Raw genomic sequence first — 67,833 nt, forward strand, 5'->3', positions numbered from 1 at the left:
CCTGTTCCGACGGCCTTCGTCGACGACTGTGACCGGCCCTCGCTTCGAGGAGGCTGGGTCAAGGGGGGTCTGCGAGTCAGCAACCCCCTGCGGGTCAAAGTACCGCTTAAGACGTCCGACATAGAACGTCGGGTGCGTCGTCATTGACTTTGGAAGGTCGATGGTGTACGACGCACCATGTCTGGCCAGGACTGCAAAAGGTCCGATGAAGCGGTGCTTCAGCTTGTTGCTGCCGACAGAGCTAACAGTGTCTAGAGGTAGGTTCCTCGTGTCTAGTAACACTAAGTCACCAATCTCAAATATACTTAAGTTTCCTCTTCCTTGTTTGTCCGAGTACTCCTTTTGTTTATCTTGGGCCGCTGCCATGGCATCGCGGACCCTGCTGACAATGTTCAGCTTGGTATCCATAAAGGATTCCACCTGTTTCCGCAGCGAAACTGGCCTCACATCCGAGACCTGGGAGGAAAGGGCTTTCCGAGCCTCTCCCCCACTTAGAATAGAGGAGTCAGTGTTTCCTCGAAGAGTGAGAGGCACTCTGGGGTGGCGGAAGCCGTTCAAGTAGAACGGCGTGAACCCCGTGGACGCGTGCACCGCGTTGTTGAGCGCAAACTCAACAACTGGAAGCTGCGTCGACCACGTACGTGGCGCTGCCGCGCACACACTGCGCAGAGTGTCCTCGAGCACTCGATTGACGCGCTCTGTTTGGCCGTCTGTCTGCGGATGATCCGCAGTGGACATCTGCAGACGAGTTCCCAGTAAAGGGAACAGCGTTTTCCAAAACGCAGCAGTGAACCGCGGGTCTCGGTCCGAGACAATCGTCTCCGGGAGACCGTGATAGCGGAACACGCCATCGACGAACAACCTTGCGGTTTGTTCGCCCGTCACAGTGACGGGAACTGGAGCAAGATGTACCATCTTGCTCAGCCGACACACGAACACCAAAATTCCGGTGTTGCCGTGTCCGTCGGCGGGAAGCCCAAAGATGAAGTCAAGACTCATCGACTTCCAACAATCAGCCGGTACGGGCAGGCTCTGTAGTGGAGCCGAAGAGTGCCCTGCGGGTTTAACCCGCTGACATGTTTCACATGTCTTGACGTACCGGGCGACCCACTTGTACATGTGGGTCCACCAGAAGGACTGAGAGACCGACAGAAAGGTCTTCTCGCGGCCCAAGTGGCCGCTGGAGGGCGCGTCATGCGCCTCCGCGAGGATGTCGAACTTCAGATCCTCGTCGTTGGGTACAACCACCCGTGGAGGATCAGTGGGCTCTACCCGATAATAGAGGAGGCCCTCCTTCAACTCATATCGGTGGAGCCGTGAGCGCTGTCGCGACGAGAGCCAGTCGGACTTCGCGCTCGTTCCGGCCTTAAGGAACTTGACGATAGGCGCGACAGCCTCATCGTCCCGATACGCCATGCGTATCCGATCATATAGATCCGTTGTCACCCGCGTGATGTGGGCCAACTCATAGTCGGGACGCCTAGAGAGGGCGTCCGCAAGCACGTTGAGCTTGCCCGGCTTGTACTCGACGCGGAAGTTATATTCCGCGAAGAAGGACAGCCACCTCGCCATCCGTTGGGAGAGGTGAGGCGAGTTAGTCGCCGTCCTCAAGGACGCGTGGTCTGTGTAGATCACAAAGGGCGTAGAGCCCAGAAGGTGAACACGGAACTTCACAAGGGCATATTTCATTGCCAGGAGCTCCTTGTCATGGACAGGGTAGTTCCGCTCGGCGGCTTTGAGCTGCCTGGACTGGAATGAGATGACTCGTTCCTGTCCAGCCGTGTCGTCCTGCAGCAATGCACACCCGATGGCGTAATCGGAGGCATCGCAGACGACGCTAAACGGCTTCGTCTCGTCCGGCAGAGCCAGGACAGGGGCCTCTTGGAGACTGGCCTTGATGCTGTCAAAAGCATCCTGGTGCTCTTGCTCCCAGCGCCAGTCGACGTCCTTCTGAAGGAGGCTCGACAAAGGCTTAGCGAAGCCCGCGTACCCAGCGCTGTACTTGTGAAGGTAGTTGGCCAAACCCAACCACTTTCGAAGATCCTTCTGGGATCGGGGCGTCGGCCATGCTGCTATGGCCTTGACCTTGTCTGGGTCAGCCCGAACGCCCACGTTGCTTACGAAGCAACCGAGAACTTGAATCTCTGGTGACGCGAACACGCACTTGTCAATGTTGGTGTAGAGCTTGTTTGCTCGCATCACGTCCAACACTCGACGGAGGTGTCCTAGATGCACCTCCATGGCCGTCTTGCCTCCCTCGGCACGGCTATGGACGAAAATGTCGTCGAAGTACGTCTGTACGAAGGTACGCAAAGGGCGGAACAATTGCGTCACCAGGCGATTGAACGTCGCCGGGGCGTTAGACAAGCCCTGCGGCATGACGAGCCACTCCCAAAGCATGCCGCTTGGAGTGCTTACCGCGGTGAGCGGGATGTCACTCTCTCGCATCAGGATTTGGTAGTATCCGTCTACCAAATCCAGCGCACTGTACAGTACGCTCCCGGCCATGTTGTTCAACAACACATCCTTTCGTGGGATCGGTGTTTGGGCCGGCACCGTTGCGTTGTTCAGCTTGTTATAAGCGTGAACCAGACGCCACTTTCCGTTCGGCTTACGAACGCAGAAAGTCGGCGTCGAGTGCGGGGATTTCGACTCCCGCACCATGCCTGCCTTCGCTTTCGCGGCGAAGAAGGCATCAATGACCTCGCACTGTTCGCGCGGGAGAGGCCATTGCCTCGTGACACAATACTTTGTGCCGGGCACGAGATCAATCTCGTGCCGTACGCCTCGATCCGGTGGGAGCTGGGTCGGTGGGTGTTTATTCACCACGTCCGCATACTCCGTCACCAAAGGATACACCGGATCCTTGGGGTTCTTGAGAATCTCAGAACCCAAGCGCGCCTGACGCTGCTTGTTCATGTCTTCCAGGACGTTCTCGTCCAAGACAGAGGAGGAGTTCAGCTCCTCCTGAGTGGTCTCAGGTCTTATGAGTACCATCTCAGCGATCTCTCCAGCCTTGAGGTTGGCCAGGAAAGACTCAGCCGTCATTTCCTCGAGGTTCAGTATCTCTGCAACCTCTGGCAACTGTTCCAAGTGGACACCAGATGCCTTGACGGGTAAACCCGTCTCGCTATCGAAGATGTGATAGCACTCTTCCACCGGCCTTGTCGGAGGAGCCCGGGCCCTGGACTCCGAGTCGCTTGAAGCGACGTCGATCGGAACGAAGTTCGGATCCGACTTGAGGCGGCGGCGGCGTCTTTGCCGACGGCTTCTGTGACGGGGAGCTTTGCTGCCCACGTCTAGGGATGTCGTCGCTACGACATCCGAGGCACTCGTGGCCTCGTGTGGTACTGTTGTACCCACACAGGAAGCGTGTTCAACGCCTTCCTCTTCAGTTAAGGTCTGGGCGACCGCGTGTGGCACTGTGTTACCCACACAGGAAGCGTATCCGACGTCTTCCTCTTCAGTTATGGTCTGGGCGACCGTGAGTGGAACTCTGTTACCCACTCTGAACACGCTGTTCTCAGTGTTCATGACAGCTGCAGCTGTCTGCGGGAACTAAGTTACCCGCCTGTGGACCTAAGTTACCCACTTGGCCGGCGCCTCTTCTGGGCGCGGGCACCATCAAAACATCCTCGGAGTCGTCATATACGTCGACGACTCCCAAGCATCTGCCGGATGCTTTGGTACCCTGGCAGCCCTCGCGGGCGCCCCGGGTCCTGACAGAGGTGGGAACATGACTCACCAATGCTCTGTCGGACTGCGCAGGGCGGCTGGCACCGATTGCCTTGCCTCGCCAGTCGATCCAGGGCTCGTGCTTCTCAAGCCAGGGCATGCCCAGGATCATATCATATGGATCCATATCGAGAACAGTGAACTGTTCGAGGCTGTCAAAGTCTTCAAACTTGACAGCCAGATCCACTTGGACGTTGGGGACAGTGACGACCTTCCCGTCGGCCAGTCGCACTGACACCGTCCCGTTGCCCTTGCTTTCTCGCAAAGCTTCGGACAACTTGTTGCTGTTACGAGCAACCGTCTGGCGGCGTGCGAAATTCTTCGACGCCCCAGAGTCAATCAAGATTCTAAAGGGGTGATCGTACCCCCGTACACATCCGTGTACTACGAGCGACCCGCCGCTGCTCTTCGCCGATTCGAGAGTGCGAAGACTCTCAGGGGCTAAGTCCCCGTGGTACGCGCCACCCGCGCACCCATCACGAAGACTTAGTTCTTCCCCAGTAGGGCGCCCCGCCCCTACTGGTTCCCTGCGTTCCCCTGTCCCCGGGATCCTGGCTTCTGCCAGCGACCCTTGAGGACGGGCTTGGGGAAGGACCGTCTGCGGAGTCTTTCCGCGGGACAGTCGCGCTTGAAGTGGCCCATCTTCCCACAGCCGAAGCAGCGGATGCCACGCTGTTCGGCGGACCCGAGTTCCATGGGAACTGGTCCGTTGGGGCTTGTTCGACCGGGAGCCGACAAGGAACTCCCAGGCCACGCTGAGGCCGGCGTACGCGCCTGGCGATGGCTGTATTCTTCTTGAAGAGCCACTTGAATCGCCTCTTCAAGGGTGCTTGCCTGCACCCGGAACAGCTGAGTGCGTGCGGGGCCCACTCGAAGGCCGTCCATGAACACAGTCATCTTGATGTGTTCATTGAGTGGGTTTCCCACTAGGGACGCCGTGAGCTCCCGTATCTCTTGCACATACTCGTGCAGTTCGCGTCTTCCTTGTTTACACGCGAGGAAGCGCGAACGCTGGCGGTACTCGTAGTTCGCCGGGAGGAACGCGGCTCGGAGCTGTTCGCACAGCTGAGCCCAGGATGTGAAACATCCAGGGGATGTCGCTTCCCGAGTGTACACCCAACTCTTAGCACGACCGCTAAGGTTGGAGAGTGCAAAAGCAACACGCAGTTGCTCGGTCGAGATCAGAGCCGCGTCCATCGCGAGCTCTACTTCTCGGACCCAGAAGTGAAGGTTCTCGCCTTCCTTCCCTTCATACGGCTTTACCTTCAGCCGTATTGGCTTCGGGTGAGGCGGGTTTGCTTCCGCCGCCGGAGCCTGCAGGTTCTCCCGCACATGCGCGATGAGGCCCTGCTCGTACGCGTCGAATGCATTGACGCGCTCGAGCTGCTCAGCCGGTGTTGATACCACCAGGCTCTGCAGGGCCTCCATCCCGAAGATGCCTGCCATCTTCCGAACCGACTCGAACTGAGAGTCGTTCATATGGGAGAAGTCGTTCCTATCCATGGCAACGAACTTCGGAGGTTCAGGTAGTCTACCCGCGATGGCGTGGATTGACTACAAGTGCTACCAAGTGTGACGGGGTCACACAGCACCTTGCGCTAGAGGAAGTTATCTTCCGAGAGTATACAAACTCTCAGTGAACGGCAGTTCACAGGTCCCCTCTTTAATTAAAGAGAGCGAAGTGACCTAAATAAGGTAGATTGTAAACTGAGTATATTTATAGGTAGGTTAAGTTTGTGGTTAATACAAACTATCAGTTACCTATAGAAATGCAATGTCATTTAACCAATGGTTGGTTTTGAATGACCTTGGTACCTTGTACCAAATATCCCGGAGTATGACATGTCATACTCCTGAAGTGTGAAGTGTCACACTTCATGTAACCAGGGTACACTTAGTGCTACGTACCCCGTTACAATTACTCTGGCTGAAGATTTAGGTTGTGATGTTGCCTCTCCTTCAGCATCTATCGCCGCACCCAATCCCGAAATCAAACGTAGGTACCAACTGCGTGCCGTTGCATACTACTGTACAATATATACCGAGTTGTTGCGATAAGAAGTTATGCAATGGGGTTTAGAAAAAATATTAGTTTTCTATAAATGGAGCCATATCGCACTTCACTTGGTATTTAAAAAAATATTGCAAAACACGAGTAGACCTTTTAATGCCTTAAAAGTATTAAAAGTAAGAAAAACACCAGATGGCCAGCCAAGTCATGCATGGTGTGAGTGCCATCCTTCATGTCGGGACGCTAAAGCTGGGTCAAAACGGTAATCAACTCCGATGGGATCGCCAGTCCGTTGCTTGTCGGCTATTGTAGAATCACTCATTCCGTTTCCTGCGGTATCCCTCAACAACAGCTCTTCAATGTCGTCATCACTCGCTCATACGTCTGGTGGTACTATTCCCACCAGCTCTATCTATAGTTTGAACGATTCAAAGCCATGCGGAAAGGCGGTACAGCGGATGTTACGTTTCCGAGGACGTCGTGCAATACTGAAGAAGAGCATGGAAGAGGAGTGTCGTCGTCTTGAACAAGAGCTGGAGCAGCGACTGGCCCACTTACGTCGAAACGGTGTTTGTACCGGTCACAGTAGAGCGACTCAAGTCCAGCAACGAATGCAACAGCTGGTATTAGAGCGTGAATGGCTCCGAGAAGAGAGTGTGCAGCTATATCAAAAGCTCAAAGAGCACCGGAAGGTTACTCAATTCGTTCAGTCTGCAGCGAAAACAATCGCTCCGACACTAAGCACTGACACGACCCAAGTCCATAGCGACGTCACAGTGCGTTGTATTGAGTCAAAGTGGCAGCCAGTCCAGCAACAAGCCGGCTGCAGAGTGCATTTCCCGATGAGCCAAGCGTTTTTCTTCCTCCCCTTCTCACAACAAGAGTTCGACGAAGCCCTTCATCACCATGACGAGAAATCGGGAAGGACGGCGTCCGAGTTAGTGTGTGTTGGGGTTTATCTCGGATGGAACGTTTACCACGGTGCTGTTGCACCTGGAAAGCAGTGGCTAAGCGACCAGGTCCGATGTATTAAGCGAATAGACCGCTCGATCGACAGCCTCGTGGGCTGCTTGACCAGTGAGGAAGGTGAAGGTAAGTGGCCCCTCACGGCTACAGCGAGAGATATCTACGTGACGGCAGAGATCGACACCCAGACGGTGCAAGTGTTGAATGAGAATAAGCTCGTGCTTGTGCGTAACATTCACGGCGGCGTCAATGCCCGGTATTTATGTCTGATAGAGCGGGCCAGGCTTGAAGTGGTGGAAGGCAAGAGGAGGCTCAAGTTCTACTACGTCATCGGAGACTCCAAGGCTAATGCTCGTGGCCGCAAAGTAGAATCGACAGGCCAAGACGATGTTCAGTGGATCACTGACGATGGAGGCTACTCGCTGACGTTGAATGAGGTAAACGATTCGAGTGTCGAAGTCGTATTCGACAGTCTGGCAAGTTTCGAGAGCAAAGAGCAGGCTCGAGGCCATTTTATTATGTTCGGCCATATCGTCACGCGATGGGATCAGTTGGTCATGTCCTCGAACCTACTTACCTGTTGACGTGTGCGTTTATCCGATACTGCTCTAGGGTCTTTACTCTTTTCATTTTAAGCATCTCAAATCGGCTAATATATAAATAAATAGATTTCGTTTAAAAAGTACCTAAGTTGATCGGAATTAGTTACTGATACATTCATTAACTGCAGCTAGGGATTATATGCAAAATATGGTAGCAGGTACGTTTGCGCACACGCAGTTTAACTCCCGACACGTTCTTCAGTACTTTGCAGTGGAAGCTTGCGATCTTCACATTCGTTTAATGTGAATACCTTCTGGGCGCCACATTGCCTGCACGCACCAAGACCTTGTCCAATTTTAAGCTTAATAATATTAATAACTATTTTATTAAGAAAAATAAAGTGCTAAAGCGCCATGGGGGATATCAATACTTCTTTCTAGGTGTTTAAAACGCTTCGTGCAAATTACAAGAGAAAATCAGCTATGTATGCTATATTTTTGCATTTGTGACTTCTTCGTTCGTGTTGCACGAAGAATGCCATACACAATGCCTGTTTTGCACGACGTTTTCCGTAGAAAAGCTCAAAATGTCATATGTCTGAGAATAGCTCAAATGCGATAGACCTTTACAGCAAATATGAGAGGTGTTGAGATAATACAGTTCTTGATAGATATGCACTTCGCGCGCAAATTACGATCGGCGAATTAGTACTAGCACACGTCGAAATGCAGGTGACACAAAATAACCGGATCCATTCCATTGACTATAAAAGCATCTATTAGCCAATGGCTAAGAGCTATTATTTCCGACCGCAATCCAGTCTTCTCACAAATTAATTCGCGACGAGGAAGCAAGAAACACAACCAACTCGACTATATCCACTATTGCGCGTTGTGCCACGGCCGCGATCAGGTCGGATCAACCGCACTCCCCTATAATACAGCGGACACACATAACCAACTCGACTGTACCAACTACTGCGCGGTGCGCAACGGACAATAACCGTCGATGGGACACTGTGTAAATCTGATGTTACAGTGTTTATGCGGATCGAGTTGAAGGGCTAGTCGAGTAGACATTTTACTGTCTAAACAAGTATTAAAAGTAAGAAAAACACAATATGGTCAGCCAATCATGGATGGTGCGAGTGCTATCCTTGATGTCGGGACGCTAACACTGAGACAAAGCAGTAATCAACTCCCGAATTGCATTTGCGGTGGGAACACGTACAGCTCACGCACTCGATGGAATAAGTCGGGAGATGAATTCATTTCGAGTTTTATGCGGTAGCTTACAAGTGACCAAGCTTCAGCAATGTGGATCATCTATCAACGGGCGTTTCTGCGTGGAAAACCAAGTCGCCAAGGGGTTTTATTGGCGCTTCTTGGTCTCGCAGTCCTAGCGTTTTGGCTGCCGTGGTTCGTTGTTCCAATCGGTCCCCACGTTGAGCTGGAAGCGAAGCCCGCGTCATCTGTAGCGAATATTTTGCACTCGGATACGTCTACACTCTCTACATTAATCCACAACACACCCGTGCCCAGTTACTTACGTTCCACCACAGCTCCAGTATTCTCGCTTGTACCTGGCTGGTCGTTTCTTGAGCGGATACTGAACGCTTTTGCACCAGCCTTCTCGATTTGTCTGAATTGTGCCTACGTAGTCGAATCCCATGGTACGGAGCTGCTGTGCCAGGGAATTCGAAGTGTAGAAGCGATCTACAATTACCACACGGCGTCCCGAATATGGAAGTCCCCAGAATACATACGCCACATTTCGTACAACCGCAGCTGGACCGCTCTTTGTATCCATTGACTGTGCACCCTCGATGTCGTTTTTGCAGCCAATATCAACTTTCACTCTAACACGTTGCCGTACCCATGACACGTCAGCATCACCTCGAGAGTAAAAGTTGACAGCGTCAACTTACCTTTTGCAGTATTCTGATTCTGCACAGCACGTCATCACACACTTGGTACCCGATTTGTGGGAATTATCCTTCAAATATTGACGAGTCGGATTCTGGCGGCTCCTTAGTTGCAGCATACCTTCGTCAATAGCCACGCGAAAGCCGAGAATGTAGCCTTCTTTGAATGTCTTCTCCACCTTTGACAACACATGTCTGATTTTCCATGCACGACCACGAGCTGCTGCAGCGTCCTGATTGTCCGAGAAATGGAGAAATCTCGCAATGTCTTGAAACAGATCTCGTTACATCACTTTGCCGAACGTTCTATCAGGAATCAGGCCGTCTTCCGTTGTAGACCAGTGCATTTCAAAACGCTTACGAGGGTTCAAACTGTGCAACAATATCAAATCAATCCATTGAACAATTTCATGCGGCGCAATCCTCTCAAATCGCCCCAGCGCTCTACGCAATTTGTCTATACTCTTTTGTGGTCGATGGGTCACTTGCGCCTCTTTCGTGACAGCCTTTTCCAGGCGAATGTCAAACGTCTGCTCCCAATAACGATGTGTCTCGCGCGCAACGTGCCTCCAGAATGCCCTCGGCATGAAGTACAAGAACAGGGACAGTGGTGATTTCGCCGATGCTAAGACATATTTCGACGGTCCGCAGTAACCTTCGTACATGTCCGGGTCGTCGACAATATCCGCAATCTCATTTTTAGGTTACACGGTCTAGCCTCGAGCCGCCATATCAGCTAATCGGTTGTCGTCAAAGACTTCGGATGACCCTGTCAGCATAAATCCAGATTAATAAGTTGACTTTGTCATCAGGACACACAACGTATTTCAACATACCTTCCACTGCCATATGTAGCCTTTCCAGCTCGACCTCGTTCAACAAGCCGGCGACCCGGCTTGATTCGGCGACAACCGATTCAGTAACAAGAGCTTCGGCTTCATCGTCTGTGCCCAGCATATCTGCGACCCCGACAGAGTCTTCACCCTCTCCATTCGACTCGATGCTCTTCTCGACATCGCCGAAGACGAGATTGGGATCACTAGGCTCTGCATCGTCAAATAAAAGGGGCTCAAAATGGGTTTCTACAACAGCTGAATGCCAAAGCGAAGCGTCTTCGGCGTCCTCTTCACCCTCATCATGCTCTCGATAATCACATTCGGCTACTAAATTCTGCGCAACCTCTTCGTGTTCCCCTTCAGATTCAACAGCGTTTGGAGGGTCTTCGTATTCACTTTCCGAGCCATCGCCAGAGTGACCGTCAACGTCGTTTGGGGTGTCAACACTGTCTGTCCATTAGGAACACACCCGCGTCAACATAACTTTTCAAGTCAGCGTAAATAAATCAGTATATACCTTCCGTGTCAACATTAACGCGGTGCTCTTGCTCGGATGGATAGAGGTTCGGAGCCTCAACCTGTCTGTCGTCCCTGTCTAAACATTCACCAAGTTATAGCCAACTGTAGACACCACACAACAACATACCAACATACCTTGAGCATTGGCATCACCCCAGATGTTTGTGACCGACGACAACTGGCGGTGTCGCTCTGTGGCTTCCTTAGCTTCTTGCTTCTTCGTTTTCTTCTTCTTATTGGGCGTTTGCATATCTTCGCTCATCTTGTCTGCAGACTTGCGAGACTCCACCGTCTTTGAACGCTTTTTCAGTGGCTGTTTTCTGTCTGTAGGATCTTGTCTCTTGCTCGGGGTACCTGGGGCACTCGAGACCGAAGCTGGTAAAGGCGCCGCACCGAAAACGTTCAAAATGTCATCATAAAGCTCGAAACAAGCTTGAAGTGCACATACACTTACCGAGTGGAACTGCATTGGGACGCACCATGATGTTGGAGAGATTGAGGCGGGCGCACAGACCCTTGTCCGCCTTTACGTGCGCAAGGAGCGCATCTTCACCGTTGAAGAAGTCCATTCCCTGCTTGCCGCCCCGAATCTTGCAGCCAGGCTTCAAATAGTTAGAGCTACAGCAATATATAATCAAAGTTAGTTCGAATAAATGGAGCAAAATTCATAAGACTTACTGGATCTGTAGCCCTGTTACTGACTTCCATGCCCACCCATCCTTGCGCAGTAGCGGCCAAACAACTTTGAAATCCACGACGCACTCCATCTTCCTGGTTGGGGCCCGGAATGAAGAATGAGCGGTGACCACGAAAGGGGAACCAAAATTTGATTTTTTTTAAATATAGTCCGGCTCTTACCCGCAGTACTTCGGTACTTCAATCCGTCAGTAAATGCAATCCAATAAAACTAGTTAATTTCAAAACGTGGACCAATCAAATCCTTTTAAATACGGGAAGTGTCGAAGATGATGGTTTGCGGATTTCGAGCCATAGTGAAATCAAGTGTTTCTTATGCTGCTCTGAACAGCATAAGACAGTGTTGCAAGGCTCCGCGTCCAAGAGGTTAAGTTTAATTATTTCATTGTTTTAAGAAAAAATACGTGCTCAAGCGCCGTGAGGTGGGGGCGACAATGCTTGTTTCTAGGTGTTTGAAAGGCTTTGTGCAAATTGCACGAATATTTCAGCTTTGTATGCCTAGTACTTTTGCATTTTGGGATTTCTTCTATCGTTTTGCACGAAGAATGCCATACAAAACACCTGATGTGCACGACGCTTTTCATAGAAGTCAACATGAAAATAGCTCAAAGACGATAAGCCTGTACAGCGAATATGCCAGGTGATGAGATAGTACCGTTCTAGATAGATATGCACTTTGCGCGCAAATTACCCATTCGGTTTGCAATGGAAGCCTTCAGAAAATATAGCATCCCAGATGTCGCTCGCACAAATACTGTAGCGAATTATGGGGGTAGGTCGCACTAAATCGCTCTCATTTTGCAGAAACTGTCTTGGAGTCTCTGCAAATTGCGACATCACATAATCAAATGACGACGTCCAGCAAATATAAATGGACAGCACATCGCGCGCCGCGCCGAAATAGTCGTAATTACATCACAACAACAAACATTGCAATGGTCCGAGGAAGGGGGTGGGCCACGCCTGAGACGCTGTACATGCTTGGATTTGTAGAAAGCGTAGTTTAGGAGGGCGGCCGCGCTGACCGGGACGCCACTTAACCGTGTAATACTTGGAAACTCGATTAGAAGAACCGCAAACGAAGCAGGATTCACTGTCATCGGCGAGGTTCGAGCAGGTAGCAAATTTGAGTGATTTTCTTTTAGAGATTTGAATTGCAAATATCGTCACAAATGCACTTGTTGGCTATCACATTTCTGCACGCAAACGCCTATTGATTTGTGCTTTGCGTCATTTTCAAAAGGCCCCAATGCAGCATTAACCTACCATCATTACCATCGACGAAATAGTACTAACACACGGGCGACACAAGCAAAGTATATGTGCCACACAGATAGGGAATGGAGAGATGGGCGGACGGTATCAGCGATGGTGGGGGTGAGATCATACTCTAATCGGACGCATCTCGGAGCCTGCCATTGGCTATAATAGCCTTTATTAGCCAATGGCTAAGAGCTATTATTCTCTACCGCAATCCCGTCTTTTCACAAATCAATTCGTGACAAGGAAGCAGGAAGCACTACCAACGCGACTATATTATTATTGCGCAGCGTGCCACGGTCGCGACAGGGCTGGCTTCGCGCCGCTCCCCTGCAACCGACAAACACTGCCAACTCGACTGTACCAACTACGGCACGGCACGCTAGAACAAAAACCGTCGATGGAACACCGTGTAAATCTGATGCTACTGTGCTTGTGCGGAGCGAGCTGACGGACTAGTCCTTGTCCTGTTATAGCTGATGGCAAAGCAGCATTAGAAATGCACTCCTGTCACCCAAGGCCATGACCAAGGGAAACAAGAAAAGTGGCGTTAACTTAATGCATTTACGTTGAAGCAGCAAATGTATTACGTGTGTGATTTTTTCTTAGTCTTCTTTAGCTTCCGCTCCAATGTAAGCGCGCTCCACCTTACGGCGTTTTCGTTTGCGGTACTCCTTTATCTCGTTCGATGGCAAGTTAGCAGCAGGCTCACATGTTGCCTCCTAGGAGGCCAGCAGAACCACTCGCTGTCGATCAGCTAGTCATCCAGAATCGTGCGCATCGGGTACGTTGGAGGCCCTCGCAGGTCTGCGCCTCTTGGCGGTACCCACTCTTGCTCGCCGGCGTCATGACCTGTGGGGCAGCTTCAATGAGACGGGCTTGTGGTACCGCATCAAGCAGCTGCTTGAAAACGTCACCGGTATTTGAGGTGTCGCCCCGTTATATGAGACCCCATTATCTGAGGTAGCCGTCAGCCGCCTCGTCTAAGCGTCCCCACCCACGTTGGCGGAGGTGCTCCTAAAACCACTCGAAAGCGCTACGAAAGTGTTGGGAGGGCCTAGGTCCATTCTAGTTGTACTTTACATATAGGAGAGCAGTTCCGATATATCAATAAATTTACAAAGCAGATCACGGTTGGTTTCGTTTAAAAATATTGTTTAGACTTAGGCGATTTGAAGTAGGCAGGAATATATAGCAAAAAAGAATCTGTGAAACGGAGAATTAATAAACTATACAAATGTTAAGGACAGCTTCCTTTGGGCTACCCATACTCTCATTTTGTGCTGAGTGCGTGGTCATTAGTCAACGGTCAACCTGTAGGGACGCGCGTACGATTCGTACACACAAGAGGGTGTTTCCTTGATACCGAGCGACTGACCAGTGTTTTCTTGTCGTCTAATCCGGCTGCGTGCCTCATCTGTTGAACAAATAGGACGTGAATCTAGATAGCAAATTTGAAGTGGTGCTTACACCCACATGACATGACTCCCACGTCAACACTTCACCCACCCTCAGGATGACCTTCTGTCTACATCCTGGCGTAGTTAGACCCCATCTGGGCTGCCACAGGTGCCACTTAGCCACTCCGAAAGATATGCGTACGTGACGACACACATACAATGTCTAAGTTGAGCGAAACAAGCTAGAAGTCAATGCTGGTACGTTTCTTGTGTCCAGGAGGATGCCCCGCTGACGAAAATCCTTAAACCGAGCTTTAGACCGCTGCGTCTCATCGGGTTGTTTCTTGAACGTTCTTGGCGTGACTGAATGGTGTCCACAACAATCCGCTAGTAGTTGTAGAGGCGTTCCGGTTTTATGCTTGGTCCGAAGTGTGTAAACACGCTTGATCAAACAGCTGAATTGCTTAAAGGGGTTGTTCGTGGTGGCGTATCCACTAGGGGTGTGAAAACATTGCCACTGGGAGGCTCGCCCGTCATCCAGACGCTGCTTAAGTAGCTTTGAAACCCGGTCAACTACTCTTCACGTGACCACTTCACCAGAACAATCTTCTTTGTTCGCCATACACTTCTTTTGAAGATGCTAAATGAAGGTAGTAAACGTCAGCGACCACCCGCTCGCACAAACGATCCGGTATTCCCATAAGCTTGTCATGAACCTTGGCCTTCACGTGGTAGAAAACAGGAAAGACGCGTAGTCGGAATCCACACCAAAACATTGGTTCACCGCGTGTTGTGGACCAGCTTCAACATTTGCTATTACGTACTTGACCAGCAGCTGCTGTCCCGTCACGACGGTGGAAACCCTCCGGAGAGACGAGAGCAATTTCTAGTACACTCCATCCAGTCGCTGAGAAGTGATGAAGAGCGCGAGCAAGTTAAAGGTCCAACATCTTTCCAAAACCCCACAAATGATGACAGGATACGACACTTAGTTTAACTTGACGGTGGTGTCCATGTGAAACACAAATGACCAGCAACAGGCGCTTCGTGGTCACGCCGACCCAAAACGACTTTTCATCAGAGCAGTTACCGACATCAGGCTTACCATGCGCGTCGCGCTCCCAACCAAAGGAAATGGACGAGTGTCGGCCATCTCGGGACCATAAGCCAGCTGGTCGACCTGGCTCAAGATTTCGTCATGATCAATTTTTTGGTTAAGCGTCTTCTTGGTGTAATAGCTGATGAACCATTGCACATGGCACAGGGTGAGCATTTCAGCCTCCGTTATCCCGTTCCCGTCTGGACATGCTCATGTGAATTCGCGCCGGCTTCAGGCGCCGCCATTTCACGGCCGCAGTTTCTCAGTCAAGGAGTCGGCTGGGGCTTGTGTGATTTGCGGACGAGAGCATCGTGAGCACCAGAAGCGAGCACCAGACGCGGTCATCACTCGGTGGAGCTCTTGCTACGTAAATACCTTTCCTATCCAGTGGCAAGCATCGTAGGGTGCCGTCGCTTTGCATGTTTCAGAGGAACATCAAAGCAACTGGTATCGTGCCTTGTGCGTTTAGTCACCGCGCATAGAGAGTATGGAACCGGCTGACTCTTGACAATGATAAACACTTTCATGTCTTAAGGAGCAGCTGTAATTACTCACGAGCCGTGTCGCTGTAGACCGTTTTCCACACGTATCCTGAGGTCATCGTAGGTCGAGATGAGAGAAGGGGGCTGGCTAAACGAGGTTCTCAAGTGTTGCGTAGTTTCGAGAATGAATTGAGAGTCACGGGGTCTAGTTAAACGATTAGGTTAAAGAAATCAATTTCATTGGTAGAAATTCGAATTTGTTCCCTAACACGATTCGCTAGAATCGAATGGTATAAATTTACCCACATTTGACGTGTTCTTACGGGGGACTGTGTACCACGTGTACAATAAGTTTTGCAATACATTAGTTTGGTATGTCTAACGCCTTTTTACGTGAACGCTCATATTCTACGTGTCAAACCTTTTTGTGTGTGTCTTCCGGTTCTGTCATTACGATCAACAGAGGCGCCACGGTTTTTACTTGCCGCCTATGGTAAACAATTGGTGGAGTTAACGGCACGATGCTCCCCTCCAACAGGTAAAATATGAGATGATTGGTGGCAGCATACATGTAAGCAGTTGCGTCAGCACCCTTTTTTTTCGAACTTGGGACGGTTTAAAAAATAAAAGAAGTTGCAATTGAAGCACTCTAAACGAAAGTGGGGCGTCTCCTCTATCTCTTGCGCTGAGAAGAAATTATTCTGGATCGCGGAATCGCTTTTGATTAAATCGTAATTTGGAACCAGGCGACTGCGAGGTTTTCTCTTCTTCTTTCTTTTAATGGTAGCCCTGCTCATTTGAGACCTGCCCCTAGAGTAGGCGACGTTAACGAAGTAACAAGTTGCTGAGTTTGCTGTTTGGTTGATTTGATTGGAGCTGACCAGGTGTCTCAAGTGTCATCTCGACATCTTGTGCTTTTCAAAGCTACGGAATGTTTAGAATAGAAGAAGCTGTGGACGCCCAAAAATCTCCAATTTCGGGCCCTTATAATGACGATACATTTAGGCGTATTGTGAGCTCAATATTTTATCATTTTTTTCAGATTCAAGTGCTACTTAAAATTAAAGCATTGAAAAATGATAGTTTTACAGGTTTTCTTGATGGAAGTTTACATAAAATGTCACAGTTGCCGTTAAGAGCGAAAGTCAATTGGCCACCGATTATGTCAATTACTCTAAATCGTTCGTAAACATCATTTTGTTTGAAACCGTCTCACTTACACTCGGACTCTCTCGCGAATTGAGAACGTCAGATTGTCTCTCGGACGGACGTCCCAAAAGATGCATTGTTTCGTGACCAAGATGATCAAATGATATGTACTATTGTGGAACTCGTTTGTACATGGTGTTTCAAAGCTCGTTCGGAGATAAGATACATGATCTTCATATTAGCCCTGCACATTAGGCAAATCTGAGCGCTTGTATGTGATGTCCGGCCGACACATTCGCACATGGTGTCGAATTTTATCCAGTCTCTTTCAAGCAACATTGTGGTCACCACAGGCAAGATTAATGTATTATGATTGGCCGGTTACATTGCATTTATATTATTTATTAATACATGTACAGTGTAGGAGGAGGCTCAACGACCGATGATACTTACTGTAGCATAATTGTACTAAAAAACAATGCCACCAAGATGACGTTGTTCGTAATCAGCTGAACACGTAAGTAAACTTGAGATAATTTGGAATCGTACCGGCTGGATTTGAACTCAATTCAATTTTCACTCTGGATCCCAGCAATTCTTGACTCAGTAACACGGAGCGAGTGGTCAGAGAGGGCCGCCGACATAGTTACCGGACAGTGCGAGATGCATTGCGTAGCTAAGTGACGACCATGTTTTATACCGGTAAAAAAAAAGTATGAGTAACATAGGGTATTGACGTTTCAGATATTTACACATTTTCGGAAATAAAATAACTTTCGGACGGCTATTATTAATATGAGCATAACGCTCGTTATAGCCAGCTAATTAAAGCCTTTCTGTAGGCACTCGTGTTAATTAACTATTCGGCAGGCCAGATATTCCGAAGCTTCCAAAACAAAGCCGTGTTTCACGGAGAAGCTCTGGATTACGCTACTGTGTGTAGGGCGGTTGCTTCACCATTGGTTTTACTGTAAACTTTACATGTAATGTACGGTGACTAAGGAGCTTAGCATACATCAAGTGCCAGAAATGGGTACTTTTCAATTTGATCTGCACAAACTTTACAGGAATATTAGTATCCATGCGGTCCCTATTGCCGGGCTTTACAGTATACTCAAAGTGCATGTATCTTTCAATTTTTTCCATATAATGTTTACAAGGAGATTAGTTCCCATGCGTTCCTCACTGACGCATTACTGTATAATACTACCTGTATACATAAGAAAGAACGCGATTGCAAGAGAGATATTTGCGGTAAGGTCATCTGCTGCACAGAATGATCTGTTCGAACAACATTCACGAGGATTAAATTACTTCGGTTGGTCGTAAGTTACAGTGATGCAGCATTCACCTGGGTGACATCACTGGTACAGAGGATACATGTATTCAGCTATATTTTACCATTCTCTTGATTTAAGTACTAAATGCTGCTTCTGATAAAAGCTGAAATGACAGGTTAACAATCCAATGCAGGTGTTGAAGTAAATTTATTTAGGTTTTGTGTTGAAAACGTTATTTTGGGATCTGAGTATAAGAAGTTAAAGAAGTTTTGGGTCAGAATGACTCTAAATCTCACACATTGCTAATATCCCAAAAGTGAAATCAGAATTAGCTGTATCATAATCTTTCTAGAAAAGTCTTGCGTTTGCAAACCTGAATAGATCTACAACTTTTACATTATTGTGGTTTTCATTCATTTTTGACGTCTATATATCGGATTCGATTTGCCGAAATCGAAAAGGGGGGAAACGTAGAGTAGCGATATCAGGCTGGCTATGTAAAAAGATTTGTCGTCTTTATGTTTACAAACGCCAGACTACCGAATTATCGTAGTCCTAGGGGACGTTTACTCCTAAGGGTCACCAACGAACCAACCAATCGGATCCTTCGATTGTAATACAGATGGCTCCATTACTTACGATAAGGTTCATTCTAATTTTACTTCGGCGGAAGCTAAAAGAACGGAGCCCAACACCACAAAGAAAACGGAAGGCCGTCGAAAAGTATGGTTCGCCCTCGCATCAATGGACCAGGAAAGAAGCGGAAGACCTATCAACGTAGGGCAGTAGAGTATGCGCATAAGAGAGACGTCCTCGACTTCATTGACAGCGGTCACAGCCTTGACGAGACAATTTCACAGTTCTACGGCGACTTAAGTGGCTCCGACATTCGTGCTAAGAAAAAACAAATTCACAAGTGGAGCAAGCAGGCTCCAACTATACGTGCTGCATGTGATTCTGGGCGGGGGTGCCACCGAAATCTGCGCGGACTTGGTGAAGCGACTGTGCTCACCAAGGAGGCTGAACGCGCTATCGTAGTGTGGGTGAATTCGCTGCGGAAAGATGGTGCCCCTGTCTCCCGTCTCATGCTTCAACTGCAGGCAAAAGAAGCAGCTGCAGACATTGGCCTTGAAGGCAAATTTGCAGCCACATCAACATGGGTTAAGCTATTTCTTCGTCGCCATAAATTAGCGCTCCGTGTACGTACCAGGCAGGGACAGACGACGCCACAGGATGCTCAAGATGCAGCTACGACATTTCGAGCGCTGGTGCTGCAGACAATCGTCGAAAAGAAGTGTGTACAAGTATACAATGCTGATCAGACGGGTAATATTTTTTTTATTTTAGTTTTAAAATATTTTTAATGACTTTTCTTCTTGTAGGTGTGAATTTTGAGTATTTACCAAAACAAACCATATCTCAACGTGGAGTGAAAACTGTTTGGGTAAAATGTGCAAATAAAGAGAAGGCTCGAGCTACAGCTATGCTTTTGGCGGACTGGGAAGGCACAAAATTGGCTCCATTCATAGTGTTCAAGTGTCAACCGTCAAAAATTAAGGAAAAAAGGGAAGAGAACCACACTCTGCGCCATGGGTTTAGCCCGACTATGTGGACCCGTGAAATTAATCCACTTCAAGAGCGCTACAATTGTCAAATTTACGGGAACCAGTGCGCATGGTGGAATTCTGATTTGTCTCTGAGTTTTTTCAAATATCACTTTGCTGAGCGCACGAACCGAGATGACCACATTTTACTCATATGGGACGATTTCAGCGGGCATTGGACCCCTGAAGTTGAAGAATATGCAGCGTCTATTAACGTTATCCTACTTAAAGTACCGCCGCGTTACACGTACGTATGCCAACCGGCAGATATTTTGTGGAATAACCCCCTAAAAACTAGGTTGCGAGGTCTGTGGATCAACCGGCTAAAAGACCAACTTGTTGCGTATCGAGCCAAGGAGAAGCAGCGCCAGGAGAAAAGGGACAAACTCCAGAGAGATATTATTCGTGTGCGCAAGGATCTAGTGCAAGAGGAAGCAGAGTCTGAAGTTGAGCGACTTCGGAAACAGCATACAGAAGAGCCCTTTAAATTGGAGCCCCCAAAAAGAGAAGACATTACGGAGTGGATATCAAAATGCTGGAACGAGCTTTCAGAAAAGACAATTGTTAGTGGATTTGCAAAAGTAGGCATATTGGCTGATACTCGCCGTGCTGAGCAAGATTTTGACTCATATCCGGGACATATTGATAGCGAGCTTGTCCAAGAGCTGGAAAAATGCAATTTAACTGATGGTCATGTCGACTCTGACGATGATATAGAGTCTGAAGCTGGTACCGGTAGTGATAGCGGTAGCGAATGCTAAATACAGTAATTTGCAGTGAATGCTTCGGTAAAACTATGATTTGCATTTATATGTCGGTGCTCACGATTTGCATCCTTTGCTATTGAAGTGACGCCTAGGACTACGATAATTCGGTAATACGATTACGAGACGTCTTGTAAACGAGAAGAAAATTCACTGACAACGATAGTGGGCAGTTACGAGGAGCAGAGTCTAGCACACACAGATAGAGGTGTCTCCGAACTCATTAGTCATTTATCCTTCCAGCAGCACACGACAACGATGAAGTTTATCTTCCAAGCTCTAGCAGCGATGGCGTTCATGGCAGGCGGTGCCGCTGAATTGCAGAACGGGGTTCAATTGGGTGAAACTTTCGGTGGACCCCATGGCGATAAGTACTCCGACGTGAGCCTCGTTTCACCTGGACAAACTGTGACGTCCATTACGATTCGCTCTTCTGATCGCGTGGACGCGTGGACGCCATCAGCCTCAATGTGGTTGATCTGTCAGGACAGGAAACCACTTTGTACCACGGAGGTGACGGCGGTGACAAGAACACGCTGACGTTAGGACAAAACGAGCACATCACGGGCATCGAGGCTCACTGGGGCAAGTACTACCGCCACACGCGTATTATGTACATCAAGTTTACGACCGATGCGGGACACACCATCTACGGTGGAACCCCGTCGGACCAAATCGGCAAGGACGACGCCCCTGATGGGTACCAATTGGGAGGCTTAGCTGGCTTCTGTGGCAACGAGATCGACTCTGTGGGAGCTGTGTGGACCAGCATAAAGCCGACTCCATAAATGCAAACACGTGTTGTAGCTGTCTTTTGAGGCATATGTCTAGGTATTTTTGCTGGACTAAATCCTACACCAGGCATGTACATCGAAGTAGTAGTACAGCGCTATTGTCCCGGCCAAAAAGGCTCGGACGGAAAATAAAAAAGTCAGGTGGCCCAAATGAATTTGATAATATCTCGTCTTCCTGATGAGAGCTTAAGACGTGCTTACCCTCCTTTGTTAGATGCCTGTCTTAAGAAACTGCTCAGGCATGCAGCGCGTTTTACATGAGAGCGGTATAGTCTAAATTGAGCACGTAATTTATTATCTCTATAGCGAAAAGATGTAAGGTATAAGTCCTTACATACTTGACCTATCATAACTTAAGCTCAGCGCAAATTTAAGTCCTCATCTTTCTCCAGTATGCTAAGTGGAATGCTAGCGCCAGGTTTGAGCCAATACGGGCGTCTGTGAGGAAAGCTATAGGCCGAGTCCATCGTCTATCGGTGACCACCGCTGTTGCTGTTACATATCAAAAATATAATTGCAGTAGTCGTACTGCAAATGTATAAGATATTGCAGGTATGAATCAATTTGATTATCTCAGATCGAGCTGAACGACTGACTGATCTATGCTATATTAAAGGAATTGTAACACCAGCTGTATCATGTTAACCATGATGGTAAAAAACACGATGGGCGTCATTTATTGAAATTTATCCAGAATCTCCGGCTGCTATCCTGCTTAAGCCAATCATAGAGACAGAAACGCTGTACGTGGCAGGCAATTAATTGCAAAGAATTCTGCAACAAATAGTGGGTCTTTTCGACAGGAGGGAACGGGCTTCGAATTTGCAAAATTCGACGTCAGATTCGGACTCAGCAGTGCTGAGTCTGAATCTGACGAAAAATAGGTGCTGAGTCAGCACCTATTTTTACCCTATATATCTAAATGTCGATATAGGTTTTAGAGCGGCAAAACACCTTAATTATAGCGCAAAGTCCGTCCAAGGTTTGGTGGCCGGGACAATAGGCGAAAAACAGCAGTGCTAAACAATGGAAAAAAAAGTTGTTGGAAGCTTGCTTGTTTGATAGCTTGCAATAAAGTACCAGCACTACTTACTATGGAGCTACTAGCAGTATTTTAAAATGTATCGTATCATCGCACTTATTCTCATTATTATAGTGCTACTACAAGGTTGAATTCGCAGCTTGAAGTACTGGGCCCCAGAAAGTTTGAATCCTGCAGCTTATGCCGTTGGCTACAGCCCTTTAATACAATTGAAATACAGCAATGTACTGGTACCGGCATGGTTGTATTCCTGGACTATAGGAGCACGCCTCCCTAGCAGAAGAAGGCAAAAGATTCGTATTGCTGAAGAAATGCCTCACATACTAGACGCGAAAGAGATTATGATAAGGCGACTTGCACCGTATTGCTGTCGCGCTCTTCGCATTGTGGTAATATTTCTGGACAGAGGAAGTATTAATATGCAGAGCAATTTGTTGAAACCAATCAAAAGAAATTAATATTTTTAGTTTGTACAATTAAAAATTGCCCCAGTAATAAAAAATAATACAAATACAATTTTTAATTGTATTAGCTAAAACCTTTTAAGTGTCAACTTTCTGCATAATCAAGCATTTAGCGGCAGTATCCAAAACGCTATGCAGAACCCTTCGCTGGAGCGCACGTTCCGAGGTCACAAGTCGGCGGTCACGGGCGTGAGCTTCCACCCGAGCGTGCAGCAGGTGGCTTCATCCTCGCTGGACGGTCTGGTGATGGTGTGGAACTTCAAGCCGCAGCTGCGCGCCTTCCGCTTCAAAGGCCACGCAGGGCCCGTGCACACCGTGTGCTTCTCGCCTACAGGAGACGTCCTGGCCTCGGCCTCTCAAGATCGCACTGTGCGTCTCTGGACGCCCACTGTACGAGGCGACTCGGTCACTATCAAAGCCCACGCGGGTGCTGTACGCAGCGTGAGCTTCTCGGCCTCCGGACGCGAGTTATTGACTGCATCCGACGACATGTCGCTCAAGGTCTGGGCGCTGCCGACGCGTCGCTTCAAGTGCAGTCTAACAGGCCACAGCAACTGGGTACGCAGTGCCCAATTTAGTCCCGACGCTCGACGTATTGCGTCGGGTAGTGACGACAAGACTGTCAAACTTTGGGATACTGAGACTAAAAGATGTACCCATACGTTCTTCGAGCACTCTGGCATTATAAACAGTGTAGCCTTCCATCCCAGTGACAATGGCAACACGTTGGCCTCGTGTAGCTATGATAAAAGTGTCAACTTGTGGGACACGAGAGCGGGGCGTCTAATGCACCACTATAAGGCGCACGAGGCCAGTGCGACGTGTGTAGCGTTCCATCCCACAGGGAATTATCTACTCTCAACGTCACATGACAATTCCATAAAATTGTGGGATGTCAGAGAGGGCCAAGTGCTGTATACACTACAGGGACATGATGGAGCGGTGAACTGCGCCGAGTTCTCTCCTGACTGCAAGTTGCTGGCGTCAGGGGCAGTGGACTCGTGTGTGTTGGTGTGGGAGGCAGATCTGGACAAATGTTTGCAAATAGAACGACCAAATCCAAAGGTTGAGGCCACGTCGGTAGTGGAGGAACGACGTAAAAGTGGGGGCAAGAAGACTGGCCATAGAGATGATGACGCGAGGCCAGCTACTTCACTTCCTCCGACGCCTACGTCGACAGTGCCCACGCCACAAGAGAAACCTCAACATCCATTTGCTCCGTCTAAGTACGAAGTGCGACCGATGAGTCCGCAGATTAGATCTCCAGTGTCTAGTGACGCTGCGACGTCGGTACATCCACCTCCGGTAGTACCGGTAGAGACACCTAAGTCGCCTGGACGGGAGACGAGATCTCCTAGAGCGACAACCAATCGACGATATTCGATGGACAACACGCTGCAGCATATAGTAGGTCAGCTGGAGATCATCACACGAACACTGTCAGTGCTGGAGAAACGGATCTCTATCAATGAAGACCGCATCTGTGAGGTGGCTAGAGTACAGAAGGAGATACTGGAGCGGCAGAAAGAGACAGCGAAGCGAGAGTCAGAAAGACAACAATAGGATAGACAATCTCACTTTGCAGAGCTTTGTCGTGCGATGGTGTTAGCAACGTTTATTTCTATGATGGATGAGCGCAGGGAAAAGATGCTGACGCGCTATGTAGCTTACGTTTGGGCTACTATTATATCTTTCGGTTTATCACGTGCCAAGTGCAACGAGGTTGCACCTCCTGAAGTAAGCTTCAGTATCGTGGACAGCAGAGAAAAATGAAAGCTATTCTAATTTGTTTTGCATTTCTGGGGGTATTATCTCCCTACAAGAACGTAGTACTTGGCTATATACTACATGGACACTCACACAATATCGCTGACCGCGTTATTGCGTGATGTCGACCCGTGAATTGAACTTATTTACAACAAGAGACTTGATTAAAGAGGTGAACAAGATGAAAAGTGTGCAGGGCGTGTTCTTAAATCACACTGATGGCAATCGGCCCTTTTTTTAGACTGGAGCGAGCTGTTGAGCAAGTACTTTATTACACCTACGGGTTCTCAAGCTTTGGCAAACTGGCTGATGATGTAAATGATGGCCTTCCAATTGGATTATATACTAATTGTTTTAAACAATGCATACCGAATCGACTACGTCTTGAGCTTTCAGGTAAGGTGGAACGTGTGGTTCCGTTTTTCAAATGTGGTGTCGTATGAGAGCAGTCGCAAGGAGACAAAAAGTCGCAAGGGCAAGAAGAATCAGGATCCGGAGAAGCTGCTGGAAGTCGCCACCTCGATATTAATGACGTTCGGTACTTGGTGCTGCACGTCAACCACTTGGCATATCGCACCTCTTACTCCCTCCGTCCCACAGAACATTTAACATTTCTATTTCTGTGCCATTGTACGTCGTTTACGTTCGCTTTCAGTACGCTAAAGCATTTATTTGAGAGCTCGTTACGAGCGCTACAGATACGTCTTTGCTGCGCTATGTTAACGAGCCACCGGAGAATTATAACATTGTCACAATTTGGGTGATTCTGGGGTCACTCATTTAAACGAGTCGTCCAATCATCACAAAGGCAATCTGAAAAATCTTTTTAAGATCGAATTTAGTGAAGCTTTAACGCATCGTTAGCTCGTTTTTAACCAATCCTTAAGCGAATAATGAAAACCCACCAATTAGCTGTAGCTATAAAAAAAATAACGGCCCAATTGAATGGTTCTAACACTTTTATGTGTACCACATTGGCACCAAATGTAAAATGTCTTGTGGGATCTTTGTATGCAATCCCGAATGATTACTACAAAAACGAACCTTTAAATAATACTCCCATACAAATGCTGTTGTTGTTGCCGGCCGCTGCAAACCAGACCGTAGAAATATTTAGACACTCTACACGGCACCGCTCAACAGAGAATCTCACGCGCTACATCTCTACAGGTTTCTATGACATTTCGTGTAAAATTGACATCCTGGCGAAAGATTTTCAAATTTCACATCTTCACCACGAACTTTGCATAACGATAACTTTGCGACCAGGTGGCCGATTTGCTTCAAACGTCGACCAAAACAATTGCCGTAAATTACGGCCCGTAATCTAAACAGCAATTAAGACCAATCAGCTGCTCGTTTAAAGGGTTTCTGTTCCTAAAATTAATTATGCCCGCCATCCTGCTTATTTTTTCGGACGGAGGAAGTATGTATTTTGCTTTGCAGATATTTTTTACGTCTATTTTAAAGTGCTATAGCACACTTTTATAAGAAGTGAAATTGACCATTAATTTTTATAGACCTAAACACTTTTAAGTCTTACTCATTAAGCAACATGATGCATTATCTTATAAAGGTTTACGAAACATTATGTCAAGTTATGATCGAGCTACGTCGCTTAAGCGACAGCAGCGACAGAGTGACACTATTACCTTACGTGCTTCACATGTACTTCCTCCGTCCAAAAATATGAGCGGGCTACCTGTCTAAACCTTGTCCAAAAATATTAGCAAATTCCATACAAATATAAGTCATTCAATATTATCGCTGTATTTCGGCTAAGTACGCTCATACAATTGCTGTTTTTGCTGTCAACCACTACTAACCCGAGTCAAAACCGAGTTACGCGCTATCAGTTCCACCATTCAGTAGGCGATGTCCAGTTTTACGTTTCTACAATTCTTCACGCCACCCAATTTAAAAATACAGACACAGCAAAGACTTTTAAATTTCAAATTCGGCGCCACAAACTTTGCGTCATGATATCTGCGACCGAATGGCTGATTTGATTCAAGCTTCCTCCAGAAAACCCACTGTAATCCGAATAGTAGTTAAGCCTAACCGGCTGCCAGTTTATCGAATTCCTATTGTTAAAATTAGTTATGACCACTCTTGCCGCTTATAATTTCGGACAGAGGAAGTACGATATGGCGTTCCTTGGGTGTGAAGAGAACGTAGAGCTCGTACGGTTTCTGATTCTGCAGTCTCAACATGCAGGGTAAATTTCCACTAAAGGACATACGAAACGAATGGCAGGACCCCAGTATCCGCATCAGAAACCGGTATCGTATTATAGTTGATTCGATAATGAGTCATGTTTATTAGTACCAACTCTTTCTGTTTTGTTTGTGACTTAAGGAACTATTGAGGGGTACCGGTTTCAGACGGTAAGTACCCATAAACCGGTAACCAAACCGGTCCAACACGATCCCGCGATAATTACGGTACGTTGATTAGACGAGTAGGATGATTGGACGAGTGCAGAATGTTGGTGATTGGATGCACCAATTGATTGGATGACCTAGGTAGCGAGGGGTATGTAAGCTCCGATAAATCAATCACTTCGGAATCTTCCTTCTTCCCCTCAAGTGTCTTCGCTCCGGTCTACTCCCCGAGTGGTGACTCTTCCCTTCGCTTCGTACAAGCTCAACGCTACCTAAAACCCGTAAAATCTATCAGGAACTGCAAAAAAGAAGACTCATTACTGCGTGGCTTCGATGATTTCCTTGTCTTTTTTTGTCGTCTTCTCGTTGATATTCACTGGATGTGACCTTGGTATTTTGAGCTCACTCTGATACGTTTGGGTGAAAGTGCAATTGCTGAGGTGGAATGGAAAAGGATTTAGCTGGCAGTAATTTCAGCTTGTTCGTCAATAGCTACTTGACAGGGTGGCGAGGGAGTCAAATGGATGAAAGTGATGCTTCAAAACTTGTCGTGACCGTAGGGCCGAATAGATCCGCCAGAACAGCTTTTCGGATTGCTTCAATATTTCCAGATGCGACCATCACAAAAGAAAAAAATAACTCACTATCCGGCGTTTCTGCGGTACTCTGAGTAGTGCAAACTCCACGATCGATTTCTAAAAGGTAGTTATAGGAAGTAGATTCCGAAGAACGAGGGATGGACACTGACAATAAAGAAGCTAAATATGCTGTGAATACTGACTCTCATTTCGGTCATTAAAACCAAGCCTGTCCAATATCACGCCTGGTGCGACAAAGCGTGAGCGATTGGATAGTCAGAGCCCCAAGGGTATCGCTCACAGCTAATACAACTGAGAGGCAGTAGCCTGTTATCTTCATGTGGCAATGCGCTTCTTCCTGCTGAAATACTGGGGCTATCCCATGTTGTTATAGCAATTAAAATGCTTTTTTTGGCGCCGGTCGACGCAATTGTGGAGGCAGCAAAGTCGAGTCAAGTCGTGTGGCTGAACCAACTTCTGACACGATATGAGTGCTATCTGGTGAGCCTCTTCCCAGAATGGAGTAAATACCAGTATTTCTCTGTAGTAAGGACTGTACTTCCAGACACTTTAATGTAGCATTTACGACTTCAAGCACCTTTACAATAGTCAAGAGCTGCATGAAACCTGTCGGATCTACAAGAAAGCAATTGAGACGTACAACAGGTTTGGGCTCATCAGGAGGTAAGATGCATCGGCGCTTTGCCTTGCTCTGATATAGTGCGGGCGGTAATTATACTGTCACCCAGACTTTCAATATATTTTGACCAAAAAGCTAGCTAACAAAACTCTGTTTGGACCAATGGAAAGCTCCGTTCACAACCAAAGCGGGCTGGTGGTCGATTCACTCGATTCCGATGTGAACTCGCTGCATGATGGAGAAAATGTCCACTCAAAGTTGAGCAAGTACGACGATAGCTGTTCAAGTGCAACCCTTCTAAGCAACTGCGCTGTTGCTGCCTCTACCTAGTACTTTGTCGTCGCTCCTTGGAGATCTAGAACGGCCACGCACCTCGTTGTCATCGAATTCAGCAGCTTCCTGTACGCACGTACCGGTAATTTCGGCCCAGCACCTCTTGATAGTTGCAATGAGAGGTTCTCGAGTCTCAAACTGACGTCCATTCTCATACACAGCCCGTGCCAGCACACCCCACTTGTTCTCGATCGGGTTAAGGTCTGAGGACTTCGCAATCCACTCCATGACCTTCACATTTTCTTCTTCTTAGAAGTTTTTCGTGGCTCGGGATAAGTGGATAGATGCATTATCTTGAAATAAAATGCAGTCTCACCTGTAGATTATATATTTAAACGGCAGTAAATGCTCTGATAGGGTGAAGATAAAATGCTTACTGTCCTTCGACCCATCTAAAATCACTAGCTGGCTCTTCCTACCAGCACAGAAAACTCCCCACATCATCACACTTTCTCCTCCACTTTGGCGACGAGAATAAATTTGCGTTTCGAACCTCAAATCGTGCCAGTAGTACGGAAGCCCATCCACCTTCTCCCTCGCCCACTTTAGACGGTTAGCCTTATGTCTCTTCGTGAGCACAGGTGGAGTCATACGCTTTTCGTAACCAAATTCAGGGTGCTTTTGAAGAAGCTCTCGTATTCTACGAGCACTCAGGTCTAGCTGAAGCTGTGTTTTAAGCTTTGGGGCGCTCAACCTGCCTTTCGAAGCCTCTCGGAGTAGTCGCCGCTCAGCCGTAGGCGTCAGGGCTTTGGCCTCCCTGGGCGTTTGATGGTGTTCTAGGTGTCTGTACTAGGGATTTACGCGTGTACAAGAGGCATAGATCGACCTAATGTTTTTGCAATGGCTCGTTCGCTCAAACCGCACTTGTGAAGTGCCGAAATCTCGCTTTTTTTCTTCTCTGTCAGCCTTACGCATCTATGCATGCAGTCAGAAGTTAATTCCGCATAATATCTAGTAAACAGAACATAAAAAGATTTGCTAGAATCACTCAAGCAACATATTCACATATGCGATCAAAAGCGAGTCAGTAACCTGCTCAATACAGCGATGGCAGCACACTTATCGCCGCCTAGATGAGGGGGTCCACCACGTATTTAGTTGTGTCTACGGCTGTAGAGTGCTAAATGATGTCAATCGACAACCAATCTCTTTGTTTTGAACGGATCTTTCCATTGGTCCAATTATGGTTTGCTTAGCTAGATTATTGGTTAAAATATGATGAAAATTGTGGGTGGCGGTAGAATTACAGCTTGCACTGTAGAACAACTTTTCTTCGACATGGACGGCATCTTCCATGTCATGGAATAGGTTCGTTGGGGCTGCATTAATATGCTTTATAAAAAAGTCACTCTGCGCTTTCGGACAACATAGGCTTAGCAGCTGACGTCTCAACGCGGACGCTTCCGATACAAAGCTCTCAAAAAGGTTGTTGGAGGAAGGCTACATGCCTGCGGAGCAGCGAGAACTATGCTGCGCTCTAGTGGATCAACGGCACGCAATCGTGCTAAGGCACGGGACCGGTCTGCTCGTCGGTGACCGGTGCTACGTAGATATGTACACCTCGGTATGGTCGTAGTTAGAGAGTGTGGCCGACAAACACGTAAAACGGCTCGAAATGTCACCTTAAATGCTTCGTCGACTCTGCCAAGGGCACCTCAACATAGGACACCACCGATAAATTCGTTAAAGAGTGCAGATACGATGCGAGAGCGCTGCGATTTATGTGGCTTGTGATGGACTTGAGTGAGGCATCGTGCGCGTGTGGCGACTTGGTGGGTTGAAGCGAGGAGGGGCGAAATCGATACTATCTGAATTGGCTGGACGTAATAGTGTGCACCGAGCAGCACTCAACTTAATCTAGAACCACCAATTTCAGGACTTGCGCCGAGGTAAACACCTGATTCAAACTGCGCTGCTCTAGCGGTCCAAACCGCTCTCTTTTCGTGTATGTTCGGGCCTATCCAACTAATTGCGACCTGAATCTGGTATTTCAGACAATAGGTATAGAATAAGACTGATACAAGAAAACCGAAACTGTGGAGCTGCTGCGTGATAACCCCCGTGGGACTTTTTATGCGATATGGCATGCGTTCGCGGGAACCAACAGCTCAATGATTATGAATTTGTCTAGGTGGCGTGGGCTCAAATCCCACACCTGTAGGGTACATGTCGTGTGCAAGCCCTCCGTCAAATCTGAGACATAACCGAGGGTTTGGGTCGTCCGGCACGCCCTCGGAGTGAGTCTCCTATGGATCAGGCTGGCTGAATGAGCACGGATGATAACCCATCGTGGAGTTTCGGTCGTTAATTCGTTTGGTGGACGGTCAATGGGATCATTCCCTGAACACAAACGTTCTCGATTAGCAAAAGCGACCTACTTTTACTAAGTTCTGTGGCATACACCTAGTGTAGTGAAATCAAGTCGTTTTAAAAAAGTAACATATATTTATAATGATTTACGCAAAATTTGGCCAAATTAAAAAAATGAGTATTGTGTTAGTTTCTAATATATTCTATGCAAATGAATATGGAAATATTAGTACTCCGAAGACATTGACGCATCTGATTTACTGAGTCATCTGAGTCGTCTAGATCTAAATCTGTTTCGGAAACAATGTCCGATTCCGATTCAAATCTTGGTGCTTGTCGAGCCTCAGCGTGAGCTGGTGCTGTTGCCCGTTGAGTAGAAATGTCGTTAATCAGATGGACGTTTTCGCGGTATTGCTCCTCAATCACACTGATGAACTGTATGATGTCGGGGGGGGGGGAAGGGGGGGGGGAGAAGCGTCGTTGAGAGTAGGGTTGTATCGCTCGAGAGGACGGTTCGTCGACTTTACGATGTCTTCACAAAGACCGGTGGCATTCCACCACTCAGAACAAATTTCTGGATCCAAACTTTTTGACAAAATTCTGCAGCTCTATTCAGTTTTCCTTAGAATAGGCGCTCGCTTGGTCTCCACAGTTGCGCTTGATCATACGACGCACATCTCGGATACCCCGGATAAGAATATCGCGGCGACGAATCACAGCAAGCCGGTCGATGCATCGCTTGCGCATGGCCAGGTCCGCTTCAGCCTCACTGATCTTCATTTTGAGCATTCTCCGCCGTAAAGCTTGCTTGAAGTGAAATTGACAGCCCACAATTATAGAATCTGGATACTGGTTCTTGACAACCTAGAACATCGCGAGCTCAAAGTCACAGACGATGTGAAGAGGGTCGAGTTGCGTTTTAGACGCCACAAAGATGTAGTGCAGGAGGTGCTCGTTTATTTTAGTCGTCTTACCAGAGATAAGGGCAAACCTAACTATAAGGTACAACTCCGAAATTGGGTCGAACATCATCACAAAGACCAATTGGTATGATCGAATGGAGACATTCTGGTAGGTAGCGTCATTAAAAACTGAGCACTAACACTGTTTCATCCGGTCCATCAGGTGTGGGTGAGCCCAGCCAATAACTCGATGTAGAACCGTAGTACGTGAAGTGAAACTGAAAAAAAACTTAATATCCGGGGTGTTCTTGACGTCGCACAATCTAGATGCCTTAAAACGCCTGACCGAAATCGTTCCTTCTGGTACGGTACAGGCGACCCAAAATCTGCGTTTTGGTGGCGGCTGGATAATACGCTGTCGTCGCCATAGAATCGATTGTAAATGGTTTGCCAAACTGCACGTGGAGTAAGAGTTATATCGCGAATGCCCAGTTCATCTGTCGCTCAAAGCATTTGTTGCTCCCAGCTGACGAAAGTCGGTGGAGGCCCATCCAAAACTTGGCGCATTTCTGGAACACAGTCAGATCTGTGTCTCCTTTGAACGACGACACCTATACTTGACACGTACAAATTGACTAAGCAGTGGGTACGCCTGTGCGCGCTGCAACAATAGCTCATGGTGATACCACCATGGTAGAATGAGTATAATTATCTCTGGTAGGTCACTGGCCCAGAGCCTAGATCTGCTTCAACCCCATCAGGAAGTGCAAACCAAGCACTATCGTCGACAGCTTCAATTTGATGACCATCATCCCCTTTCACATCCAAGCTTGAGGACTGTCTGGGAATAATCTCCGTATGACCAGATGACACGTCACTCACGCATTCACCATCGTAACTACTTGTCCCGGGCATGTCCAAGTCGAAGTAATTCGAGCTGGGGCGGTAGGGGTCCGACTGATCCGACTCGGAATGGTCCGACGCGGAATGGCAGACGTCAGAAATGTCGGAGTCGGAGCGGTCCGAGTCAGGATGGTAGGCATCAGAGTGGTACGAGTTGGAAAGTGTTTCTTCGGAGAACGAGGTTTGTGACATGATGTCGGAGACGAAAGTTGGAGGTGAAGGAGGGGGGCATCTTAGGCCGAAGACATAATTAAAAGTGATAGCCACGTAGTGGCCCGAAAACACACCTTTCTTACGATGAAGTAAGGGTCTTGGCATACCGACTTCCCATTACTAAGTTATGAGTTGTGCTGTTTTGGTGGGTGTAAACGCCTTTATCATCCCAAAACCAAAATTTATTTGGTACAAATACTTAAAGTAAAATCTATTGTAAATTTGGCTTAAAAAACAAATCTACTTGCTTAACCCCCCCCCCAAAGCGACGGCCTGTATTATACACGTTTTGTAGGGAGGGCTTATCCTGTATAATACACGATAAATGGTGCATGAATGATCTGCTAGTTTTTCACCTTATTTTTGTATACGGTCATACAAACGCTAAGCCAAAGAGGGGTAGGTATGTGAAGCCTGATCCCCATCCTTCCTGGTGCGGTGTGCGCAGGCGGTGCATTGCACAATTTTTTATAAAATAAAAGTTTAAAGGAAACTCAGCGATATGTGGTTCACGCAAATAAATATAAGAAACTGCAGGATATTTCAACGCCACTCATTTTGGTGCTCATTTCAGAAAACGCCCGCTCCCAGTCAGATGTCGGGGTTTCGGGCCCGGTGGAAGGAACTACGGCAGGAAGGCTGGTCTTCTAAGCCTCCTACATGCCTCTCAAATGACCACACCTATCTGAAGCCAGTTAAAGCAAGACAGACGTGCGCGGGATAGACTTCTTTGTAGGGGAGAAGAAGCTGATGTCGTATTTGGATCGACTAGACCTTGGTCAGTTGTTTATTCTAATGATGTATTGAAAACCTGAGCCTAACCGTCGACGCGTGTATAGATGAGCTTGCGAGGTAAAAAGAAGATGAACGACAGACCGACGACGCCACCGACGCATCCTCAAGGCAAGACGATGAAGCCACTCCATCTGATGACGCTACTACACCTCCAACAGGTATATTTTACAACGCTTGACATTACACAGTACCTGTCTAACACTATCGTGTATTATGCAATTAGTACAGTGCGTGAAGAGCCACTCTCAGCCACCCCAGTACGACAGCAGACGCACCCCAGCTCTCCAATGCAATCTCACTCCAGTGCACCGCTAATTGCTACTTCGCCGCATGAAGCTGACGACGATATCGATGCTTTATTTTCGTCAAGTCCAGACACACCCGGTACGTTTACTGTGCCATCCATACAATTCGAAGGTGTTGTAGCTAACTCTTTTCAACGTTGTATTTTTTACAGCTGTGCCAACCACTTCAAGGCGCAATCTGTACGAACTGTTTGAGTCTTCTGATGAGTCAAATGACTCTAATAACTCTCCGCAAAGCCCCACAAATGTGCAACAGTCCGCAGACGGCGATCGCGTGGACGCGGCATCGAACGCTGAATTTTCCTGCTCGTCTTTATCTGGTAGGTTCAAACGTGTATGTACACGATATACAATTCCTATGTATACATGCAAAAATGAAAGTAGTAACGACTACTTTATGGAGAACCTGGACGCACGAGTGGAGGGTCTACACGCCAAGCAGCTAGATCGGAAGCTGAAAAGGCCTGATTTTCAAGTCTCACCTCCGTATATCATAAAGGCTTAGCTGCTGAACACGAAGGGCATTTCAGGACGAGAAATTGCAATTTTTCTTGAATTACTTATTACTCTACAGTTTGGGCACAATAATGACGAACAGGAAGGGGCTGTGCAAAGCAATTCTCCCAAAGAAGACTAAGGACGGCAGGAAGGAATCAAAGAAGCGACCAGCACACATCGTCAAAGGAACGTATGCCGTAGCCACTCTCCAGAAGGTGCCATCGATCAAGGCCGTCCGTTGGTAAGATAATCAAGCGGTGTATCTGCTTGCTGCTGGAGGAGGTGCAGTACCAGACCGTATCGTGCGTAGGAATCCAGTTGCTGGAGAACAGACAGAGTTGATGTGTCCACGGATTGCGAAAGACTATCAGACTTTCATGGGCGGAGTCGACGTTCACGACCAGTTGCGTCTACAACGGCAAGTATTCATATTCTGTATATACACATTTAAGTCATCGCTTTAACATGTATTGTACGTATTATTAGGTATTCACTGCAATTGGCTCGGCGCTACAAGAAGTACTACAAGTCTCTCTTTCTGGGACTGATAGACATGGCTATCATCAATGCTTTCATCGTGCACAATTACCATCGCGCGGCAACCCGGAAGCCAAGGGTTTCCCACGTGACTTTTCTGAAGCCGCTTCATCTACAGCTCTGTCAGTTGCTACCGGAAGATTGGGTGCAGCTTCTTCGCCACCGCGGGCATCACGCGACGCCAACCCGGGCACGACAAGCTCGAGCGGCGCACATGCCTGTACAGTCCGACGAGTGGCGCAAAGGAAACTCCGATAAGACGAGAAAGCGTAGGCAGCGTGCGTGCAAGGTTTGTTCGGTACTAAAAGGCGCTGCCACGTCTCGAGGAGGGGAAACGACATTCTTCTGCGCTGAATGTAAGCTGAAAACTACATCAAGACACGAGTTAGCCGCACGTGTATTCCTCTGCAACAAGATGAAGCATTGCAGCAAAGGCGAACCTACTTCGTGCTGGGATATATGGCATAAACACTGGAAAAATGGGACTATGATCCCTCAATCAGGACGCAAGCGCAAAATTCGAGCCTGGAAGCTCGCACGCGCTGCAAGTGACGGTGGCTCTGATGCCAGCGACTCGGAGTCGCAGTCTAGAGCTGAAATCGGAAGTGTTTCCTCTCAGGGTCGTTCGGGATGGCGGCCACACACCAACGATGACGGCAGCTAGTGAGATCGTCGTCAGAGCACATGTTCCGGCTTCAAAAATAACTTGATTTGAATATATGTTTTTTGTGCAGATCACCATGTGGAATCCTTCTCTAAATATCGACAAAAATATGACCCGTCACTCCCCGCTAGATGTGTTTTTGTACAAATGTGGGGTTGTCTTTGTTCACTCAGGACACGATATCAGCGCTATCGCGTACAGTGCAGACATGTTAGTATACCTGATACACGATATCGAGAAATGAAGCCCCTAGGGGTGGGGCGCTGTACCGACTCTGTTAAATACACGATAAAATATAGCTGGATCTTACTATTGTATCCCACTATCCATAACGTGTATGGGGTTTCGGTAAATAGGCGCAACGAAATCCGCTCGCTTTGGGGGGGTTAAGATTAAATTAAATCAGAACATAGTAGCGAATTTTACCGGATGTGGCCATGGTCATTGATAGGATAAAAATTAGAAATCAATGCCTAATTGTTTTATCCGTCCAATTTGATCATTTCTGACCGTCAGAGGAGTTGACATAAAAACGAGTTGCAGGAGCTGACCTGCGCAGAGTTTGACCCGGGATATCGCAGAAGTGGTAGTGGATCTTATCGCTTAAAACAAAAATGTATCAGCAACACAAATTTTAATGCAAAAAGCAGGTAGTGGAAAATATCGACTTTGGATACTGCATTCGCAGCAGGCAAAAGGAAATTTTGCAGTTTGCAACAAACGATGCTGCCAAGAAATTTGAACAGAAGGTCTTTCATACTTGCGAACTCTGCGGATTTTCTTGACCAATTTCATCAATTTTTTGACCAATTTCATCAATTTTTTGACAAAGTTCTTTGCATTTAAGGAGAGGACCAACACTACGATTTGTACTTTTTTTAGCCGTTTCTTCATTTATTTTGAGAGGTAGGATGATTGCTGCCATTTTATCTGTGTCAAGACGAAATTTCGAGTACTAAGTAGCTGTAGAAATTGCTACTTTCCTTGATAAAGTAGGGACCATAACTATGGATCAAAAATGTGTTGCTGGTCCAATTCGTCACATTTCGACTTTCGTTCGTCGTGAGCGCTTCTATCGCGTCGTCATTTCTCTAACCAGTGAACTATGAAGCCTCAACTGTTTATTTCTTTTTCGGAGGTCCAAACAGCCCTCCGTCGCCGTCCCAATCCGAATCCGAGTCTGAATCCGACGACTCAGCAGCGCGCATTCGTGCAGCAGCACTAGGGATCGGTGGATGTACAACAGCTGCTGTCCCCGTTGGCTGTCCAAAAAGTGAGTCGGACGACGCCGCAGTTTGTGTGGGTGCAGGACTGCTCTGTACGACTGGAGTTGGAGTTACCACTGGTTTTACAGGAGCCGGCTTGGCTGTTGCAGCACCAAAGAGACCGCCGTCATCGTCACTCCAGTCATCGCTGTCGTCCTCGGACGAAATCTGTCGATTAATCAACGGCCTGGTCGGTGGCACAGCCGTGGTCGTCGCTGCTATTGGCGCTGGCGTTGGAGCCGGTGACAGCATCGGTGCAGCTCGTACAGGTGGAGCGCCAAACAGCCCACCATCGTCCGAGTCGCTCGAGTCGCTTTGCGCGCGAGATTGCCTTGTCTGTGGCGGGACAGTAATTGGTACAGCAGCTACCGGTGTGGGCTTAGCCGGCTGCGCGACTCCGAAGAGGCCTCCGTCGTCACTGTCACTGTCACTGTCACTGACGTCGTGTGTGACGAGAGGTGGCGGTCTCACTGCAGATGGCGTAGCAACTGGAGCACTAGTAGCTGGTTTACGAGTACCAAACAGACCGCCGTCGTCACTGTCGCTGTCGTCACTATCTCCACCGAATAGTCCACTTTGTGAACGCTGTACTGGCTGAGACTGAGGCGCTGGGACTGGCGCAGTAAGAGCTTTAGACGTGGCACCAAACAACCCACCGTCTTCGTCGTCACTACTGCTATCAGAATCCATAGGACGTCGTGCTGGGATGACAGTGACAGCCGGTGTAGCTCGTGTAGCTGGTGTAGCTCCAAAGAGTCCGTCGTCGTCACTACTGTCATCCGAGTCGAGACGTCGAGGTTGTGAGGGCAATACCGACACAGCAGCAGGTTTCTTGGTCTCCTTAGCACTCGACGGTCGTCCAAACAATACGCTGGTCGTGGACTCCGCTTCACTGTCACTAGAGAGGAAGCTCTTCTTCGGTTCCCTACTACTCGACTCTCTTGCCGTGTCAGCCATGGGCAACCGGAATCCTTGTGGCGGTGGAGCAGTCTCCCTCCCACTAACAAATAACTCTTCCTCTTCATCTGACGAGCCGAACGAGTCCGAACGTCGAGAACTTAGTCGCTTACTGCTGTTTCGACGCTTCGGAGTGCTCGTAGTGGCTGCAAACAGCTCTTCACTAGTGGAAGATTGCTCGGTAAACAGCGACGGACGCTGCCTGGAAGTTTCCTGTGCATCAGTAGCAAAGACACGAGGTTTGGCAGTCGGCGTAGAGCCGAACAGCCCAGCGTCGCTCTCTTCGTCCGAGCTGTCTAAAAACTGGTCTTTTCTAGCTAAAGTGGGGGCGGCAAACGGCGGAGGAGCTTCGCGACGACTTACTGCGCTTGGTTTGCGCTGTGGCGTCTTGCTCTCCTCGTCACTATCCGTCCAGTCGCTGTCGCTCTCGTCGTCAAAGACCGGACGATGACGTGAAGCTGGTGGAGCGGACTCTGGCACTGAAGGACGACCGAATAGGCCACTCGTGGAGCTCTCGTCCGAGTCTACACGTCGTCGAGACGTCTCCACAGCGGGAGGACGACCGAATAGCCCGCTAGTATCGCTCTCATCCGAGTCTGCACGTCGTCTCGGCGGTGGGGCAGCCACGGAGGAACCGTCAGAGTCCTCTGAGTGTCGAGAAGACCGCCTTTTGGATGTTTCTAATTCTGATTCTTCGCAATCTGAGTCTGAGTCTGAGCTGCTATAGGACGACGCATAACTCGAGTCGCTGTCGCTGTCGGAAGAATCGTCGGGGGCGGCGCCCAAGCCGAGCGTCTCGTCCTCTAGGAACTCTCTTGTGCCAATGATAAAGGGCAGCGGACGCTCGTTGTAGATGTCCAGCACCGTGTCGAACTGCGACGACGTCTCGCTCGTGTCGTCCTCGTCGTCCATCATGACGAACAGCTTCATGGCTTCCATGCCCATGTCCAGAGCGGACCTGTACTTGTTGACAATGGACTCGGCCGCGGCCTTTGGGCCTGTCTCTTTGCTTTCTGCCGTGACAGAGCTCTCCGCTGGCTGCTCCTCCTTCTCCTTGTCTGGTTCCTGCTTGTCTACAGCGGTTTGACCGCCTTCAGCGCCGAAAAAATCCTCTTGCTCTTCGTCGTACACGCGGTTCTCGATAAACTGGTTGTTGGACAGCATGAGGAACTGGTTGAACGTGTTTTTCAGACGCACATGGGCCGAGTCCGCCTCGGCTGCGATGTCTCTCACGCTGTCCTCCAGGTCCTTTGTACGAGCGAACAGGTCGGCCGAGTATCGTTTCAGATACGCATGCAGGTCGTGGTCTGAGTGCAGCGTCCAGTTGGCCACTTCGTGTGCCAGATCGGCCAAAGTTTTCGTCTCTGGTGCCTTAGGAACGGCGGCGTCATCCTCGGGTTCTTCGGGAGGCGGCACCGGCTGAGAATCGGCTAGTTCGTCGTCTAGAGGAGGAGGAGGCGGTGGGATCACTGCCAGCGCGCTCTCGAACGTCGGCGCGGCCTCAAGAGCCAGCATCTCGGCCATTTTTGCTGCTCTGATTACTCCGCTGATAGTGAACACAAGTTGGGCAATTGAAGAGGGGGACTGTGTGGTACACACTAAAGAAAAGTTTTGTAAAAAAATTGTAAAAAAATTGTGAATGAAATTATGCAGCCCTTGACGTTCACATACAAACTACATGTACTTCGACTTGATCCTTAAAACAACGGGACCATGTGCTTGAGCATCGACGAGTTGGCCGCTTTGTGAGTTCCAGGAGGACACAACATCTCGTCTTGGGCGTCCATCCACTCGTAGCAGCCGTCAACCTCGACCTCAATTCGCAGTCGACCATCCACTTCACACGCTTCAAGAGCAGTGACGACCGCATTGCGCCACTCGGGGTATCTCTTATACGCCACTTGTCGCCCCACCATCACAGCGTCGCCCACCTGGAGCGCACGCCAGTTCCGCACCTTCGTGTGCAGCGGCGCGATCCTCGTCGACGTGCGCTCAATCCACTCATCCCACTTAGACGTCCAGCCGCGATAGTGCAGCTTCACAAGCGTCGAGCTCAAAGCCACCACCCGAGATTCATACCTAAGTCAACAACAGGTTTACTTGTCATAAAAAACTAATAAAAACAACTACCACGAGCGTACCAGACGTTGTCTGTATCACGAGCGTCAATTAATTGGTCGATCTGAACCTCATAGCGCCACGCATCTTCCTCGCTAATACTCAAGTCCACATCTCCACTTAATCTCTCCGTCGTTGTTGCGATAACCTTACCCACTGTAGGTGAAGTGATGTCTTGCTCAGCGGTATTACGCTCGTCACTCACGTTAGAAATAGGCTTCTCGCTCTCCATACCAGTGGCGTCCGTTGCGCTATTGCACTCCACTTTCCCAGCTGAGCAGCCATCGTCACTATCCACGACACTCCACTCGTCACTGTCTGCATCGGTCTCTGCTACCTGCATGGCTCGTGTAGCTGCACGGAGCGACTCGATATCATCCAAAGGTTTTTCTTTACAGCAAGGCGAGGGTGGCAGTTCCTCTGGTCGCTCAAAGTAGTTCATCATCAAGGAATGAGGCACCGAGAACCCTGTGGAGTCTCGTTGCGCTGTGCCATTCAATGCCTTGTGCGTTCCCCTTTGACAAAGAAGTTCATCCTGAGCGTCCATCCACTTCTTCTTCCCGTCCACATCCACCTCAATCTGAAGAGAACCGTCCTCAATAGCACACGCTGTTACACGTGCAGCTCGCCACTCTGGGTACCGTTTGCCAGGCACCTCAGTACCGACTAGGATTTCATCTCCCAGCTGGAATTCTCGCCAATTGGGAGCCTTGGAATGCAGCGGAGCTAGACGCTCGGACGTGCGACGTAGCCACTCGTCCCACTTGCAAGTCCAGCCGCGATAGTGGACTTTCACGTACACTGCGCCCGTATCCACAATGCGAGACTCGTACCAGCGTTTATCCGTGTCTAAAGCATCAACCAACTGACCGATCTGCAGCTCGAAACGCCAGGAATTCTCCTGGATCTCACTGTAGAATCTGCCACGACGCCAATCCACGGGCTCTCCCTTCTGGATAGTATTAAACGTGCTCTCTACTAGCAACTGGCGACATTGGTTCCCACTGGGAAAGTCAAACTGAGACGTTAGCTGCAGTTCCGAGTGCTCGAACGCGCTATTATTCTCTGCGCTGCATAGTGGAGACCACTGCGTATCGTCATCGGAGCGTTCGCACACTTGTAAGATCTCATTGATGTTTTCTTTTGTCACTTGAGGGAACACCCCACGTAGCTGCGGCTGGGTGAGGATCAGATCCTGCATCAGCTTCAGTAGCTCCCAAGTTGAGCAGCTCTTGTCTGCAGCTACCAGCAGCGGCTTCTGCTGCGCATCGACAAGCTCGATGGGTTTCTCCAGTCCGTCATGCCACACGAGCAGCTTCAGTAGCTCCTTCGTCGGATTTAAATCTGATTCTTTTACTTTGGTATCAGATACTGTTTTCTCAGAGTTTGTGGTGTCAGGAATCTGATTCTGAGTCTGTGACGCTTCAAGACTACGCTGTTTCCCTAGCGCTTTCGGGCTGTTGCTCTCTGGCTGGTCGTCGATGTCTGTGGCGGAGTCGCGACTGCTGTCGCTACGTACGACGAGCCAGTCGTCGACATTGCAGCTCGAAGGATCAACGGGTTTCTTGGTCATGCTCAAGTTGCGTGATTTTCGAGGCTGGACTTGGCAAAGAACGTCAACTTCGTGTTCGTGACATGAAATAGTGTTTTAAAACGTAAAAGTCAACTTCAACAAAGCTTCGTCGCGCTAAATTAAGCAGATAATATGGGTTCACTTTAGAAATACATGTACAAGCTTTCGAACTATTAATATTTTTCTCTGCTCGTTTTGATAACTGTATGACGAAGAAGTTGTTGTTGACGCTAAGCAATATCGCTGTCATTAACTGTGAATACCAATCATACAGCAATCGAAAGATTCAATCCCACACCAAGACCTTGGACATCTTTGCAACGGTGTTGACTGCTGGAGGTCGCACTTGACTGACTGTGAAGTACAGAAGGAACTTCGGTTACTTTCCAATGGTATTTACTCAATGAACAATGTTCATGCCAAAAAAACATCTCCCTCCATAAATCCTACAAATTTCTGCAACAACGCTTCGTTCCAAGACTGGGAGATCTGCCATGTAGGGCTGATCTGCTAGAGTCCAGTCTGGACTGCTGGTTATGTCCGCAAGTGGCTTCAATTGCATGCGACTGGCATAAAAAGACCTGGTCTCATTTCGTTTGACGTGTATCGCTTTGCGTGTTCCAATTGGTCGCCGCTCGATGTGCAAATTATTTATGTAAGCTTACACCAAATCTCTCGCGACGTGTTTTGCCGGCCAATTGTCGTTGTCCAGCGACCGAAGAAGCCACTGGAAATGATGCCGCAGCAAGTGACTGCGGTCGACTCGGATCCGAACCGTCTGGTGTCCAGCGAGGAAGAGATGCTGCGTCTGGCTCCGCAGCCGCACGAGCGCGTAGTCTACTGGGGCTCTGGCAGTCCGCAGGGTTAGTGAGCCCCATCCAATGCTTCATTATACGCTGTTAACCTGATATCATTGGCTTTATCTGCACAGCCTGGCGCATTCTGATTGCTTTGGAGGAGAAGAAACTGCCGTACCGTAGCGTATGTGTAAGCTTCTCTAGTGGCGTTCTCAAGACGCCCTTCTTCCGAGCGCTCAACCCTCGCATGCGGATCCCGGTACTCGTAGAGCCCATGGAACTCCCGCCACGTGAAGACACACAACCCGATACGACATTGGACCCCAAAAGTAAAGTTGCCGAAGCTGCCATGGGGATATCTCGTCTCATGACGCACAGCACGTCACAATACCGCACCGTCGTGTACGAATCCAGTGCGATCCTCGAGTATCTAGAAAAGAAATACCCTGAGGTGCCGTGTATGCCTGCATCGCCAGCTCTGTATGCAGTGGCGCAGTCCAGACTACACGAAGCGAACGAGATCTTGTCCGTCGTGGGCGATTTGGTCGTGTATCTGCGTCGATTCCCGCACGAGAAGCGCAATCCAGCCATCGTCAATGCCAAATGGGCCTCGGTAGAGACGGAACTGAGTCTATGGGAGTCGTATCTCGGTGGCCACCAGTTCCTCGTGGACTCGGAAGTACCGTATCTGTGCGACTTTACACTCTTCACCAATGTCGCCTACGCTGTGCGGTGTGGCTTGCAGCTTGACGGACTGTACCCACGCTTGGCAATGTTCTACGTGCGTCTGTGTGCACGTGCGTCGATCGAGACGACGTGGCCGCCTCATTGGCGAACAACCTTTAACTTGAAAGTGCTCACCAAGACATGTTGTTACTGTGGCGGCAGAGCCGACCAACCCTGTGTGTGCAAACAACGGCCTGTGGCGCCCAAGAGGATGGTGCCACCTCCTGCGGTGCACACGACCCAACAACCTTCGTGATACTATGGCGTTATCCAAAAAAGATGTCGCAGAAATACAAAGCAGCCTTCACTGTAGCTTCTGTTACGTGTTACCGTAGTTATACTAGCTCGATTCGTTAACTTTCCCCCCTGTCTGTTTTGTAGTTTTTGGACTTTTACAAAAGTCCAATCTTGCGTAGGAAGAGCTGGGCACGACGTAGCGTCAGTTCTCTCTCCTTTTCCGTGTTCACGACTGTGCATTCAGTCATCGTATCACGTTCAGGATAACTCCACGTTCGCTCCATGTACTCATAAACTTCCCACGTGGCGTCTGACATGTCGTTCTTTCGAGCCAGCATTCGACCTTTGATGATCTCCCGGTCACATTCGCACATGATAAATGCAAACAGAGCACCTTCAGTGCGAGCAGTGGTAATAAATCTCTGGCGTTGAACTGGGTCTCGAAAAGTTGCGTCGACTACAACACGCTCTCCTTTACGTAAATGCTTAACACACTGCTGCAATACTTCATCATAAGTGCGACGTGTCATCTCCGGAGAATACAACCCTTCTTCAAGGCTGTCATCGCCTTCAGCTGTGCAGTTTTTCTCTTTGTGTGCCTCTTGGTCGGCTAGTTCATTACGAATTGCATCTGAGCGTAGCCATACTAGACTACTGTCACTTTCTGCTAGCATTTTGGATAAATTCGACTTGCCACTTGCTGGCAGGCCCCCAACAAGGACCAGACATGGTCGTTGTGCAGGAGGACTCAACAGTTCGAGAGCTACTAGCCAGTAGCAACGTGCATGTTGAGTTTCCTCTGCACGGCGTCTATTTGACAGAGTGGGGTCCATGACTCGGAAACCGCACACTTTAGCACGTACCACGGCACGGTACGCAGCGTAAAATGCAAATAGATCGTTGTTTTCAGGCGCGTTTTGCACTGCCTTGAGGAGGTACTGTTGCTGTAGAGAATGCGCGAGGTCAGGTCGACCTTTACGCCAAATGTCCATAGCCAGGAAAGCTACATCCGAGAGTGGATCTCCGAACCGGAACTGCTCATTGAACTCGATACAGTCCAGAACCGCAAACTTTCCGTGCTTGGATAAGCGAGGTATTTTGTAAACATGTTCGAGTCGTAGATCGCCATGAGTATCACAAATATAGCCATTCTCCACTCGTGACTCGAATGTAGGTCGGAGTTTCTTCAACCACGCGTATGATAACTCCCTCACTCGACGATACACCGGTTCACTTACTGTCACTCCGGTGTGTGAAGCCGTTTGGTCAAAGTTCTCGTCGATATTGTGACGGATGACTGGCTCTTTCCCAAATTGATCGATCTTTGGTCCACGACGTGCATTAGCGTGAAATTCGACGAGTTTTTCAGCTACTTGATCCAGTATATCCTCGGTCAGATCCCCGTGATCCATGCGATGCAGCAGCGTACAGTCGTCTGGTAGACGAACCATGTGTACCGCCCACTCGACGATCTCTCCATACTGATCATTCAGCCACCAGTCCAAGTCGTTGCTCTTATCTGGCGTCCAGAAGTCATTACATCGCACAGAAATCTCTCGAGTGTCTCTCTTCATGGAGACAGGCACAACGCCCATGTACACGTCGGGTGCCAGTCTTTTATTCAGCTGTACCTCTGCAAAACACGCCTGGAAGCGCTTGTAGAGCGTTGAAAAGTCTGCGAAACCAAAATCTACTTGCTTTTTTACTTTATACACGCGTTCAGGCAGCATAAAAACCATCGAAATGTGCGTGTGCACCACGTGAAGTTGGTCGACATCGTCCAAACCGTTAGGAAAAGCCACTCGCTCGGCGTCGGTGTTTAAGAACACATACGTTCTTGGATCCTTCAGAGCTCGCTCCAGCTCGTTTTGTGAGACCTCTAGTCGTGGTGCTTGCTTGTGCTTCGGACGTCGTGGCTCCATCTTCGGTCGAAATTCGGCAACTGATCACTTGACTTCACTTCAACATGTTTAGTGACCCCTCATTATAATGCCAGTACAAAATTTAGTGTACATAACTTCAACATTTACGTCACTTTCTTATCGCCCAGCTGATTGACAGCTTTTGATGACAAATTGGTCTAAGTAAATACCTAAGTAAACGTCAATTCAGAAATTCCTCCAGCCAGTTGACCTGCTCCTCGATCATGCTTGCGTCTGTGGAACTTGTCTCGCGTTGGTACTCGCTTGACGAGAGAGTTGGGGTGATTATAATGGAGTTTATCAAATTTTCTCCATCTCTCTCGCTAGATATCGCATGCACATTCGACTCGACGGTCTTTCTGGATGTGATCTGGGCACGCAGCAACCCTCCGCTTGCGCTAGTCGACAACGTATCGTGGTCTATCAACAATCATCTCCGCTCCGATCCATGCTACTACCACTATCAGCTCTCAAAATCACTGCAAGTTGCTGCTGCTCGAGGTAACCTCGCCGTGGTAAAGTGGTTGTGCTGTCATTTCAGCGGTTGCACAGCACCTCCAAGTGTGGTTAACATCGCCGCGAAGAACGGGCACCTCCAAATACTGCAGCTCTTGCTTTCATCTTGCAAGTCCAGCCGTTTGCAAACGTCAAATGGCATGGATGAACTGTGTCAAGAAATGTCACTTTGCACGTGTAGTACTACATGTACACGTTTTGCGCATTCAAATCGAGTACACTGGGGGAATGAAGTGATGGAGAATGCAGCAGAAAATGGTCATGGGGAAATAGTTCGATGGCTGCTCAATAAGAAGATCCATGAAATTTAACGGCAATCAGCGAGTGCGAATCATCGAGCACTTTCTACGAATTGGAGACTTCGAGTTGGTGGATTTGTTGTTGCCCTCAGACGGTAGCACTTGCGAGCTGGACTACGACCGCCTGTGTCCAGGGCCTGACTTAATTGAGTGGATGCTGGCGAGCGGGTAAATACATCGTGATGGGTACATCGCCGCTGCAGCGATACGAGATCTATCTCGTTTTGGTCACCTTGAGCTAATGCAGCGGTGTCTACTGCTTCATTTTCCACCTGTGTCAGACATGGATGTGTGGATAGATGCTTGGTGTGACGCGTTAACAAATGCATGCAAACGTGGTGATATTCAAATGGCCCAATGGTTAGTCAACACCAAATAGGGCATGAAGCTCTACAACGCTATCAACCATCGGACAATGATCCGTTTGTGCGGCAGCGGAATTAGACCAGGTTGATATACTGCAGTATCTTTACGATCGGGGTCTTGGGAAGCGAGTCAGCGAGGCTTTGGTGAACGCAGTTCGAGGGAAATGTGTGAGCTCAGTGAAATGGTTGCTCGAACATTCGTCATTTCCCCACCCAGTCGCATGGAAGGCGCTAGTGCTTCAAGCTGCGCGAAATGGACAAAACGAAACACTCGAATTATTTCGAACCTCGTCTGTTTCGGAATTTTGCCAGAAGAATCGGAAAAGGGGTCTGGACGAGTATGACTGGTGGTCGTGCTCGTGCGTCTTAAGCGAAGCAGCTTCCTCGAATGGACATGTAAGCACCTTAAAATGGCTCTTTAAGAACTACCCACCGGACTCATTGCACTACACAATTGTGGTGGCAGCGAGAGGTGGACACCTGAATGTCCTGCAATGGCTAAGGGATACAGCGCGTGCACCTTCACTTTACGGAGCCAGCGGTGTTGAAAGTCGTGATTATTCAGAGACCGTGCAACGGCTTGCCGCCTGTTTTCGAGATGCTAATGAATTGGCGGTTGCAAAAGAAGAGGCAGTAAAACATGGTTACTTGGAGGTGGTGAAGTGGTTTCATCGAAACTGCGTGACTTATGGTACCACGTATTCAGTCAAGCTTTCTATCATATATGGGCATCTTCGTACGACAAGTTGGCTCTACCCGCGCACACCAAGTGCAACTGTGAAGGAATCTGATCTGTTTCAAGGTTTGCCGCCGACGTTTGAAATGCTCTTGTTTCTGTATGCACACTATCCGACTTTGTTCACTTTTACGCTGATCAAAAGAGCTCAAAAACTACTCAAACCCCAATCGGAGATGAGCGAAAATCACCACGTGCTTTGTTGGCTGGAGAATAAGATGCAGGAGATAATGTAGCCGTTCAATTTTTATTAAATGTAATCAGAGATTGGTATTAACCCTTTCGTGTAATCGCCTATACGGGGATAATGCTCTATTTCCTCGCATAGGTCGCGGGTGCATCATCATACATTTATTGAGTAAAAGCTAACGGATTAACTTCAGCTCATGTGGAGTTGAAGACCCGGGGAGTGGTAATGGGTGCTTGAGCTGCTAGAGGAAACTTGAGAACTGAGGTTGCTGTATATGCCGGACTCGTCCATCGCTCTTTGGCACTACAATGAGTGGACTCTACCGCGCCGGAACACCTGCTGAACCAGGAGTACTAGCGAGGTTCGGGCTTCTGCTGCTGACTCCTTTTCCCGAGGAAACTACTATTCTTGCTAGTCAAGAAATTCAATTATCTCGCATTCGCAGTCGTGGGGGCATCATCATACATTTATTCAGTAAGAGCTAACGGATTAGCTTCAACTCATGTGGAGTTGAAGACCCTAAATTAGGAGGATCCGGAAGCTCTACTGAAGTCGGTGCATGTGTCTTGAGCCACTGGCGATCCTGGCCGACAACACTTGGACTGACTCCTTGCATAGTCTTGTGTACTGCTTAAATGTGTCGGATGCCCAGCGTCCGTGGAATTGGATGGTGAGTGTGTCAACTCCGGCCCGGTACGCGTGAGTTGCGCCGCCTGCTCTGAGCGAGTGAGGACTAAATATCCTCGGATTGTTGCCGAGCCTAGTTGCTGCTTGTCTAATGGCTCTTAATATCGCTGATGAAGATACACACTCTGGGAATCCGTTTCCGTTGATAAACACCGCGGCTGGGATTTTCGGTAAAAGACCGCGTCTCGCCCTGAGGATGCAAAGTGCGCCAAATACTGGGCATAAAGAGCGATGACCCAAGCGGTTCAGCATTCGGAGTGTCGGCACGCCGCGCTGGTTAGTCTTGGAGCCTCGAAGGCGAATGTGCGCTGTTGAGGCCTCGTGTGCTCGCGTGGTGGCGACACCTTGATGATTTAGCACGACGATGTCCTCGGCGTTGAGGGCAAACCACGAAAATCTTGTCCCGTTAGAAGCGATTTCCGAGCGCCGTAATTGGAAGAAGAAAGACAAACATAAAACCCCATATAGCGCTTGATCGGAAGGGTTGGACAAGTCGAGAGCATCGAAGCAGCTCTCCAGCATTTGGAGAGATACGGGGACTTTGTGCGTAGCTGGCTGTTCGAGACGATTGGTGCCCTTCCAAAGCATGCGAGTTTGTGTGTTGTCGCTCGGGAACGCCATGTTGGCGGCCAGGAAGAAATGTCGTATACCGTGTAGTGTAGATGCAATAGTTGAGCCATGCACGGGTCGGCCAGAGCCGTAGCCGACCCGTAGACCATGAATTGCGAAATCGGTGATGAACTGAACTTGGTCGCCCAATGTGTAGCTGCGCAGCGTAGGGTCCACCCCGTTGCGAGTTGCCCAGGCATACCACGCGCTTAGCGCGCTGCGGTATTTGCCGTAGGTTGATGCCGCGACAGAGTGGGCTCTGAGATTGAACGCCAAATCGCTTCCAGACCCGACACGTCTGTTGTCTGAGTAGCCTGCGTCCAGTCCAATGTTAGTTTAGCAAATAGAGATGCATGTTGAGCGCTAGATGTCACGCGAGAGCCCGCGTCAGCAATCCGGTTGTCTACACCGGCCACGTGAATGGCAGAGAACCGGAGCCTGTATTCCGCTTTCCAGTAGCCGATTAGTCTAATGACGGTTTGCGCTCTGGGATTGCGGGACGACATTTGGTTCTGCCATGCCACCGCCGACGTGTTGTCGATGCGGAATTGGACATGCACAATGCCGCTGCTGCCCGAACGTTGTTGTCTCGACCAGACTGAACCCCATGTGTGCACTGCAAAGGCGCAGGATAGTAGTTCCATGTAATTAATATCGAAACCGACGGTGGAATCGAGTTTCGATGCGTCGATCATCTGACGCTCATCGCTGGATAATGTGTATTGGAGCACCATTTGTGCCGTTGAGACCAGAGCACAGAGGCCACTGTCGGAAGCGTCCATTTCCACAATGATGTCTGGTGGGGGCGCAGTGTGGAAGTATTGTAGGGGAACGCCGTTGAGTACCGGGGAACGTAAGATGTAGGACCACCAGCACAGGTCCTGGCGCATGTCCGCGCTAACAGGCGCCCAATCCCATATGCGAAGCTGATTTTCTTGGCGGCATAGGCGCTGTAAGAATGGACAAGCGGGGCGCTACGTGACGTAGACGACCGAGTAGTGAGCGATATTCGAACCGACTGAGGAACGGAGTGGTTGACGCCGCTGTCCCGCACGTTTTGGCTTTCTCTATCTTCTTCCGGGGCATGGCGACGTGACCGATCTCAGTGTCAATGATAAGACCGAGAGCCTTCTGTCGACTACTTCAAGGCGTGAATTTGTCTTCATTAATAGCCGCGTGACCGAGTACGGTGATCATCGCGTGACGAAGTGACTGTTCCGTGTCGCTGCAATTGTTGCCAATATCGGCTGCCACGTTGATGTGGTCTTCCAGCCCTTTGAAGTTAAACACGCCTGAAAGTTGATGCGGGGTGACGGAGTTCCCGTGTACATGAGCGATCGCTCCGCCGACAACTCCGTAGCTACCGGGTGAGCCTGACCATCCGAAGGCAGTGGACATATCGATAACTAACGCATTGTCTGGCTCTAGTCGGCCGCCAAAGCGATATGCACTCTCACTATGCGTGTATACGTTACCGAATGTGGACGCTACGTCACCAGCTTGCAGTTTGACCACTGTACCCGGGTGGTTCTGCTGCTGAGTGATGACCTCAGACACGATGGCGTCGCAGTGCTGATATGACGGTGGAAATATACGCGACGTGTCCGTTTGATCGTTCAGGGATTGTCCGTCCGGGTAGGATAGGTCGTGAATGACGCGCCCGTTAACGAGAGGGTCGTCGTCGCCTTTGTCCACCACTCCGAAAGGACTAACATGCACATCGGGCCATATTTCCAGGATGTCGAGGTCGACGACAATGCACCGCCAATTGTCCTGTTCCTTGCGTATATTCTTGACCAGGATGTGGTAGCGATCTGTGGCCGATTGGTGGTTTGGAGGATAGGAGCGCTGGCGCGTCCAGGGTCCGACGAGAGGTGTACGGACGCGGTATTGAGCGAAACCGAGCAGCGCTTCTAAGTGTTCGTATCCTCTGCAAGCATGACGTAGTGTCACAAGAATAATGTTCTTGTCGGGTCTATAGTCATCGACCGTTTGGACGCACAATAGCTCGACGAACTTTGGTAAACTGATGTGCGTGCGCCGAATGAAGTCTGAGAGCACCCGTTGGAGAGGCTTGTTCAGCACTGGCCCTCCGTCCTGGGAAGGAGATGGCGCTGCTGGCATCGATAGTCCAACTGTCTGTAGTGCCGCGCTAACATGTTGAAGATGAATACGCTCCCATAGATGTGTTCGTGTCTCCGCCTGTACCGCCAGGGCCTGAGTTGCCGCGATGCTCGGAGGTGGACGCTTCAGAGATTGATGTGCCGGAGCTCGGCAGGTACATGCTGCTGTAAGTTGGCGGCGTGCTCCCGTAATGTAGTTTGGTGTAAGCTGTGGATCTAACCGTGCTCCCGGTGCGCCACTAGATTGGCGCTGAAGCCGAGGCGGTACTCGGTTTGACGTCGCGGATGGAGATGCCATGCGACGTCCCAGCATGGAGTGAGGCGACACCGGCTCGGTGGCAGCGCCTTGGGGCGGCTGCGTGTCTGTCGAAGCGCCGTGGGGCGGCTCTGCAGAAGTGATAGGGCCATGGGGCGCCTTTATGGGCATGCTCTCCTCTCGACGTTCGCCACTAGAGGAGGAAATAGTAGGAGGTGATCGCCCGCGTAAGCGGGGAATATAAAGTTGTTGTCCGTTGGCAGAACCATATACCGGTGTATTTAATGTGGTTGTGCAATCGTACCGTAGAGCTGACGAACTAGCAGCGCCACGGCCACTTCACTGTCGTGTGCGGCGGTTGCCCTGGTAACGCTCTCGCCCGTAATTCCGGTCAATAAATTCCTGTAACTCCCGCGGTAGACGGCCGTTTCAGTGGTGGGTACGACGAGAGTGGGCACAACTGTCGGCATTTCCGCCGAAGCACATACATCCGCCCATAAACCGCAGGCAAGGCTCGCGCCCGTCGGCATCACGTGGGATGAGGCGACGAATGGCATCCGGCATCACCGGTACACGGGAGGATGGGCCACGACGTGAGGACGAGCTTGCCAACGTCTGGGTTGGGCGAGGCTCAGTCGCTGGGGGAAAGCTAGTAGCTCCTGGTGTCTTGGCTGCCAGACGGAGGGCGAGGCCATTGAGAGCTGCCTGCCAGTCGGGACTGTGATAGACGACGGCTCTCACGGCCTCGGAAAAGTCACGCCACCAGTGTGGAACGTCCATCATCAGGTGAGCCAGAGTCTTGCCGAGGAATTGGCTCACGTGAAGAAGCGTGGGCAGCTCAAGCTCGGGTGTGTTCTCGTCTCGCTCCTTGTTAGCAAGTACAAACCGCTTCAGTCGCGAGAGAAGCCGGCGGACATGATCGTACCATAGGGCGTCTCCAAGCGAGACTAATCCACCAATTGCCGCCAGCAGGTCTTCATACGTCTGGCACTGGGCATTCATCACCGGCAGAGACGCACTCGCGCCGAAGTCCACTGAGAAGTTCGCGTTGGATGAGCCTCGACGAAGTTGCTCCAGTTCCGATTGTGGTCGGAAGTGCATGGCGCAAAGGCCTCTTGAGCCTAGACTGCCGCTGTAAATTTCCATCAGCACCGCGGGTGGAGCGTCGAACCGGACGCTGTCGAGTTCACGCAAATGCAATATAAAAGACATTGGAGACAACCACTTACCTGTCTCAGAGTTTAGTTCCTTGAAGATACGGTGTGCCGCGAGTTGATGTGCTTGAGGCGGGTGATACTCATCTTTTGTGCGAGTACGAGAAGCAGGGAAACTGGCACAACGAAGTTGATGAAGCTCGCGCGGTGGCATGTCAGCGGGGTTGCCGAGCAGTAAAAGGGTCCACGTAGATGACCCGCTATCGGCTGTGGTCGAGACAGAAGCAGACACCAAGTCTACATTACCACAAAGTGGTGAGCCGCGAGAGATGGGTGTCTCCTTACTGTGGAGCTCGCGACGCAGCTCGGTAAATAGCTGAAAAAGTTGATCAGCTTTATCTTCAAGTTGACGGTGACCGTGGATTGTTTGGGGGGCTGGACTAACAGGTGCCCGGCTGAAAACCGCGCATAAAGTCGTCGAGGTTGAATGCTGAGTCCACAGGGGCGGAGCTCGATGTTCCAGGGAGAGGTTCTTCACGGCCACGAGACGGAAGCGCTGCTGACGTGACGCTCACTGTGTTCACCTGCTTGGCGTATGCCGCTTGGAGGTCTGGCTGGTCGTCTCCACAAGCGGGTAGAAACGCGCAGGGTAGTGGTGCCGGGATGGTCGCGTCTGGAACGACAGGTAGAGGCTCAGTCGATGGAGAAGATGCTGCGTTAGAGTGTCGAGGCTGGATCGGAAGCGCATCACCCATCTCACTACAGACGGATGGGTTGTTTTGTTCCGTAGTTGGAGTACCAGTACGGGGCTTCGCGACGGCTTTACGCTTCTTTCTGCGGGCATCTGCAAGGTCGACTTCAGACACAGGGTCTACGCGCATGGCCTTACGCGATTCCGCCCTGATGCGTTTGGCCACTTCTTTCGCTCGGATGCGCGCGCTTGAGCGACCCAGGGACAGTGCCGCTGCACTGGACGCAGGTTCGGGCTCGTCGATGACGATCACGTCGTTCAGTGCCTCATTGTCGACGCGTACCGAAGGAATCGGACGGCCCAGAGAGAGAGAAGAGCCCAGCGGGGGCGCACTTCCGGACGAACGCGTGAACCCCGCCGCCGGTGGTTCAGCGCTATCGGGCAATCGGGTCGTAGTCGGTGGATTAGCGCTCGAGCTAAGAGGGTCCACGACGTTCGAGGCGGCCGCAGCGCTTGAACCAAGTGTCGGTGGCGGTGAGGTAAGAGAAGTTCTGGAGTTGAGCTGCTTGCTTGAGCTGCTAGAGGAAACTTGAGAAGGAGGTTGCTGTATATGTCGGAATCGTCCATCGCTCTTTGGCACTACAATGAGTGGACTCTACCGCGCCGGAACACCTGCTGAATCAGGAGTACTAGCGAGGTTCGGGCTTCTGCTGCTGACTCCTTTTCCCGAGGAAACTACTATTTTTGCTAACCAAGAAATCCAATTTACCCTAAGATACTTAATAAATTCCTCTTCTTACTTACATGTATAAGATCGACTGGGTGTAGCCGCATACAACGATCGTTGAAGGCGTTAATAGGCCGATCAGGTTAGAGCTGGTAGATTTATATGTAATGAATTTTTCCAATAACGTAATTTGCCAGTTGAGTGTGTGATGCCAATTGCGTGCGCGATGCAGAAATTCTGCCAATTGTTATGCTTAAAACCAAAATTGCGCAATTGGATTAGTTGATCTCATTTCAGTCAGTTCAGTGCACGCTTTTCAGCAACCAACTAAATAAAATCCACATTTTTCAGACTCATCATTTTTAAAGGGTATTCGATTCTGGCCAGCCGCAGCCCATTCATTTCACAAGACACGAAGCCATGGGGGCAGACGACGAAGACGTGGAGTCTACAACGCTGCGCCGAGGGGGAACCTACACGGTTAAAATAATACCGGTATGTTTAAGCTCTGGATGAAGACGTTTCACTCGTATTTGACAAACAACAACGTGAAGCGTCCGGTGGTGCTGGTCCTGGACAACAGTTCGACTCATGTCAAAGTCGGTAAATGCTTTTATTTTTATTAAAATTATTTTAATTACTAACAAGGATTTTGTATTAATCAATTAGACGGGTAAATTTATTTTAGGTGAATTATCCGTTTGATCACACTCGATCTCCCTCCAAATGCCCCTCACCTCTATCAGCCTCTTGACGTGGCTGTTATCAAGCCTTTCACGAGCATGGTGACATCTACTTTACTAGCCAAAATGCTGCACAGTTCGAGCTGTACTAATGCAAAATCTGATACCATCGAGGTAGCGTGCCATGCGTATCGTAACCCGGTGGTGACAAGCCCTGAAAACGCTGTAAATGGATTCAGAACCATTAAAATCTATCCACCATCCTTGCCTAGTGTATGCAGACTTGTTTACGACTGTTTGCGAGTGGTGGAGCACGCGGAGACATTGGAAGGGCGGCATGGCTCAAGCGAAAGCGTGAAATTCAAGAAGAAATACGCAGCAGCATTTTTTTTTTTACAGCTGCCAACAGCACCTCGCACTAAAAACAAACGCTCACGACGTGGACTTTGTAGGGCGTCTTACAACAAAGGAGATGCTGCTTTAAAGTGAGCTTTAGTCGATAGCCAGAACCGTGCACAAAACTGATAGCCTCAAATTCCATCCTCACTTTTGACTAACCATTGCACCTCACATGTTCGTTTGTAAAGAGCGCAAAAATAAGTATTAGATGCGTTGGTATTCCCTTTTTGATTTCCAAAGACCCAATTGAAACAACAATTGGTGCCTCTTTCGCTACATGCACCTTTTGAGCATACCCAAAATCAGGCACTCAGCTCGCAAGTTACGTTTATTAGATTTTATGCCAAATTAGGAACAATTTGGCATAAAATCTAATAAACGTAATTTGCGAGCTGAGTGCCAATCGACTAGCGGCCTTGCTTAGCCCTTGGCTCCACGTAAATGGTATGATGGCTTCCAGAAGGTCTTCTGTTGTTCAACTTGTAAGCGAAGTTTACGTTGCGTTTCCGGGACAAGGATGTTGCGACAGTTATGAACTGCTCGGAGCTTGCAGTCTAGCTCCCGATTCATCAAGTGCAACTAATGCTGCTACAGATGAGCTTAATAAAAAGAGCGCGGAAGGAGTTCGTGTTTCGGTTGCATAGATGATATGATTGTAAGCATAATATCTATGCAAAAGAAGATAGAATTCGTACACGCCCACTCCTCTGATAACCATCACCACATGGGTCTACGTATTTAAAGCCGCCTACGATGCATCGTATACCTTTATTTTATTATCTGCTACCCACAGCGAAGCAAGTTATGCATGGCCGTTGGGAGAGCACAGCTGACCAACTATATGAAAACACTTAGCCCGATGTCAAATTGATGACGGCGCGTACACACCGTAAGCTCTTCTTTTACCCCGTTCGAGGGTACCCGTAAACTCAACAGATCTCACGGCACTTTAGATTGTTTATCTGAGTCTGTCGCGGATCAAAGATCGACGAGCAGTCTGGAAGATTACGATCCAGTGAAGACGTCTAAAAGTGTCTCTTCAAATGTAGCCAAAAAATGCGAGTAAAGCCTTAATGGCTTCACTTTTGCGCCAACCTAGATAGCGCTGAGGCGAGAGAAAATGCTGTAATTACAGGCGCGGACGAGCTGCCATACTTACCGAAACATCCTACCAAAGCTGAGCCAGTCAGTACTGGGAAAGTGTCGGCTTTATTCGAAAGGCTTGAAGCGCTTACTCAACAAGCGTCTTACTCTCGACCACATGTGACGACCCAGACTTAGCTACACCTTTGCCCGGCCAAACTCGGATTAAGCAACATGCAAAGTCAAAATATAACTTCGGGTTACGTTTGGTGACTTGTGTTTATTACATTAAATTCCGAAATGTGCAAGCAAGGCCGATTTTGCCGCAAAGAGAGACCAGCACGCCAAACCGAGAGCCGCGCGCGCCAAAATGAATGGACGCTAGGTGGCTTTGTAGCGTGGATCAGCTTCTACGATCACTTTCCAATCGTCTCCTAAGGCCCCAGATGCCCAGCCAAGCCGCCCGCCTGTCACCTCACACCCCAATGGAGCGCCTGCGAGTGCTCGACGCGTACCTTGCTGGTCGTTCTGACTGGAAGATTGTCGCGGCAAGCAACGGCTTTTCATCGTCGACAGCATACGACTTGGTAAAGCGTGAATGTGCCAATGATGTAAAACGTGGAGGCGCACGTGCAAAGTCAACGAAGGTAACAGACGAGGTCGTGGCGATTTTGGAGAGCTACCTGAACGAGAGCTGCACGTTCACGTTGAAGACGATGGTGAGCATGCTGACCGTCGACACTGGCATCTCGTTGTCTACCTCCACGGTTAGCCGGCACTTGGTGGGCTTGACATACACAGTCAAGCAAGCACGAATTGAGCCCTCAACCTGCAACAATGACGCTAACAAGGCAAAGCGCCAGAAGTTCGCGAAAACACTCCTGAAGCACCATCGCAAGGGCAACTGCATAGTGTACTACGACGAGACGAGCTTCAACGTCTACTGCATGCGCGCCCGCGGTCGTGCTAAGAAGGAAGCACGAGCCGTCGTGGTTTTGCCTCCGTCCAAAGGGCCAAACCTGCAGATTTAATGTGCTGTAAACTCGACCATCGGGCTTGTGCACCACCGCCTCCAACGAGGTAGCATTCAGATGGATTGCAACGCTGAATTTGTCGAAGAGGTATACCAAAAGGTGAAAGAGCCTGAGGCGTTCCGTGAGAGCTTCCGCGGCAAGAAGATCGTGATCGTGCTCGACAACGCGCCTGCTCACAGTCAGACGGAAGAGCGTGTTGTCGCGCACGCAGACCTGAAGCTGCTGCGACTGGGCCCCTATTCGCCAATGTGCAACCCCATCGAGGGGTGCTTCAGCGTCTTTAAGTCAAGAATTAAGAGCGAACTGGCTGTCGACCGAGAACAAATTTGCGATAGACGTCGCGGAGTGCACCGCGATGAAAATGGCGAGTTAATCACTCTCGGAGAGCGCCAAATGCAGTTCTTGGAGCGGGCAGCTCGAGCAAGCATGCGGTGTATGACGCCCACGTTAGTGGGTCAGATGGAATTACACTGTCGCGATGCTGTCATTGCCGCTAGGGACCTCGAGGATATGCAGTATGGCAGATGAGCTGGCCTCTCTCCGACTTTGTTTGCGGCAAAATCGGCCTTGCTTGCACATTTCGGAATTTAATGTAATAAACACAAGTCACCAAACGTAACCCGAAGTTATATTTTGACTTTGCATGTTGCTTAATCCGAGTTTGGCCGGGCAAAGGTGTAGTAGGCAGCCGCATACAAATGGGCAGCGAACAAGCTACCAATTTGAATGCATATTCTTTAAGCTCACAACATCTTTACAATGCAAATCGCTCACCAGTTTTTGATTCTCCAATTTCAAAGTTGTGATCTCCACCCGTATGTCTACGCGGGCCCTTGCTCTGAATTCCCTTTCTATAAGCATTTAGAGCATGCCTACAAAACCGTAATCCTGCAGCGTACCAAAATTGCTTCTCCCCGCAGTTTAATTTGGATGTACAGGACACGATGTGTTTCGCTTTGCCCCAAGAGATGCTATTCACGGCCAGCATATCTTGTTTTCGTGTTTGCGAGAGCTTCTCTCCATGATTGGTTCGCAAACTGACGAATGGCGTCGGCTACTTCTGTCTTCTTGTCGCGGTGTGCACCGGATCACTTGTCCTGCTGCGAATCGTTAGCGCCCTCGTAACACACGTCGGTAAGAAGATTGTGGTTCACAGCCCCTACCCACTTGCGAATGCAAATGAGCTTACAAAGTTCTCAGTCGTCATCGCGAAAACTTTTAAAATCATCATTATTTGCTCCAGAAGTGTAAAATCGAATATGAGGTCGGGCTATAGCATTTGTACCACGCTGTCATCCCATTTTATTGACTGGGACCTCGTCCGGGTTAGTTAATGATTAACACGCAAGCCCTTGGCACAAGTGTGGCCAAGTCAGTGCTACTGTTTACCACTCACAGGGGCAAATAACGCAAGTCGGCGACGTTGCTGAGCCAGTACGTTCAAGAAGCAAGGTCTTCCACGCCACGTTTTGGGTTCTTGCACCAGGATGAACAGGAAAGTAGGAGATCGGGTGCATGGCGGCTTCTCTAAAAGGTCTTGGTGAGTGTACCTTTCGTATCCGGCTTGTATACCACGGCTCTCCGAGCTTTGGCTCACAGCCTAGTGCCGCTCCTTCCACCGACAGAAGGAAGATACAAAGTGGACAACTATGTTTGGAGCTCATCAAGACAGCCACAATTGCGACATGTACGTTTGAAATGTATGGTGGTGCGGAGATTGCTGGAAATTGCGTAAGAAAACACCACAGTACCTGCGCTACCTCTATCTGCAGATGTGTCTGCGACTATATGTAAAGCAATATGCTCCTTTAGCCTTCTTTAGTCAGATTTGTGCGTAGTGCTAGGTGCCTTTTATCAATGTTATGGACTTTTAACAATGTCATATACGCGTCGAAACGCGGCCAATGGTAAGTGAACCTTCATGAGGTCAGATAACAGAATTCTCTAAGTGTTGGCATTCGGGTTGTACGATGTATACATCCCATCACAAAAAAAAACCTGGCTTTTTGCCTTGACCCAACGCAATCGGTCATGTTCGGTGGGTCGATGGGCACAATTATCCCGTCTCTGAAATCACCAGTCGGTGTCAATAATGCGTTACTGCGCGGCTTTCATGTGGGGTATAGAAGGCACACAATGGTAAATAGCTCTAGCCTCAAATTAAGGTGTCTGAGGTTAGCCATTTACCTCCCTATACACTTCGTTTTTGAGGCTTTCAATATTTTAATCAAAACAAATTTGTAAAACGATGTTTTATGCCACGTTCCAATGTTAGTAGTCATTTCCGGTGGCCCAAATATTACGAAATATCCTAATTTCACCGGCAATTTCATCCCTAGTACATGTAGGATACCCACCTAGAAAGCTCAGAGCAAAACCAATATTAGCATATTTCTCGTAGGCTTAGAGAGCAATGGGTTGCAGGAATATTTTACGAATTCAATTCTATAAGGCAAAATCTATCCGATGTCCTTTTTGCCATGTCGGAGAGCTTATGTCTCTCTAATCCAACCGACTTACGCTTGCTTGTGCACTCAAGTCAAAAAACCAGACCCTTCGATAATACTATTGCAATAGAATTGCTGCATCACAAGAAAATAAGTAATTGTTATCAACGTGAAGGAACGCAAAATAAGTTATTGTCCGTAATGAAATTGTATTGCCATTACCCCGAGCTCACAGCAAGATCAATTCACTGAGCATGAACCACCTTGGTTACGGTGGCTGCTTTCCAAAAGTGCCTCTTCAGCTTCAAAAACAGCACGGTCTCCAGGTGCATCGGGAGCATACCATGGCGATGAAGTGGCAGCGTATGCTTCGCGATGCTGAAAAGCCTCTCCACGGTATTGGATGTCGGCGGGATGTACTCGACTCCGCGAAACTTCTTCCGGGCCGTGCGCTGCTTCTTTCGCGCTTTCAGCACCCGGTCCGCGAATCCTTGGGGTCGTGCAGTTCCCGCGTCTTCACTGCCTGTGTCCGCTGCTGGCACCGTCTCGAACGGTAGCAGCATCAACTCCTGCTCGCCCGTCAGCTCGTTGTCCTTTCCTGCGAACGTCAGCACACATGCCTCCTCGACAGCAGGACTCTTAATTATAGAAGCGTCTGCCGCAAGGTACTTGTCAACCACTGGGCGTTTCACGACAAGAGCATCGAATATATCACGCACGTCGAGAATCGTCAAGAGGTCCTTTTGAAGCTTCATCGTCGCGGACTGAAAGTCGCCGAGGTCGGACCGCAGCTCCTGTAGACGCTTCTCCTGCCTGCGCGTTGGCATCAACGCCACGACGTCGTTGTCATCGGTGTCCAAGGCAGACCGGATTGCTAAGTATCGTCCAATCATCTTGAGCGTTGACGTCCATCTTGTTGTTTGGCGAAGAACTGGCCTGAAATCAGTTTTTTGCCTAAAAAAAAGAATAAAATAAAATTAGTAAAAACATCGAAATACCGGTAATACTGATTTCTTACCTGAGCGCAGCAGCTTTGCTGAGGCAGCGTAATCTACGCATAAGTTGTTGAAGCTGCTCCATTAAAGGTTCGTCGTCAAGCAAGTACAACTTTACAGCCAAATTGAGACAGTGGCTTGCACATCCAATGAATGGAACCTGAAGCAAATCAGCTAGCCGACTGTTGACCGAGCAATTGTCAGCCACCAGATAACAAATGCTCGCTGTGTCACGCTTAAGGAAAGGTAGAATACCTCTAAGAAACAAGACGTGACTCTCGGCCGACTGGTCTTCAGCCTTTTCGTCGACAATCGGTGCTAGTGCTAGCAACACCTTTTCCGAGCGCTGATCGTGCTCAAAAGCCGCAAAAACGGCGACGTAGTGCTCCGATTGGAAGCTCCAACCATCAAGCATGACACCAAACGAGGCAGGAAGAATATCGGCGATCTCCATTTCAACCTCCTTGGTCAGCAGGACCGCATACTTCAGCAGCGTCTCCGAGCAAATCGTTTTCATGGTCGTGTACTTGACCACAGTAGGATCTTCGTAAATGGAGAAAGGCAGGCTGCACGCCGTGACGTAGTCTAGCCAGGAGTAGATCGTCTAGCTCTTCTGGTGATGAAGCTTACGAGCGCTCTTGAGTTGACCCCGCTGGTCGTCACCGTTGCGACGTAGTCAGGGAGTTGCTTCGTCACATGAAGGAAGAGATAGAAGTAGCCAGTCTTCAAGTCTTGTTTGCGGACCGTACCACACTGGCAGCGGTGGTAACCGGTAGGCTCGTCTTGGCCATCGAGCAGCGGCGTGAAAAAGTAAGAGCAGACTTGCTTGGCACTGAAGGTGGCTTTAGAGGTCATGGCGAGAGCAAAAGTGAGAGATAAATATTAATCGGGAGCTTTACATCATGCACCAGTGCAGCACCAACCAAGTTGTAGGGCGTAATTACGAGGTATATGAAGGGTGAAACGTAAATTTCGTAAAAAAAAATGTATGGCTTGGACTTGGTAAAAATAAATTACTGGCGATGGACTAATTTTTTCCAAAATAACTCATTGACTATAAAATATTGTATTGGATTTCCAATACAATTATTATTTCAGAGGTCTGGTCAAAACGTGGTACTTCGTCTTTTTTTAGCAAACAGAATTTGTTGCACGGCAAAACGTCATGAACTGGCTTTGCCAAACTACATGAGATTTCAAACTTGAAATTATGTCCTCGGCGTCGATCCCGTGTAGAACATTCGGTACGAGCCGCTTGGTTTAGGAGGAAAAAAAACTGGCGCAACGCAGGTATTGTTACAATGTATATATGAATTTTCTGGGACGATGAGGCATAGCCACAAGTCCTACATAATATTCCCGCTCTTGCAAAAATTGGCCTTTGTAGACTATAGACAGACCAATTAATATATTGCAATAAATACTCGACTGGTCTCGATTTGCTATACATGCCTAAGAACGTCTGAGTACCTTCAAAGCTATCTATGAAAACTATGAGCTGGAGCATATAGTCCGTTGTGTAAATACTGTGTGGTAGAGTGATGGTCACCAAGCTGAATTCCGCATCTGCATAAAAAATGATCACGCGCTGTCAAGGCGCCAGGGAGCAGTTGGCCCTTTACAACCCACACACAGTGCCCGCTGAAGGTGCAATTAAATGCGGCGTCTTGTGCTGTTCTTCTAATTCGTTGTGGTGGAGTGCAGTTGCGCAAGAGCTTGAAGGGAAGTACGGGTTTCGAGCTAAAGGCAGGAGAGAACTTTATCGTGGGAAGCGGAAAGGAGTTACTCATTTTTACAGTCTTATGTTGCTACAGAAGCGGTTGGCTGTCTCACCGGTGAGCGAGTACAAACACCAGCTCGAGTCTGAGTACTTTTTGTCAGCTGATCACGTATCTCAGACGTCATGATCTCGCAGCGGAAGGGCGAATTTCCCCCTGTCGCGTTCGTGGTACGGCTAATTGACAGACCCTGAGTGTTTTATACGATGTAAACTAGTGATGCAACAGTTTATTCACAAGGACGCGCCGGGGTTTTCGATCGAGAATACAATTGAGAGGAAAGAAAGACGATTTCCTACTGGGGAAATAACAAGATTCAGTCACTCTCAGAAAAGCGTTTTGTGTATTGTACAGGCTCTCGAAGGTTGCAAAGTCATTTGAAAACGCATTTGCGATTGCTGTTCTTCCGATCCCGCGGTTCACTGAGCTGCAGCTATTCGCCATGAGCAATTCCATAAAGATCAAGATTTTCACGGGTAGTCGCATCTAAAATGTGCTGTGGTTGGGGACGGCATCCAATTGATATAAATGTCTTTTACAGTCTTCGGCATATCTGGTGCAACCAAACTAATGGTATGACGTACCATTCATTGATTTTAAGTTGGGAGGTATCTGTGATTATCTTCCCGCAGGTATCTGTCCACGAAAAACTCGCCTTCAAAAACACCGAAAAGGCTGATCAACTCAAAAAGCGCGTAAGTTCGCCCTCCGAGTATACAACATTCGATGTAGTTGTTCAAGCGGGATTGATTTATAACCTTTACAACAACCACCACTAGATGAACGGCGAGTTACTCCTTCGTAAGCACGTCATGGACACGTTGCAGACCAACTTCCCATTGCTTAGTGTTGACGAATGCGAAATGCTGCTCGATCTGTTTGGTGCGTGCACTTGAACTCCAAACTCCATCGGTCGGAGGGTATTTACACCAGCTTTATGCAGGCAGCATCGCGTCGATTGCTCAAGCTGGAGCCGAAAAGTTATTGGACGTGACGGTGCTAAACACATCCGCTGCACAAGCGATCGAAGTCTTTTTTAAAAGTGAGTATGTTGTGGAGTAAGGCAGGCTTCAATGAGGATTTGCTCGTGTCATATCAACATGCATGTGCGGATGAAGAAAAGACTTGCAGCAAACCCGAGGGCAGTTTTCACTTCATATACGCACTCAACCGCGACGCATCGCTTCATACAAGTCAAGTGTGGGCCGCGACGATATTATCTCCATCAACACGAAACGCTTTCAGCTGTGGACATTGGGACGCGATAAAATCGATTTGTTCTCCTTTCAAGCCGCGTCCGAACGCGACGCTAAGCTCGTGAAGCCCACGCATGCGCTTCAACTCTGCACCTAACGCATATGGATTCGAGATAATGTCGTGGCACCCACAGATGTCCAGTGTTTCGAGTCTTGGGCACGAGATTGCAAGCGAACTTAGCACCGATAGCGTCAATCGGCCTTGACCGCACAGAGTCAGGTGCTCTAACTGCTGACACCGACAAGCGAGGTACTTTAGAGCGTTGTCAGAGATGCCCCCACGACCAAATCCGAACGGGTTACTTCTTGAAATATCAAGTGTCGTTAAACGCGGGCAGTGATTCGCAAGAGCCAGCAAGCAGTCGTCCGTCAGGTTCTTCGCACCACCAACTAGGAGCGTCTCGAGCTTTGGACAGCTCTCGGCAATACAAGTGACAGCAGAGGACGTCACTGCGGGACATCCTTTCAACTTAATCGAGCGTGCGTTGCCGCAGCATCGAGCTATAGCTTGTACCCCGTCTTTTGAAATCTGTCTACAGTAGCTGAAGTTAATCCTGCCCAGCGACTGTGAGTGGTGAGCACTGATCGCTTGTAGCGCGGTGTCAGTAAGTCGTAAGCACTTGACTGCGCGCACCTCAAACAACTGTTGGGTCGACGCTTGGACGATGGCCGAGAAATCCATATCAGCAAGCGTCTGGCAGCCAGAGACAGTCAAGTGCGTCAAGCTCGAGAAGGATTTGGCTGCCTTCACCAATGACCCTCTAGGTATGACGCACCCGACGAGCGTCAACCTCTTCACCTGCGAGCCGTGACGCTTTGCCAAAAGATTGACGAGCGTAGACGCATGTTCGCTGCTGAACCACTGATGTTCCAATTGAGCGTGGGTCCAAAAGCGCGCAGTCGCTAGTGTCCACCGCCACGAGTGACTGACGCGCTCCAGGGCCAGCAGGTCGTCCATGTAAAGGAAAGAGAGCATCTCGCTGAGAACAGCATCCGACAGTGCAGTGGCGTTGGTGACCATAAGTGCTGCTCGTCAGGCGTTCGTTCCGCGGCTGTAGGTTTGAGATTGGCACCGTTCATGAGAGAAGGAGAAGGTGTCGACGTGTACCGAGATCGCAGCACTGATTGGCGAGTCTTGAACATCCAAAAAGCCGCTTTAAATTCTGGTAGTGCTACGAGTAGTACAGTAAACCACGGCTTCAGTGCAACAGTTGTAAAAAGTTTAATAAAGTGAGACCGCCCTAAACAAAATGAGTCTTAACTCTAAGTACGAAAATTTAACTGTGTACAATGATGTTCTACCGGAATTTACGTGTTTTCTGCAACCGTGTAAAGGTAAAATCTCGCACAAGATACTCCTGTTCATTTGAAACCGTCGCTTTGCTCACAATATTGTAAGCAATAGCGCGCTTTAACTGGGACACTGTTTTGATGCCAAACTGGTTAATTTTGTTGGTGCTGCAGACTTTTTACGGGCCACTGGTTGCAAAAAATTGATCGGTTGCAAAAATACCGTTAATTCCGGTATAATGTTTCAGCTTTATTTATGTAACGGGGTACGTAGCCCTAAGTGTACCCTGGTTACATGAAGTGTGACACTTCACACTTCAGGAGTATGACACGTCATACTCCGGGATATTTGGTACAAGGTACCAAGGTCGTTCAAAGCCAACCATTGGTTAAATGACATTGCATTTCTATAGGTAACAAATAGTTTGTATTAAACCCAAACTTAACCTACCTATAAATATACTCAGTTTACAATCTACCTTATTTAGGTCACTTCGCTCACTTTAATTAAAGAGGGGACCTGTGAACTGCCGCTCAGTGAGAGTTTGTATACTCTCGGAAGATAACTTCCTCTAGCGCAAGGTGCTGTGTGACCCCGTCACACTTGGTAGCACTAGTAGTCAATCCACGCCACCGCGGGTAGACTACATGAACCTCTCCGAAGTTCGTTGCCATGGATAGGAACGACTTCTCCCATTTGAACGACTCTCAGTTCGAGTCGGTTCGGAAGATGGCAGGCATCTTCAGGATGGAGGCCCTGCAGAGCCTGGTGGTGTCAACACCGGCTGAGCAGCTCGAGCGCGTCAATGCATTTGACGCGTACGAGCAGGGCCTCATTGCGCATGTGCGGCAGAACCTGCAGGCTCCGGCGGCGGAAGCAAATCCGCCTCACCCGAAGCCAATACGGCTGAAGGTTAAGCCGTATGAAGGGAAGGAAGGCGAGGACCTTCACTTCTGGGTCCGAGAAGTAGAGCTCGCGATGGACGCGGCTCTGATCTCGACCGAGCAACTGCGTGTTGCTTTTGCACTCTCCAACCTTAGCGGTCGTGCTAAGAGTTGGGTGTACACTCGGGAAGCAACATCCCCTGGATGTTTCACATCCTGGGCTCAGCTGTGCGAACAGCTCCGAGCCGCGTTCCTCCCGGCGAACTACGAGTACCGCCAGTGTTCGCGCTTCCTCGCGTGTAAGCAAGGAAAGCGCGAACTGCACGAGTATGTGCAAGAGATACGGGAGCTCACGGCGTCCCTAGTGGGAAACCCACTCAACGAACACATCAAAATGACTGTGTTCATGGACGGCCTTCGAGTGGGTCTCGCACGCACTCAGCTGTTCCGGGTGCAGTCAAGCACCCTTGACGAGGCGATTCAAGTGGCTCTTCAAGACGAGTACAGCCATCGCCAGGCGCGTACGCCGGCCTCAGCATGGTCTGGGAGTTCCTTGTCGGCTCCCGGTCGAACAAGCCCCAACGGACCAGTTCCCATGGAACTCGGGTCCGCCGAACAGCGTGACATCCGCTGCTTCGGCTGTGGGAAGATGGGCCACTTCAAGCGCGACTGTCCTGCGGAAAGACTCCGCAGACGGTCCTTCCCCAAGCCCGTCCTCAAGGGTCGCTGGCAGAAGCCAGGATCCCGGGGACAGGGGAACGCCGGGAACCAGTAGGGGCGGGGCGCCCTACTGGGGAAAAACTAAGTCTTCGTGATGGGTGCGCGGGTGGCGCGTACCACGGGGACTTAGCCCCTGAGAGTCTTCGCACTCTCGAATTGGCGAAGAGCAGCGGCGGGTTGCTCGTAGTACACGGATGTGTACGGGGATACGATCATTTCTTTAGAATCTTGATTGACTCTGGGGCGTCGAAGAATTTCGCACGCCGCCAGACGGTTGCTCGTAACAGCAACCAGCTGTCTGATGCTTTGAGAGAAAGCAAGGGCAACGGGAAGGTATCAGTGCGACTGGCCGACGGGAAGGTCGTCACTGTCCCCAACGTCCAAGTGGATCTGGCCGTCAAGTTTGAAGACTTTGACAGCCTCGAACAGTTCACTGTTCTCGATATGGATCCATATGATATGATCCTGGGCATGCCTTGGCTTGAGGTCGAGCCCTGGATCGACTGGCGAGGCAATCGGTGCCAGCCGCCCTGCGCAGTCCGACAGAGCATTGGTGAGTCATGTTCCCACCTCTGTCAGGACCCGGGGCGCCCGCGAGGGCTGCCAGGGTACCAAAGCATCCGGCAGATGCTTGGGAGTCGTCGACGTATATGACGACTCCGAGAATGTTTTGATGGTGGCCGCGCCCAGAAGAGGCGTCGGCCAAGTGGGTAACTTAGGTCCACAGGCGGGTAACTTAGTTCCGCAGACAGCTGCAGCTGTCATGAACACTGAGAACAGCGTGTTCAGAGTGGGTAACAGAGTTCCACTCACGGTCGCCCAGACCCATAACTGAAGAGGAAGACGTCGGATACGCTTCCCTGTGTGAGTAACACAGTGCCACACGCGGTCGCCCAGACCTTAACTGAAGAGGAAGGCGTTGAACACGCTTCCTGTGTGGGTAACACAGTGCCACACGCGGTCGCCCAGACCTTAACTGAAGAGGAAGGCGTTGAACACGCTTCCTGTGTGGGTACAACAGTACCACACGAGGCCACGAGTGCCTCGGATGTCGTAGCGACGACATCCCTAGACGTGAGCAGCAAAGCTCCCCGTCACAGAAGCCGTCGGCAAAGACGCCGCCGCCGCCTCAAGTCGGATCCGAACTTCGTTCCGATCGACGTCGCTTCAAGCGACTCGGAGTCCAGGGCCCGGGCTCCTCCGACAAGGCCGGTGGAAGAGTGTTATCACATCTTCGATAGCGAGACGGGTTTACCCGTCAAGGCATCTGGTGTCCACTTGGAACCGTTGCCAGAGGTTGCAGAGATACTGAACCTCGAGGAAATGACGGCTGAGACTTTCCTGACCAACCTCAAGGCTGGAGAGATTGCTGAGATGGTACTCATGAGACCTGAGACCACTCAGGAGGAGCTGAACTCCTCCTCTGTCTTGGACGAGAACGTCCTGGAAGACATGAACAAGCAGCGTCAGGCACGCTTGGGTTCTGAGATTCTCAAGAACCCCAAGGATCCGGTGTATCATTTGGTGACGGAGTATGCGGACGTGGTGAACAAGCACCCACCGAACCAAATTCCACCGGATCGAGGCGTACGGCACGAGATTGATCTCGTGCCCGGCACAAAGTATTGCGTCACGAGGCAATGGCCTCTTCCGCGCGAGCAGTGCGAGGTCATTGATGCCTTCTTCGCCGCGAAAGCGAAGGCAGGCATGGTGCGGGAGTCGAAATCCCCGCACTCGACGCCGACTTTCTGCGTTCGTAAGCCGAACGGAAAGTGGCGTCTGGTTCACGCTTATAACAAGCTGAACAACGCAACGGTGCCGGCCCAAACACCGATCCCACGAAAGGATGTGTTGTTGAACAACATGGCCGGGAGCGTACTGTACAGTGCGCTGGATTTGGTAGACGGATACTACCAAG

At 49.3% G+C, this 67,833-nt stretch overlaps 9 protein-coding genes across 9 annotated transcripts; 7 read left to right on the forward strand and 2 right to left on the reverse strand.

The window, feature by feature from the left end:
• Positions 1-6,285: 6,285 nt before the first annotated feature.
• Positions 6,286-7,296, forward strand: PITG_11400 (cleavage induced hypothetical protein; the record flags this gene model as incomplete). The annotated part of the gene is made up of 1 exon (XM_002900944.1): positions 6,286-7,296. The coding sequence occupies one exon, from the start codon at positions 6,589-6,591 to the stop codon at positions 7,294-7,296; it is 708 nt and encodes a 235-aa protein (XP_002900990.1).
• Positions 7,297-18,566: 11,270 nt separating this feature from the next.
• On the forward strand, positions 18,567-21,056 carry PITG_11402 (uncharacterized protein; the record flags this gene model as incomplete). The annotated part of the gene is made up of 5 exons (XM_002900945.1): positions 18,567-19,226; positions 19,674-19,751; positions 20,222-20,251; positions 20,435-20,649; positions 20,760-21,056. The coding sequence occupies 5 exons, from the start codon at positions 18,626-18,628 to the stop codon at positions 21,054-21,056; spliced, it is 1,221 nt and encodes a 406-aa protein (XP_002900991.1).
• Positions 21,057-22,700: 1,644 nt separating this feature from the next.
• On the forward strand, positions 22,701-24,131 carry PITG_11403 (WD domain-containing protein; the record flags this gene model as incomplete). The annotated part of the gene is made up of 2 exons (XM_002900946.1): positions 22,701-23,670; positions 23,716-24,131. 2 exons carry the CDS (start codon positions 22,701-22,703, stop codon positions 24,129-24,131), a joined length of 1,386 nt encoding a protein of 461 aa, XP_002900992.1.
• Positions 24,132-36,518: 12,387 nt separating this feature from the next.
• On the reverse strand, positions 36,519-41,310 carry PITG_11405 (uncharacterized protein; the record flags this gene model as incomplete). The annotated part of the gene is made up of 3 exons (XM_002900947.1): positions 36,519-39,217; positions 39,463-39,698; positions 39,761-41,310. 3 exons carry the CDS (start codon positions 41,308-41,310, stop codon positions 36,519-36,521), a joined length of 4,485 nt encoding a protein of 1,494 aa, XP_002900993.1.
• A 711-nt stretch (positions 41,311-42,021) lies between these two features.
• On the forward strand, positions 42,022-43,089 carry PITG_11406 (uncharacterized protein; the record flags this gene model as incomplete). The annotated part of the gene is made up of 2 exons (XM_002900948.1): positions 42,022-42,173; positions 42,242-43,089. 2 exons carry the CDS (start codon positions 42,044-42,046, stop codon positions 43,087-43,089), a joined length of 978 nt encoding a protein of 325 aa, XP_002900994.1.
• A 136-nt stretch (positions 43,090-43,225) lies between these two features.
• Positions 43,226-44,992, reverse strand: PITG_11407 (uncharacterized protein; the record flags this gene model as incomplete). Its single annotated transcript, XM_002900949.1, has 2 exons — positions 43,226-43,638; positions 43,693-44,992. The coding sequence occupies 2 exons, from the start codon at positions 44,990-44,992 to the stop codon at positions 43,226-43,228; spliced, it is 1,713 nt and encodes a 570-aa protein (XP_002900995.1).
• A 290-nt stretch (positions 44,993-45,282) lies between these two features.
• Positions 45,283-45,656, forward strand: PITG_11408 (uncharacterized protein; the record flags this gene model as incomplete). The annotated part of the gene is made up of 2 exons (XM_002900950.1): positions 45,283-45,493; positions 45,601-45,656. 2 exons carry the CDS (start codon positions 45,283-45,285, stop codon positions 45,654-45,656), a joined length of 267 nt encoding a protein of 88 aa, XP_002900996.1.
• A 15,907-nt stretch (positions 45,657-61,563) lies between these two features.
• PITG_11410 (uncharacterized protein) lies at positions 61,564-63,414 on the forward strand (the record flags this gene model as incomplete). The annotated part of the gene is made up of 7 exons (XM_002900951.1): positions 61,564-61,633; positions 61,801-61,821; positions 61,885-61,934; positions 62,397-62,459; positions 62,544-62,646; positions 62,708-62,806; positions 63,359-63,414. 7 exons carry the CDS (start codon positions 61,564-61,566, stop codon positions 63,412-63,414), a joined length of 462 nt encoding a protein of 153 aa, XP_002900997.1.
• A 271-nt stretch (positions 63,415-63,685) lies between these two features.
• PITG_11411 (uncharacterized protein) lies at positions 63,686-63,832 on the forward strand (the record flags this gene model as incomplete). Its single annotated transcript, XM_002900952.1, has 1 exon — positions 63,686-63,832. One exon carries the CDS (start codon positions 63,686-63,688, stop codon positions 63,830-63,832), a length of 147 nt encoding a protein of 48 aa, XP_002900998.1.
• Between the last annotated feature and the right edge of the window lie 4,001 nt (positions 63,833-67,833).

The sequence above is a fragment of the Phytophthora infestans genome, genomic scaffold (genome assembly GCF_000142945.1).
Source record: "Phytophthora infestans T30-4 supercont1.23 genomic scaffold, whole genome shotgun sequence".
Lineage (NCBI taxonomy): Eukaryota > Oomycota > Peronosporomycetes > Peronosporales > Peronosporaceae > Phytophthora > Phytophthora infestans.